This window comes from Muntiacus reevesi, chromosome 1 (assembly GCF_963930625.1).
Source record: "Muntiacus reevesi chromosome 1, mMunRee1.1, whole genome shotgun sequence".
NCBI lineage: Eukaryota > Metazoa > Chordata > Mammalia > Artiodactyla > Cervidae > Muntiacus > Muntiacus reevesi.
In genome coordinates, this window is record NC_089249.1 from 54459113 (window position 1) to 54526052 (window position 66940).

Consider the following 66940-nt stretch of genomic DNA (forward strand, 5'->3'; position numbering starts at 1 on the left):
TGAGGGCGCCTAGCCTGGAGGCAGCTCACTACCCTCCCGGTGCCTTGGCCGCGGGTCCACAGCGATGCTGCCGCATACCCGGACCCGCTTCCACACATAGGCGGAAGTGATTGCTAGAGGGGCTCACGTGAGCGGAAGCCGGAAGTCCACGGCCCTGGAATGGCGGGAAGCACGTGGCGGCCACCTCAAGCCCCGTACAAAAGCAAGAGGAGCCAAGGTGTGAAATGGTGGGCGCTTGGAGAACCGCTGCTGGTTGTGCAGCAGAAGAGGAGACGCAGGTGGGCAGGACCGTTGGGCTTTGAGCGCCCGCTGAGGGGGACGGGATGGGGGTGGGGAGCAAAGGTCTTCACCGGGGGTCAGTGGGCGAGGCCTGGAATAGAGGAAGCACACACTTGCATTGGTCATATGCCTGGATGGAGGGGGTCAGAAGGATACGGGCGGGCCAGGGCCCAAGGCCCACAGGCCATCGGCGATCTTCACAAACACACGGACATGTGTAGCAGCGGTCACAGGCCCTCAGCGATACACGCACCACAATACCAGGCCCTTTGCACACGGTCACAGCTGCGTGTACACATCATCGCCGCCACCCAGGACCAGGCACACACAGACCAGAAGACCCAGAGGCCTCTCTGCATGGTCACGGGTGTGTGCACACAAACACGATCCAGGTACACGCAGGCACAGCGGCTGGGATCCACACCCATGTACACACAGGAACAGACTCGGGTACACGCCGCAGGTCACCCAGAGCCATATATACGGCAAAACAGACACATGCACACACGCGCAACAGAATCGGACACGCAGACGTATGCACATGCTAGACACGCACACACTCTGACCCGCTTCGCCTCTCATCTCATACACACACACACACACACACACCCGCACAGGACGCACCGGGCCATGGGTCGGCGCACGCACGGTCACAGGCAGGGTCGCGCGCGCCCGGGCGCGCGCGCGCGCACACACACACACACACGCACACACACACACACACACACACGCATTTGATCGCACGCGCGGGAGGCGCAGAGCAGCGGCGGCCCGAGACTGCGGTCCTAGGCGTCCCCGGCCCCGCGCGGCGAGCGGAGCCCGGCTGGCGGCGGAGGGAAGGGGGCGCCGGTGGGGGCGGGGCGGGGGCCGGAGCCGCCTGAGCCCGGCGGGAGCGGCACCTCTGCGTGCAGCGCTCGGGCCTCGCCTCTGCATCCCCTGCCTGCCTCCGGTGGGGCCCTCCCCCGCCGGGGTCCGCTCGCCGGGTCCCCGCCGCGGCCCCCGGGTGCAGACAGGCGGCCGCGCCGAGCCCGTGGGACGGGTTGGAGGTGGGGGCGGGGGCGGCGGGGCGGGGATCGGGGCCGGGCCGGGGCCGCGCTGCCTGCGATGCCGGGCGCCCGCCGCAGCCGCCGCCGCCGGAGCCCGGGATGGGGCGAGAGGTTGCGGCGGACGCCAGCATCTCCCCGCCGGGGGCCCCGGGGGCCGCGGAGCCGCCGCCGCCGCTGCTGCTGCCGCCGCTGCTGAGACCCGGCGGGCGATGGGTGAGTTGACCCTGGCGTCCTGAGGGCCCGCGTTGCAGCCCCCCGCATCCCGGCTCTCCCGGCCCTGCGCCTCCTCTTCCGCGCTCGCTGCGCCCCCCGCCCCCATCACAGCTCCCATAGCCCCCCTCCCCGAGTGTGACCTTTGGGGGCGGAGGCGGGAGCACTAGGCTGGGGGGTCTGGGTGGGGGCCGAGATGGGGGGCGGATGCTGGGGCAGCTACTCAGCTCTGGCACCCCCTCCCCCAACCCGGCTGCTCAGCTGAGCTTTCTGTGGCGGGGGAGGGCAAAGCCTCATTCCCTCGACCCCCCCTACCCCCACCCCCGGCCTGGGCAGGGGGCGTCCCCGAGGCTCCGGGTTTGAGCTAGGCTTTGTGCACCGCGCCCCCGACAAACCTCCCGCGCGCCGCGAGGCTGGGGATGGGAGGCCTCGGCTCCCGCCTTCCCCTACCCCCCGACCCCGGGCTGCGGCGCGGCGGCGGCCGAGGCCCTGGCGCTGTCGGGGTGCTGGGCAGATGCGGAGGCCGAGATCAGACCGAGGGAGGTGGAGAAAGAACCCCAACCCTTTCTGCTGGGGGGGCTCCCGCTCTTTCCACCGCACTGCCCAGGGCGGGGGAGGGAACCTGGCTGGGGGAGGGTGCTATAAATATCTGCAAATAGTGAGTTCTGGAACCGGGGGTGGGGAGGGGACTGCACCTGGGTTGTGTTGGGGGGGGGTGCCTGAGCTAGGGTGCCAGAGAGCCAGAGATGGGTCTCAGCCAGCCCTGGTGACCTGAGGTTGGGTGACTCTCTTTAGGCTCCAGGAGACTTCCTAGAAGTGGGCAGGACCACTGCCCCAGTGAGCTCTCTCTGGTCCCCCAGCCCCGGCTCTCTCTGGGTCCACATAGCACTCTACTCCTGGGCCACCAGCCCAGATCTGCCTCGATGGGGAAGACTTGTGTCACCTCCAGGGCAGTTACTAAAAATCCAGGCAATGGGCCAAGCCTGGGGATGGAAGGAAGAGCAAGACAAGTTCCTCCCCCCACCCCACCCCACTTCCCCCAATGCCCCACCCGGAGGAGCTGGCCATTCTGCAGGGTTATCAATGTTTCTGCCAGCTGAAGAGATAGACACAGGGTCCTGGGAAAGTTTGAAAAGGGGCCCTCAGCCCCCTCTCCCCTTGGGGGAGAGGGAACTTGCTGGAAGACATAAAAGGAAGCTGGAAGGGTTTGCTTGGGAGAGATAGTGGAAAGGGTATTCTGGGCAGAGGGATGGATAAGGCAAGGCTCCAAGATGTGCTAAGTGTGCTGAGAGCTGGAGGTGGGGGACAGCCAAAGCCCTGCTGGGGGCCGACATGAGAAGCCACTGGAGAGAGGGGAGCCGACTGGAGGAAGGGAAGACCAGGTGGAGGCGAGGTGGTGGGCCACCCCAGGGAGCTGCCTGAGGACAGCAAGGAGACTGGCTGGGCTGGCACCGGCGGGCCCAGCTGACCCCCTTCTGTGGGTCTGCACAGCGCCCTTAATGTGCTCAGGGCTACTTGACCCACATTGCTGATCACTTTCACTGAGATAGCCGGACCACCTCGGCCGGGCAGCCTTCTGAACCTCAGTTTCCATGTCTGACAAATGGGGAGATTCCTTCACTCAGTTGTGGTGAGGACTGCATGAGATGCTGCGTCTAACACGTACAGGTACACCCAGCACCTGAGACACCTAGGAAATGGCTGGCAGCTCCATGGGTATTTTTACCTGTGAAACAGGGATACTGATTCCAGCTGGCAAGCCATGTCCACTTGATGGTGAGGATTCTGTGAGGGCTGGCTGTGACCAGGAGGAAGCTGAGGCTTGGGGGAGCTGAGTGTTGCTGTCTTCCTTCTCGGAGGAGACAAAAGTAGCAGTGAAGAGTGACCCGGGCAGGGTAGTCTGCACGGACAGCCTCCTCTTGCCTATGTTGACACCCACCACCTTCTGGCCCCCACCCATGTCAATCAGGGGACTCTGCTCTGCTCCCCAAGGCCAATTTTTGTTCCCCAGGCCGGCACACGGTGCACCCCTTCCCAGCCAGCTCTCTAGTCTACCACATGGGAACAGGCTCCCTTCCAGAAGTTTCTTCAGATATTCTGGCCAACAAGCATGATATCCTCCTGCGAGGGGCACTTTGCTGGGTAGCCTGGTGGAGAGGACACGGGCCTTGCCCGCCAGAGATTCAAATCAAATTGGGCAGCAGGTACCCCTGGACACGTGGGCACAGATATCCATGGTCTGCCTAGCTCTGTGCTGGCTGCTTGCAGGTAGGGAACAGTCTCAATAACTGTGCCATGAGGCAGTCAAGTGCAGAAAGAGCAAAGATTCTAGATCCAGTGGCCCAGGTTCCGATTCTGATCCTGTCACTTCTTACCGTGTGACAGTAGACTCTGCTTCTCTGTGCCTCAGTTTCCGTATCTCTAAAATGGGGAAGATGCACACTATTGCTATTTGAAGAGCTTCATTCAGGTTCCAGTGAGCTTTCCGGTACAGCACCCAGGCGTTCGGTAGGTGCTTAATAAATAACAGTAGAACAAGGAGGAGAGTCCCCAGGAGCTGTTGGTCAGATAGACTTGAAGAGCGGCCATGTGATACTGTAGCTGCGGGGGGCTTGTTGGAGGGCACTGGACAGGCTGAGAGTGGGGTGAGAGATTACCCTGAATAAGCATCCACAGGGAGGAGGGCAGAGGGAATGGTGGGTATTCTCCTTCCCTCCACACCTCTGACCCTGCCTCTCTCCTCTCTAACTCCTCCCAGGGGCCCCCCTTGACCTTGGCCTGGGCCTTAGCATAGACTGGCCCGGCTGGACCCCATGCTTTAGCCCAACAGAGCTCTGAGATATGGTCCACACAGGCCCCAAACCTCAGATTCTATTCCTTTGCTTATGCTGTTCTCACTACCTGAATGTCTGTTCCTCCTTCTTTCCCCCGGCGCTCTGTTACTCACCAGAAGCCTCCACGTGATGCCAACATGTTTGTTATTGTGTGATCCTGACAGACAGTGAGCTCCATGGACCTACAGGAGCACAAATGAATGAGTGAATGAGTGAGTGAATGAATGAATGAATGTGTGATTATCAGCCCAAGGGAGCATCCCTCCTCTTTCTTCCACCTATTCCTCCTCCTTCTCCATCCCTGATCAAGGACACTGAACCTCCAGTGGACAGCCTCACTTGCAGCAGAATGGTCACAGGGACCTTGCTTGTCCCCATCTCCCAGAAGGGGAAAGAGGCTTCAGGAAGGGGTGAGAACTTCCCAAGGGCTGGAAGCAGGCCTGGGGGGGTGGAAGGGTGGTGGATCACCCTCACATGGTCTAGAATGGGCTGACAAGGGGCCCAAGGCCTTGCTCATAATCCAGAAAGTTAACAGGGAATACTTTTCCTTGCATTGCTGAAATTCCCCTGTTGGTTCACTTATTTTCATCTTATCTATAAAAATAAAATCGGAACAATAGGAATCATTCACACACCTAATTACTCTGTTGTCTTATGAGTTTAGAGCTTATTTGGCTAAGACTTTGGTTCCCACTGAAGTGGGAATCCTGGGGGTGGGGTGGGGTGGGGTACGGGGTGAAGGCCAGGACAGAAGGTAGGAGTCTGTGCTGATGCTGGGGTCTCCTGAGGGCCCGGCCTCTGGCTACTCCTCTAGGCAGGCCAGGAATTTCCCAGAAGGAGCAGGCCAGGCGGTCTGAGGTCTGAACTAGGGAGGGTGGCCAGAGGCCGTCTCTGAGATTCTGGATGCCAGAGACCCGAGATGGAGGACTTTCCAGTCATAATAATTTGCAGCTCTTTATCGAGCACTTACTATGTGCTGGGCGCTGGGCCAAAGCACTTTGTCTGCATTATCTCAGAGACACCTCCTAACTTCCCACGAGGTAGGTACTATTATTATCCCATTTGGCAATTCGAAGGGGCTGGGGACCCAGGGCCGGGAAGTGGCAGGGTTGGGATCCATCATATCCAGCCTGTAGGTCCCCAGCCTGTAGGATGGGGCTGCCTGTCCAGGCCCTTCCATCACCCAGAGATGACTGCTCTCTGCGGCTCGGACGCCTTGGACTGCCGCCTCACCCCACCCCGCCCTCCAGGCCACCCTCTTGGGGGCCCTGGGGCTGCCTGCTTCCTGCTCATAGGCCTGGGACCCTGCCTCAGGAGGGCCTGCTCAGCCTTGTCTGGGCACCAGGGGGATAGTATGGATTTTCCAGGCTCCCTGCCCCGCCCCACCAAGTCAGAATCCCACCCCGGCAGGGAGGGTTGGAAATCTATAGTTTTGAATCCCCTGGGGATTCTGAGGCCTGTGGACTTCAGGAACCACAGCTTGGCCCCATGAATTCCATGCTGCCTCACGAGACCCCTTCGGCCTCTGTGACTCAGCTGCTTCCTCTGTTCTCTCTGCCCCCACCCCCAGCTCTGTAACAACCACACTGTCCCACCCCTCCCATCCCTCCCTTCCCAAGCCCATTGCTTTTATCCCAGCACCTGCTGCCTCCACCTCCTCCAGGGAACAGGTCCCAGGCTGGGACCTGTATGGACCCCCCCCAGAGTCCACACTTAGCACTTTAGACAAGCCCGTCGTGGCCGCCCTCCTCTTTTACTGGGGGCCTGGCACGCGGTCTGGCTGAATCGAGGTGATTGGGGAAGAAGGACCAGGTGGGGGGGGCACTGATTCCTGGACTGGGCACACAGGCACCCTCTGGGGGGCTGGCACCGTGCCTCACACGAGGAGGCACTTGAGAAGTACTTAAGTGTTTGCTAAATGGTAATTCTGAGAGTGGAGGGTGAGGGCCACTTCTGGAAACGAGGCCGATTAGCCAGTTTAGGTGAATGATGGAAAAGGTGCCTCCCCGACCATCACCTGGGACTGTGCGTGTGTCGTAACTCATGTTTATGGCACGAATGGGAAGGAGATGCTTGTGCTTTCTGGCGTGATTTCGTTTCAGCATCTCAGGGGCGCTGCATCAGCTGCCCCACCCCGACCCAGGCTAGCAGCCCCGGGGCTGACTCCCCCTCTGGCCTGTACGGTGCTGTCCCTCTGTCTCCAAGTGCCCTTCCTCTCCTGACGCATCCATCCTATAAGATTCTTCCAGGAAGCCATGCGGCCTTCCTACTACCCCAGATTCCTGTCTGTCTGTGTTCATGGGAGGAGACCCTTGTGCAGGGAGGTCTGTTGAGGGCCTGGTGGAGGGGGGATGCTAGTGGAGTGGAACAGAGAGGACTGGGTCGGGGGACTGGGGTGGAGGTCACCAGGGCCAGCCGTGGGGCTTGCTCTGCTGTTCCTTGTGTCCAGGTGGCAAAGGGAGGGGGTTACTGGAAATATCAAGGGGCCTCCTGGTATGGCTCCTGGAAGCAACTGTGAAGCTCAGTCCAGCCAGTGATGGTCACCTCAGCCTAGAGAGGGGGCAAGACTGAGGCTGCCCATTTCACAGAGGGGACGTTGGGTCCCGGGGCGCTTGGCACTGACCCAGAGCTTTGTGGTCTGTAGGAGGAGTGCCCAGGACTGTGGGTTTGCAGCCCGCCCCCATTCCTTTCCCACACTGGAGTGTTTCTCAGTGGGGTCCTGGTCGGGGGTGGAGGAACAGGAGGCGAGGAGAGCAGAGTCCCCAAGGCTCAGGCCTGCCCTCTGGTCCTCTGGCGTGCAGACAAAGCTCCTTAGGAAAAATGCCTGTTGCCCCCAAACTGGCGGGAAATCCATGCCAATAGTTCATTCCAGCAAAAAGGTGCTCAGGAAAAAAGTCTACAAGCACTTAGGCTACAGTGTTAGCCTAGGAGTGGCAGGTTGGTGAGTGGTATCATTCTGTCTCTTTCTCTGTGATGTCCAGATTCCCCAGAATGTATGAGAAATGAAGTTAGGTTCTAAGAGAGATAAGAAAAGGGGCTGTGAGAACAGCCAGCTCCCCATTTGTTGGATTCTGGGGTCCCTGCTCATGAGTAGCCTCCAGGAAGGCTGGCTGTGGGGTCTCAGGGTAGGAGTTGCCCGGCCCCAGGGACGTCCCCCAGAACAGGTGCACTGGAGGCACACAGCGTCTGTCTCTCTCGTTCCTGGAAACTGGGTCAATGAGAGTCCAGGCCAGGGGGTACTGGGATGCCGCGCCCCAAGAATTCCGTCCACACGTCCGACCTCCTTCCTGTGGCCCCAGTCCAGCCTCTGCACCTCTTCCCCTGCACACCCCACATTCCTGCCTCGGGGCCATTACTGTGCTGGACTCTTCACCCGGAAGGCCAGCCCACTCCACCCAGGTGTTGCCATTCACCTAGGAAGCCACCCCTGCCCCTTCCAACCAGAGGCGACCCCGGGGCTGCTGACATTACTGTCCCCCCAACCCCTGTGCCCAGTGGATTGACTGTCCCCTGACTGACCCCGTCTCTAAGTGCATTTCCGGCAGTCCTTCTGAGCCATGGTCAAGTTCTCCACCTGAGGTCATGGTCTTCCCAATGACAGCTGAGCCCCGATTCCCCGTGGGGACTCGATCTCTGTCTCCACCGCGGCCCCTGACTCTGTCCTTGGTACAAAGCAGTCGTTCGTTCGTTCTCTGTGCCGGGGGCTGGGCTACATTCCAGGGCAGGGTGTGCTCATGTCTGTGTTTTTGTGCCTTTTTTTTTTTTTTTGGTGAGTTACCTGGTGCACGCACACAGCAGGAGCACCTCCATCATCCGAAGGCATGTCCCTTAGGCTGCGCCCGTGTGTGATCCCGTCACCCCCAGCGTGCCTCGCTGATTCTTCCAGCAAGCGTTTATTCAGTGCCCACAAGGAGGTGCCAGGCTCTGACCCAGAAGCTGAGTGGCCCAAGGTCTCTGCCCTTGGGAAGTGCCTGTCTCGTGGGGCCATTACAGAGCGGGCTGGTGGGGAATGGAGCCCGGTAGGCATGGGGGGTGGTCAGGACGGCATCCTGGGGTGACAAGGAGAGGGGTGGGGAGGGGCATTCCTGCCAGGGCTGTGGGTGTGCTCCGCGATCCCGCCATGGCCCTGGGAGCCCAGCGGGCCCTCCTTGCTGGTTTCGCTGTTCTAGGACCACGGAGCCCTGGGCTGTGAGCGCTGCTGCTAGTGCTAGGAGGAGGGCACAGTGCCCTGAAGAGGGAGTGTGTTGGCTGGAGAACCGGGGCTGCAGAACTTTCTTTTTAAAAAATTATTTATTTATTTTTGGCTGTACCGGGTCTTCGTTGCTCAAGGGTTTTCTCTAGTTGGGGCGCATGGGCTTCCCGTCGTGGTGGTGTCTTGCCGTGGAGCATGGCCTCTGGGCGTGCTGGCTTCAGCAGTTGCAGCACTCGGACTCAGTAGTTGCGCTGCACGGGCTTGGTTGCTCCGCAGCCTGTGGAATCTTCCCGGACCGGGGATTGAACCCATGTCCCCTGCGTTGGCAGGTGGATTCTTATCCACTGTACCACCCGGGCAGTCTCTCCAGCTACAGAACTTTCTATGAGAGGCAAGCCTTGGAACTAGAACCCAGAACACAGCACCCAGAAAGTAGGAACCCCCTCCCCAAATTCAGACCAGGGAAACTAGGAGATGGAACTTGGAGAGGGAACATGGAACAGCAAACCTAGAATGCGGCCTGTTGGAATGTGGAATGCTGATATGGGTCAAGCTGGAAGGTCATGTCTGTGCCCCCAGGGGTCAGTGGGAAACTGAGGTCCAGAGAGAATGGGGAGGCCCTTATATAGGGGAGCAGCAATGGGCATGCACGTGGTCTCCGCTGAGCCAGTCCCTTCCTGTGGCCTCCTTGGATGAGGCACGTCCGCTCTCTAAGCCCCGGTTTCCCTGTCTGTGAAGTAGGCTTGTGAAGATGAGCTAGGATGAAGCGCACCGCCTGGGAAGGGGACGCTGCTCTTGGTGCTCAGGGTCTCCCGGGACGTTAGCGGAATTGCCGAGGCCGGGACCCCAGCCACCTGGTCCCTGGCATGACCTTCTTACCTGTGGTGACGGTTCTGTCCCTAGTATTTCATTCCCTGTCTCCTGCCCCATGGTAGGCGGGAAATCTGAGCACCAGCCTGTTCCAGAATGCTCCGTGGATCCAGTGGGCAGGAAGAACTAAGTCATTATTGGGCAAGAACAGATTGGTAGCACCCGTGAAATTAAGGAGCAGGGGCCCAGTGCCGGCAGCCCTGTATGATATGCCCTCCAGTGGTGACGGCTTACGGAGAGTGCCTGGTGGGGACAGTCAGGTCCTGACCCAGGGATGCTGTAGCCCCTTGCAGGCCGGGTAGGACAGAAGAATCAGGGAGGAAAAAGAGAAAAGGCTCATTGTTTAGCCTCCAGGAGGCTCACCAGGTGCCCAGAGCCACAGAGCCAAACAGCTGTGTACCTGCTCAGGACTGCACCCAGCAGGAGGTTAAATATGGTGCTCAGATTGCCGCCTCGGGGCCAGGTGCAGCCCCCAAACCCTCCGGGGAGCCTGCATGCAGCATTACCAGCTTCCCTTTCACGCCGCCTCAGACACGCCTGGAGAGAGTGGGAGTTTTGCTTGGGGTCGCAGAGCTGGGGGTGGCAGAGCCGGGGCTCAAGCCCATTTCCTCCCTCAGCAGCAGCCGCTTGCGCACCTACTACTGTGTGCCAGGCCTGGATTGGGCACTGGGCATAGAGTGGCGAGCCATGGTGGGAAGGATCGTAACCTGCTCGAAGCGGTTGCTTCACTTCCCACCTTCCCACCATCCCTCCTCACAGACATCAGGCGTCACGCTGCTCAGAGCATTCTGAGGATGGAGTCTCAGAACTGTGTCTCCCTTTACCACCAGCCCGTTGGAAGGGACCCTTAGGATGCACGTAGATGAGCCCCTTCACTGGGGCGTCCTGAGCGCGAGTTCACACGGAAGACAGAGCTAGGAGTTGCAGCCACCTTTCCAAGCCCCCGACCAGACCTGAGAGCCCGGCGGCACTAACTGAAAAGTACAGTGTGTGGATTTGCGGGGTGGGTGGGGGTCTTTCATTCATTCATTCTCCAAGCCTCTGTGTCAGGCGCTGGGCTGAAGCTGAGGACCCCAGGGCATTGGGGGGCCAGGCCAGGGTTGAGATGGCTTGGCTCTGTCCACAGGCTAGGGTCAGAGAGGCCTGGAGGAAGTCAAGTCCAGTTCAGCTGAACCCTCCCGAGTCCGGCGTGGGGCCGGGGACTGTAAAATTACACAGAAACCTGGAGCCTCCTGAGAGATCTGGACTTTATCCTGAGGGCCAGGCTGGGAGGGGCAGCGTCAGATGTGGCTCCTGCCTGGCTCCAGGGCACCTGGCCGAGAGCCCCCCTAGGAAGGCCGCAGCTGCTGTCCAGGTGAGTGCCGGCAGTGGCACAGCCAGCAGGAGACGGGGCACAGGGTGAGGGTGGGGCTTGAGAGGTTTCAGGGCACGGAATAGACCCGCCTTGGTGACCGGCGTGTGGGGTCAGCGAGAGGGAGGCTTTAGGGTGGCTCCTGGGGTCCTGGCATGGGCTCCCGGGTGGCAGCTCACATCACCAACGGGGCGCAGAAAGAGGCAAGTTGGTAACGGCCGCGGTTGTCCTCGTCCTCGGTGCCAGGCTCAGGTCACGGGTCATCGGCTCAGGTTGTTAGAACAACCGTTGGAGTGAGTTCTTTACGCCTGTCTTGCGGCCGAGGGTGGCAGGCAGGCATGATGGGAACTGACTGTAAAGCCCAGGTCCCTGCCCTCCCTGCAGCCCGTCCCGGATCCCGTGGGGTCTGCCCGTCTGTGTCCCTCAGCCCAGCCGGCGCTCGGGCCTCCCGCTTGCACAGGTGCACCCTGTCCCCCCGCCCTATGCACGTGGGGAGGTGCCCGTGGGAAACCTTCCACTCCCACTGCCTAGGAACACAGGGACCAACCTCTGCCTGGGTCCTGTGCCTGGGCACCCCCACCACCCTGGGCATGGGCACCCTCTTACCCCCCCGCCCCCCGGCACAGGCACTCTCCCACCCCGACCTCCCAGGGTGCAACGCCTGGGACAAAGTTCCTCCAGCTGCAGCTTGACTCTCTTACCCACCCAGCCTGTGCAAGAGAAAGCACGTGAGGACAGAGAAGGGGTGGGGCGGGTGGGGCGGGCCCTCCCCTCCCCTCCCCTCCCCTCCCCTCCCCTCCCCTCCCCTCCCCTCCCCTCCCCTCCCCCACTCAGGCCTTCTGGGCTGGAGATGGAGCTGAGAGGCTCGGAACTGAAGTGGCCCTTTGTACATTGTCCCTGGAGGATGGGCGAGCCTGAGCGGGAGGGGCTGGCACTGCTGGGGCTGCCTGCCTGGGAAGGATGGCGCTGATCTCAGCAGGGCTGGGGGCAGGGAAGGGGCAAGCGGAGAGCATCCTGCTAGGCGAGGCAGTGCACCGGTGGGCCGGGTGCCCCAGGCACCTCCAAGCCGGGTTGATACTTGCCACCGGGGACTCTAGCATCACTTCTCATCCGGGTTCCGGTCCTCACTCAGCAGCTGTTTGTGGAGCTCCTGCTGCAGGCCCGGGCTTTCCCTTAGGGAGTGGGGAGCAGCAGGGACTGGCGACTGTGGCCCGTGGTGACCCTGCTCTCCTGTTATTGACATTCCAAGCGAGCAGGGTGTGGGTGGGAGAGACAGACCACTAACACATAAACAAGGAGACAGATCACTTCCGCAGTGAGGAGTGTGTGGAGCCCATGACCGGGAGGGGACCACTGCTTTAGCTGGTTGGTCAGGAAGGCCCCCCTGAGCAGCAGCCGGCATGTGGAGATCCGAGGGAAGGGCATTCTGGGTGGAGGGAACAGTCCGGGCGAGGACCCTGAGACAGGTGAGCCTGGGGTGCGGAAGGGACGGGAGGCAGGGACTGTGGCCGGAGGCACGTGGACGAGGGACGTGAGGTCAGCAAAGATGCAGGGACCAGATGGCCAGAACCTGTGGGTACAGGAAGGAGTTGGGATTTTATTCTGAGTGCAGTGAGCGTTCAGAGCAGGGGGATGTGGCCTGATGGGGCCTCTGCAGTGACAGAACTGGTGGGGCTCAATGCCAAAGGAAAACGTAGGGCCTTTGTTCACAAATTGAGAATTTCAAGAGAGGGGACTTCCCTGCCAGTCCAGTGGTTAGGACTCTGCGCTTTCACTGCAGGGGGCATGGGTTCAATCCCTGGCTGGGAAACTAAGATCCCACTTGCCCGGAGGTGGCCAAAACAAAAAAATTTCAAGACGAAGAAAGATATAGGCAAGAGGGAGACCAGTGAGGAGGACAAGGAGGAGGGGCCTTTTGGAGGGAAGTGCCAACTGGCCTACCAGCATCCCTGCCAGGCCATCCAGGCACACAGAGGGCATGTCATGTGGAGAGCGGGCATTGACCCCAGCCTGGAAGCTCCGCGGACTGGTCTCTCTCTTTGGGTGTTATCCTGTTTAATCCTCCTGGGGTGAGGGGCTGGGGTGGTCCCACATTGCAGATGAGGGACTCTGAGGTTCAGGGATATTATGTGACCTGCCCAGGATCGCACAGGCGTTCGAAGGCATGGGGGCCAGATTTGAGAAGAGTGCCTCTGGAGTCTGGATTCCGGGCAGCTGCTGCCCGAATCGCAGTGCCCTGCCCCGCCTCCTGAGAGATGGGGCTGGGGGCGTCTCCTACCGCGCTGGGCCTGGAAATGAGTTCCCGCTCTCATAGAGGCAGAAGGTGCTCAGCCCCGGCCTGACCGGTTTTGTTTCTCCTCGCTGTGAGCCTGATCTCTGTTCCATAGATGTGGACACTGAGGCGGGGTAGGGCCGTCTGCTCTGGCCACCCTCTCGCCTGACGGGCCAGGGCGGGTCATTTGGGTCTGGAAGGACAAGCAGCTGGGAGGTGGGCCAAGAGCTGCAGGCCCGAGATGCAGGAGTCTCTGGGGGAGTCTCCTCCCCACTGGCTTTGGTGGGCTCCATAAAGATGTGGGTAAACTCTGGGAGTGATGGGACAGGGAGGCCTGGCGTGCTGCAGTCCATGGGGTTGCAAAGAGTCGGACACGAATGAGCGACTGACCTGAACTGATAAAGATATGAGCAATAGGCCTGCATGAGGCGGGCTTCTGTCCACATTCCGTGAAAGCTGAGCAGCGTGTTCCTGTCCTGTACTGGAAGGAGCTGGGTTCTTCTCCATCCTTCAATCAGCTCTATTAATGATTAATAGTCCGCCTGAGTCATTATTGCAGGCCTGCGCTCCCCTCCCTGCTGCCTCGGCCCCACCCTGGCTGGACCCTGGCCTCCTCCCCCCTTCCTCCCCGTTCCAGCACTGCATGGCACCCCGCCTCTCCCAGCCCCTCTCTCTCTGCAGAGAGAGCCCTTGGGCCGGCCCCCCACACGGGAATGTCCTCTCAACTCTCCTCACTCGGGTCTTCAGCCACCCGACTGGATTGGGCTGTGGGGTAAACAGACAGAACGACAGGACGGTTCCCTCAGGCAGATGGGGGCTCCTGAGCAGTCGGGGTTTGAAGCCCCCCCGACCCGTGCTGAGAGATGAAGGCTAAGCTGGGGGGTGCGTAGGGGGTGGGGAGAAGGGAGTCCCAGGGGTGTGGAAAGAGTGTTTAAAGACTTCTAACGCATCCCACCTCCAGCAGCACCAATGCTGGCAGTTCTGCCGGCCATGCTTCTCCGGCGCCAGGGCCAGCTTCATGTCTTGACCCTCTCTGGAGGACCCTGGAGAGGGCCGTTCCTAACACAGAGAACTAAGGCCCTGGCCCACGATGGACTTGGACGTGGAGCCAGGCAGTAGAGTAGCACGCTGATTTCTGATCCGTGGGCACCCTCAGAGAGTCAGGGCAGTATCAGTTCAGTCGCTCGGTTGTGTCCGACTCTCTGCGACCCCATGGACTGCAGCACGCCAGGCCTCCCTGTCCATCACCAACTCCCGGAGTTTACTCAGACTCACGTCCGTTGAGTCGGTCCTGGGAATCAGGGCAGGGTTCACAGTGACCTTCCACCCAGAGAGGGAGCAGGGGCAGGCCCCCAGAGGAGCTGGGCTTGCAGTTTCCCGAGCGCAGGGTACCAGTAGGCCCCTCACCTGCGAGATGGAAACCCCAGGTTCTCCACCTCCTTGGCCCCTGGCTCTGGGGAGCGGCTCCGTCAGGGTGGGGCTGCCTCGCCCTGCCCTGCCGCCCGGTTATCTGTTTGTACCTCAGTGGATGAGGAGACTGAGGCCCGGACAAGTGGGAGGAGGTGGAGCCAGGAAGTCACCCCCTGTGAAGGGCAGAGCTGGCGCCAGGCCAGGCCGAGGCGGCCCATCACGTAGCCACCTACCTTCCTGCGGCCTGCGCGCGGCCTGCGGGGTGGGGACCGCCCTCAGGGAGGAAGCAGCTGCTGTCCGGCCGTGGGCGCCGGGCACTGGGTCGGGCAGCGCCTTGCAGCCGCTGGAACAGGACGCTGCCTCACCTGTGGCTTCCCACCCTGGGGTCCGGGGCAGGTACCGGGTCAGGGGAGGGGAGGATGGGCCTGGGGGCTCCAGGGAGGGGCCAGGCAGAGAGCAAGGCAGGGGAGGGTGGTGGGGAGCGGAAAGCCCCAGGGTCCAGGTCGGACACTCTGCTGCCACTTAGAGGGGGAGTCAGGCTGGGCACTCCGACCCTGAACTTCTTTTTTCACCTGTGATGGCGCTGGCGGCTAATGACAGGATCCAATTGGAGCAAAAGTACTTAGTGTCCCTGCCAGAGGGTGGCTCCGGGATAGGCCTCAGGTGGGCTAGCTTCTTCCGCCCATATTGGCAACAGGCTGGTGGCGATGGCTGTGGGCACAGGAGCCCGGGGGTCCCCAGGCCATGTGGTCAGGCCCAACTGGCAAACAGCAAGCAAACAGAAACCCCCGAGTGGGGGTGCAATTGTGTGGTTCCCTCACTGAGTTCCGGGCCAGTAGGACCAGGGAGAAGATAATGGGGAAGGTGGGGATAAAAACTGAAGAGAGGGTGTGGGCAGGGGGCAGCAAGAGTCAGGTCCTCTGAGAGGTTTCAGGCCCCCAGAGCTCCTGAAGTCCAGGCCTGGCCTCAGAGGTTCCCCAACTTTTTGGAGCACCAGACCCCCTTCAAGCTACTGGAGACTGTAACATGGGACCCTGTTCAGGGTGATCTGTTCCATTGGAGTTGGATAAGGGGCTGGGAAAGGGCCCTGGGGCTCCCTCAGCCTTTCTCAGGAAACTCTTAAGTTTTGTGAAATGTGTGGGTTGTTTTTTTTTTTTTTAATTTTTATTTATTATTTGGCTGTGCTGGGTCTTAGTTGTGGCACGAGAGATCTTTAGTTGTGGCATGCAAACTCTTAGTTGCGACATGTGGGATCTAGTTCCCTGACCAGGGATCGAACCCGGGACCTGCATTGGGAAGTGCAGCGTCTTAGCCACTGGACCACCAGGGAAGTCCCTGAAATGCAGTTTGAAGTCAACGCAGGCCAACCTTGCAGAGCATCTCAGGGTGGGGTGGGAGGACTCACATCGTTACAGCGGAAGGGGAGGGAAGCTGCCAGTCAAGGGGGTTTGGGAGGGTGCAGCTGTCCTGGGTGTGGGGCTCTGGGGCTGGTCCAGGCACGTGCCAGAGCCAGGGACTGTGACCCACAGACTCAGGCCCACGGACTCCTGCTGGAGGCCCCTCCCCAGGTAAGGCTCAGTGCGGCAGCCTAGCCTTTGTCCTGGAAATCCTGAGTAAGGAGTCGCAGAGGTGGTGTACGGGCTCCACTTCCTCCCAGCTGGTGGCTTCTGGCAGAACTTTCCAAGGTTGATGGGAGGCTATCTCTGATCAACACTATCAGTTTTCTATAAATCCAGCATTTATAGGAAGTTAGGTCTCCTAATCCTTAAGTTTGGTCCCCCTGAGGGTACATGTGTGAGAAACTCCACTTTGTATACCCTCTGGTTCTATTTTATTTATATAGTTTTGGCCGCGTGGCATGCGGGATCTTAGTTCCCCGACCAGGGATCGAACCCATGACCCCTGCCTTGGGAGCATGGAGTCTTAACCACTTAAGCCCACGAAGTCCTCCTCTGGTTCTATTTTAGACTGAAAGTTTTGCACATGCCTTGGGATTGCTGATCCAAGAGGGTGCTGACCAAGATGGGTCCCCAGGCTTCTGCCCTAGCCGCCCCCGAAGTGTGGGGAAGGTCTGTGCCACCCCTCGAGGCCCCGAACCCCTCCCCAGGCTTGGGGCCCCTGCTTTGCTGCCCCTGCGCTGGAGTTCCCAACACACCGACTTCTGTGCCCTAGGCCCAGGGCCTGGGCTGCTGTCCCCAGTCTGCATGGTGGCTCCTTCTCGACCTTGGGTCTCCGCTGAAGGGTCCTCTCCTTGGGAGGCCCTCCCTGACACCTGGCATCCTCCGTTGGTTGGTTTTCTCATTTGTCCTCTGTCCCTCCCCTGGACTGAGCTCTATGAGGACCTCCTCCCCCAACCTGGCTCCCTGCTGCACCCCCGGCTCCATTGCCAGGAGCCAGTCTGCTCTCTCCACCCACCCCAGGGCAGGCAGAAGCACCAGGGGCCTGATGGTGGCCCTTACATCTCCCAAGGCCCTCTCACAGCCCCCGGGGGCCTTCCCTCCACCCTGCCCCTGTGCCCCTCCACCCCCACGGCTACATGGCCCTGCTGAAGTGAATGGACGCAGCCAGATCCTTGGGCCTGAAATTCCACCCTAGTGCACCTCCCTCTGTTGTTCAGTTGCTCAGTCGTGTCTGACTCTTTGTGACCCCACAGACTGCAGCACACCAGGCTTCTCTGTCCTTCACTATCTCCTGGAGCTTGCTCAAACTCATGTCCCTGGAGTCAGTGATGCCACCAAACCATCTCATCCTCTGCCGCCCCCTTCTCCTGCCCTCAATGTTTCCCAGCATCGGGGTCTTTCCCAATGAGTCGGCTCTTTGCATCAGGTGGCCAAAGTAGTGGCCAAAGTATTGGCCAAAGCTTTTCCCTCTGGCTTGCCCCAAACACTCGCTGAATGTCTCTCTGTCTGTCTGGGCCCCAGGCTGGGTGTGGGGAGCGCAGGCCCACCTGACTTAGGAGAACAGTGTGGGGACAGAGGTGGGCGAGGCAGGGGATGAGGCCTGTTGGTGCCAAGGGTGACAGACGCAAAGCAGGGGCTGGGGGAGATGGACACCCCTGGTTCTGTGGCCCCCTGGTCATAGCCGGGGGCAGTTAGGGTTAGGGCTGGGGCACCTTGGGGGTGCCTTGCTTTGGGAACACCTGTTCTCGGCGCCCACAGGGCCCTTTCTGTGGGATGTTTGTAGGTCTCTGCATCCAGTCCCTCTCCTCATCCCCAGAGCCACCCTGGAGTCCCCGCTTCCACCTCAGAGGCCTCAGTGGTCTCCCTCCTCCCGTGACAGATGTTCCCCATGTGCCCCTCACCAGCTGTTGTCTCACACACACACCTCCTGTTGCAGGCACTTCAGATACGCAGACCCCTCACCACTGCCCCATGATGCGGCCCTGTCATCGCTCCATTTCACTGGTGAGGAAGCTGAGGCCCAGGGAAGTGGCGAGGCCCTGCCATCTGGCTGCAGGGTCTGGATGCTGCCTCAGGTGGCCTCTGTGCAGATCCAGGCCTAGCCACCCCCTTCCCCCGCTCCCCCAGCTCGAGTCAGCCTGTGTCCCTGCCTGGCACGGGCCAGGGGCACCAGCTGGTCCCTCACGGCTCTGCTCCCGCTCTTCCACCTTCCCAGACCTTCCCCAGGCCCTGCTTTCAGCCCCTTCTTGGTCCCGGCATGTCTGGGCTCCCCCGAGGGCAGCGTGCCTCCTCCGGCTGCCTCCCTCAGTCGCCTGGTATTTAGCAGTTAGTGTTAGTCGCTCAGACGCTCAGACGTGTTTGACTCTTCGCAACCCCATGGAGTCCTCTGTCCATGGGATTCTCCAGGCAAGAATACTGGAGCGGGTAGCCATTCCCTTCTCCAGGGGATCTTCTCCACCCAGGGATGGAACCCAGGTCTCCCGCATTGCAGGCCGATTCTTCACCATCTGAGCCACCAGTCTTTCCGTAGTTCTTAATCCAGGCCCCCACACCCTGGAGCCAAGCCAGCAGAGAAAGTGGGGTCCAGAGCCTTGTGCCCCGGGAAGTGGCCTCAGTGCCCCGTCTGGCTGGTCCAAGAACTGGCTCCCGGTGTGGCTCTGCCTGGCCGTTGTTCTGGGGCTCGGTTCCCTTATCTGTGGATGGGGAGAGCGGCAGCTGTGCCCCACCCCCACCCCCACCCCACCCCGGTAAACAGGTTTTGCCAGGATATTCCAGTCACCTGGGCAGATGGAGTCCTTCCCTTGAGCCGATTCCCTCTCTCCAAGGGATGCCAGGGGAGCAGAATTCTTGGGGACTGAGGGTCCTGGTGCACCAGACCCACCCTCAGCCATTCTTGTCCAGCCCAGGGCAGGACTCCCAAATCTGCAACCCCACTGCACTCCAGGTCTTCCTGTTGGCATGTGCAGGATGCTCGGGGAGCCTCAGTCTTCCATCTCATCTTCATTCCCACAAGCCCTGGGTGGCAGAGTGAGTAGCTTAACCTCTCGAAGTCCCATGTTTCTTCATCTTTGAAATGGAGACCCACGTACCTTCCTTCAGGCTCAGCCCCGGGAATTTTTTTCTCCAGCAGTGCCCCTGATTTTTTCTCCAGCCCTTGGATCGGGCAGCCTGGCTCATAGCAGGTTCTTGGTAAATGTGCACCAGCAGCCTGGGTGATGTGCTGGCTGTCAAGTGACCCCGGGTGTAGGCTTGCTCCTTGTGGAGCCGGCCTGATGGATATGAACCAAAGGAATGAATAAAATAAGGAGATGACTCAGCATCAGCTGTTTCTCCCACCTTGCCAGAGCTCTGGGATCCGTCATGTTCTGTAGCCACCTCCTTGGCCCGTCTCTCCTCCATGTGGGATCGGGGAACCTCATGTCGGAAAGACCCTTATTTAGTTCCAGACTCAGAGGGAGGTGGTTGCCATCTTCTGGTCCCTGAGACACTGGTTTCCTCTGCTGAGCCCCAAGGAAGAACCCGGAAGTGGTGGCAGAAGCTCCAGGGAAGCTGATTGAGGCCAATAGAAAGAAGAATTTCTAGCAGCCCAAACGGCCTGGAATGGGCGGTACTCAGAATTGGATAAGCAGAGGCCAGATGGGCACGCGGGAGGGGCACTGACCTGGGCCAAGAGGTTTGGCTCTGAAAGCCAGATAAGTCACTGAGAATGCGCTGTAAGGTGATGGGTGCCAGTCAGCTGTAAGGAGCCCCCCCACCTCAAATTGGCCCAGTCATTTACAAAGCTGGCCAGGAGCAAAGCCTGGCACACGGAGCTAGGCAGAGCCCTTGGGTACTGTAGAGCAGAACTAGAATGGGGTGCAAGGCAGAACTTCGGCTCAGTCAAGATGCCCGCTGAAGCACATGGCAGCTGGTGAGAGTCCACCTGAAGGTACTTTTGGGTTGCGGGCTGTAGATTCCTACTAGGAGTGGAGAGAGAGGTGGGCTGTGCAACCTCCAAGATTTCCCCCATGGATATTCCAAGAGTGCCCTGAGCACCTCCTGGGTGTCAGACCTGTTCACTGCTGGCCCCCTCTGCCAGCCGGAGGAGTTGGGTGCCCCGTGGCTGCTCCCAAGATGAGGACACCAGGGATCACAGCTGTCAGCAAGGTGTTGTGAGGCAGATGGGGTAGGGGGCCAGAGGGTGGTGGACAGGGGGCATGGCCGTTAGGACAGAAGCTGCAAGACCACAGCGGAGGCTGGCAGGGGCCAGGGCGAGGCCGGCCAAGGGCCGAGCTAGGACCCTGGTCAGCGCATGTGAGCTCAGGACCATGGAGAGCGCCACAGGAGCCTGGTCACCAGGTGAAAGCTGTCGGTGCATCCACACCGGGAGGCTGCCGCCCGCCTGACTAGCACACGAGTCACAGCCCGTGGCCTCCAGGGAGCACCCGTCTTCTCTCTGGCTGGCAGCCCCCACTGGACGCAGCCTGAGCCCAGACCCCAAGGCCGTGACTGGGTCGTGGGCTTTGGGCTCATCATCCTTCTCTCACCTCACAAGCTTATCAAGCAGAGGCCGGGGGAAGAGGTCACAAGAAGGAGGGAGGAGCAGGAAGAGGCAGGGTAGAAAGCCAATCTGTTCAGCTGGAACCATCCGAGCACGGCCACGGCTGTGAGTCAGTGCAGAAAGAGGAGGCCCAGGGTGGGCTGGTCCTGCCAGCATCCTGGGTCTGGGTCAGCTTCCTGCGGCCATGATTATCTGACTGTCGGGAAGCATCCGGTCCATTCCCATCACCTTCCTGCAAGAGACCCAGGGCCCTGAGGCTGGTGCAACCCACGAAGTGAGTGAATGAGTGGGTGTGCTTGTGTGTGTGTGTGTGTGTGTGTGGCCAGGGGTCTTTTAGGGAGGCTTCCAGAGAGTTTTCTAGTTCTTCCCTCCTTTCTGTGGAGCCCCAGTGGGGCCCAGGGAAGCAGGGCACTGTCTTCCAGCCCATCTTCCATCAGACTCAGGTTCTGACCAGGCTCCAGCTGAGCGCCCCCACTCGACTCCTTGCTGCGGTTAAACAAGAAAGCACCCACCAAGCCCCAGGCCCTGCCCAGGGCTCAGCTCTGGTCGAGCCTGTGCGCCTGCTGCCCCCTCCTCCCAGCTGAAGGCCCTCCCTACTCTTCTTCCAGGTGGGGGAATAACAGTAGCGGTAAGAAGAGCTAATGCTTATTGGGTTCTTACGCTGTGCTAGGAGCTTCATGTGGGTTATTATTGAACCCTCATTTTCTAGATGAGCCAAAGAAGGAAAGTTACTTTCACCTGCCCAAAGGCCACGCAGATAGAAAATGGCAGAGCCAGAGGTTTGAGCTGGGCTATCTGGTTCTAGGCTCTGTGCGCACACAGGTAGCGGCTCTGGTTGAAGCTCGCTCCATGACAGCTCCCTGCCCCTGGGGGTTCGTGTCCAGAGACAAGGAGACAGATGGATGGGGAGATGGGCTCAGCGCTGGGAAGAAGGGACAGGGCGGGATGGGGCTCTGGATTGGTCTCTCTGATTCGATGTCTTCATTTGAAGTGGGCAAGGCACTTAGAGAGGACCCTGCAGAGACAAGAGCTGCCTCCAGCCCAGCTCTATCATTTTCCATCTCCATGGAAGTGGTTGAGGGATGACTTCCGCCCCAGTCAAAGGTGGGTCCATCCTGCAGGTCCTGGAGTCACCGAGGGTGACTCGTTGCTCACACTTCACGCCGGGTCTGACCGCTGCCTGCACCCCACCTCTCACCCAGACAGTGCCGCAGCCTCCTCGCCATCCTCCCTGCTCTGTTCCGGTGACCGTCGGTTCTCAGCAGAGCAGCCCAGCTGAGCCCGGACGCTTAGCATCCTCCTGTGAAAGCCGCACTCCAGCACTCCATTCCGCTGCCCCTCCTCCCTTGTCTTCTGGCCTCACTCTTTTTAAGGCCCGCTCTGGGCACCTGATTACCTCTGAACCTGCCTGCTCTTAGCCTTTACCATTTTATTTTTCTCCAGAGCACGTCTTTTTAACATACCGTATGATTTGGCTCATTTTAGTTGCCACAGCCCCGCACCCCGCTCGCCCTGCACCAGCTCCGTGAGGCGGGGGCTCTTGCGTTCCTGATTTGCTGTGCTCCCAGGGCCAGTGCAGCGCCTGGCACTCAGCCAGCTCTCAATAAGTAGTCACTGAGTAAATGGAGGAGATGGGTTGGGTGACACTCTGCAGGGGGTCACGTGGGTCAAATGCAGTGGTGGCTGTTCCATCCATGGACTGTCTTTACTGGTCACTGGTGGACTCTCCATGGGACCCTTATCACCCGACTTGGGCTGAACTTGGCAGATGGAAGGGACCCAGGACAGCTTTACCACTGGATGAGATCCCACCACTGACCCCACAGGATTGAGTCCGACCCTTACTAATTGTGTGTCACTGAGCAAGTTATACCATCGCTCTGGCCTCGGTCTCCTCATCTGTAAAATGGGAAAGAGTAGTACCTGCTGCATGGTGGGGGGATCCGGTGAGGACAACATGTGGTGTGCTCGGGACAGTAGCTGGCCTGTAAGTGTCGGTGACCATCAGCTTTATCGGTACACCTGATGGTTCTAGATGAAGCTTTATAATGGAGGGAGAGATGCTGAAGCGGGGGCCTAGCTTGGTTCCACAGCTTTAGTCCGCAGCCAGGCCAGAAGCACCAAGGAGGGCTGTGGTCTCAGATGTAAGGAAGCAGAGCCTGGTTCGGTAACAGAACTTACCTTCAGGTCCGATTCAGTCGCCTTCCTAATATCCTTTGGGGAAAGTCTTGCCATCTTTCTGAGTCTCAGTTTCCCCATCTGTGAAAACGGTGGTCAAAATCCTCAGTCTCCCTGGGTGGTCAAGACTTACATGAGACCCCAGTGCCGATGATTATTTATTTATTTGGTTTCTTGTTTATAGGCCACTCAGTCTATAAAATGTATTTGAAAATAGTTGAAGATAAGATAAAAAGAGATCAGGCCAAGAACAAGTTCAACAACAAAAAACCCCCCAACCCAGACAGCTGTGTGTAACAGTGTCCCAGAAAACTTGGCCTCTGAGGCTCTGCCTTGCTCTGGGCCAGCCTCTGTGTCTGTCAGCCTCCCAGCAGCTCGAGCCACGAGTGAGACACACTCTACTCCGTGATTCTTGGCAGCAAGCCGGGCTGGGGCCTTATCACACGGCTTCACCCTGAAGGCCCTTGCAATTCAGAGGGGGACCCCCAGGCACTGGAGAGTCTGTCCTCCAAAGGGCACAGCTGGCCAGGGGTAACTAGATCCTGAAAGCCAATCTGATGGGGGAGCTGAGGGGCAGCTGGGTCAGTGTGACCTCAGCAGGGCTGTGGGGGCCCCTTGCCTGAGTTTCTCTTACCTTCCTGGGGCCTGTGTTCACTGCTGCCAGGAGATTTTGTCTGAGTGGCAGCCCCCGCCTTGCCCTTCACCGCTCATGGCCAGTTCAGTCCAGGGAGGGCTGGGATTGGGGTGTCTCACAGAGACAGGCTGCAAGTGGGGAGCAATGATCCACCAGAAGGATGGGGCTGCCTTGCCAGGTCCTAACAGCCCTCAGGAGGATCACTCTGGAGACCTCTGCCATGCTGATCTCAGTCTGCAGTGTCGCCTCGTGCCTGGTCCCTGCCCCAGCAAGAGCTCCCATCCTCCTGCCTCTACAGGCCTCAGCCCTTTGCCACTCCGTTCACCCCGCCGGCCTGGTCTGCCTTTGCAAGAGCAGGGCTAGAATCTGTGGTGGGGACAGGAGCTCCTTCCCGCCTCCCCCAAAGCCAGTGGAGACCAGTCCCCGCCTCTGCCCTGGGGCAGCTGACATTTAGCAGAGGTCAGGCCCCCACCCCTGATTGTCCTGCCTCCTGCAGTCAGCTGTGCCAACCCCGCCTGAGGCCAGGCTCCAAGGGGTCAGCATTTAAACCAGAGGAGGGGGGACATCTGGGTCTTGAGGGCACAAGTACCACCCTGGCCAGCAGGATCGGCAAACTCGACTGCTCCTCACTAGCGTGCTCGGGACTCCTCACCAAGGTGAGGCCAGGGAGGGTGGTCCTTCCTCCCCAACATGAAAGGGTGGGAGGAGATGGTCCTTAAGGCTTGCATGATTGTGCGCCTTATGACCATGTAGTTTAGAGAAAATTTATGTTAGAGCCTTTCAGCCTTGAACTTTGAAAGAAGTAGAAATCTGTTGAATACCTGCTGTACACCAGGAACTCTGTACCCATTTCACAGATGTAGTAACCAAGGTTCAGAATGGTGAGGAGCTTGGCTTAAGTTAGGAAAGGAAGGGGAGAGTATAACAAGAAGATGCTGAAATGACCTAGAGGAAGAACCAGAAACATAAGGAGAAGCCACAGAAAGAAACCTTTTAAGGGAAAGGACAGTGCCCCCCATCCCTGCCTCAGGGAGGTCTATGGAAGGGAAAAGAAAACACGAGTTTCTGTCCTAGCCCCTCCTCTGACTGTAGGTCACTCCAGCCAAGGCACTGGTCATGAACTCAGCCATGCCTGACTCTTTGCAGCCCCATGGACTGTAGCCCTCCAGGCTCCTCTGCCCATGGAATTTTCCAGGCAAGAATCCTCGAGTGGAGTGCCATTCCCTTCTCCAGGCGATCTTTCCAACCCAGGGATCGAACCTGAGTCTCTTACATCTGTTGTGCGGGCAGGCAGATTCTTTACCACGCAGTGCCACCTGGGAAGGCACTGGTCTGACTTGGCCACGTGGGTGTAACCTCCTGGCCGCTGTGCCCTCTTCCCTGGGCTGTGTGGTGAGCTCAGAGGTGCTGCACAGGCTCGCTCATGGGATAAAGAGCATGACTGGGTTAAGTGTGGGGTCCAGTTTAGAGTAATGCGAGCCTTTCAGTTTCTTAGCTGTGACCCCCACACTGTGGCAATGTAAGTGTCCACACTCGGGGAGACAGGGTGAGGGGTGTAAAGGAACCCTCTGAACTATCTTTGCAACTTTTCTGATAAGCTACAAATATTCTAAAAAAAGGTGTTTTTTTTTTTAATTGTGAAAAACAATATATATGGCTCTCCATTCCACAACCATAAACTAATTGATAAACTGTGCAAACAAGTAGAGAATGGTCATAATCACGATCCTTAGAGAATGATTCATTCCAAATGAGTATGGAATAGGTGAAATTTAAAAGGAAATAGTAGATTTATTTCTACTGACATGAAAATCTCTTTAACCTGTCGTTGATTGAGGAAAACCACTTGATTGGATGAACATTCAATAGAATAATAATTATAAAAAATATTAAGCTGAGAACAGAAAAAATGCATATAAAACCAGTGATGCATCTCAAGCAGATAAATATTTATGGCTGGATATCAGTCAACTGTCCTGCATGGGGCAATGAAGGAGTTGTTATTCAGTCACTCAGTTGTGTCTGACTCTTTGCAACCTCATGGACTACGGCACCCCAGGCTTCCCTTGTCCTTCACTATCTCCTGGAGTTTGCTCAAACCCATGTCCATTAAGCTGGTGATGCCATCCAACCATCTCATCCTCTATCATCCCCTTCTCCTCCTGCCTGCAATTTTCCCCAGTATCAGAGTCTTTTCCAATGAGTCGACTCTTCGCAGCCAGTGGCTAAAATATTGGAGCTTCAGCTTCAGCATCAGTTCTTCCATTGAATATTCAGGGTTGATTTCCTTTAGGATTGACTAGTTTCACCTCCTTGCTGTCCACGGGACTCTTAAGAGTCTTCTCCAGCACCAGGATTCAAAAGCATAAATTCTTGTGTGCTTAGCCTGCTTTATGGTCCAACTCTCACTTCTGTACATGACTTTTGGCAAAACCATAGCTTTGACTATATGGACCTTTGCTGGCAAAGTGATGTCTCTGCTTTTTAAATATACTGTCTAGGTTTGTCATAGCTTTCCTTCCAAGATGCAAGCATCTTTTAATTTCGGGGTTGCAGTCACCATCCTCTGGATAACTTTTTCTTAATTTTGTTCATTAAATATGTTAGAAGTGTTCCCTTGAGACCTGGGAATTTTTTTCAGTGAAAAGGGTTTGTTAATATAGTCACACACACACACACACACACAACGATAAAGAGACAGACAGATAGACAGAAGGAGAAAGCATCCTGGACAGTGCAGGGAAGGGACCCCATGTCTGCAACCTACAACCCACTCTCCCCCTCCCTTAGGGCCTGTAAGCCCCCTGGGGCAGGTTCTGCATTGCAGGGTTGAGCTTCTCCCAGGACGCATTCTGTTCCTGGAGTAAAGCCCAGCGATGCAGCTGGTACAGTCATGGTGGGGTGGTCCAGGTGCTGGAACCCACTGCTGTTTTGCCAAAAGTTTTACTTTCCTTTTAGTAAACTTTTTCAAAGGATTCCTTTGAAACCACTCTTGCACACAAATAAACAATTTCAATTTTCTATAGAAGATGATTTAATTTCAACATACAATCATTAAAAGAAATAGAAACAATAGAGAGAAGTAGAAACATATATATCACCACATTGGGCCAACAACCTACCTCCAGACTTGACCATCTTTGGGAAGTCCCTGCAATCTGGAGTCCCAAATGGGAAGGGTCTTGGGCGGTTCACACACCCCATGGGTGATAATCCAAATGGAAGCTTTGAGGGCTCCTGCTTATAATCCCAGGCCACAACCTGATACCATCAGCTGTTTGTGTTAAAAAATGCAGCTCTGGGTTGTCTTTTTTTGTTTTTGTTTTTTAACTTTTACAATGCTGTTTGTTTCACCTTGTGAGTCACAGGATTTCATTAGACCCCAGGGGGTTGGCCAGACCTCCAGGGGCTCAAGAACCCCAAGACCCATTCCCTTTCTTATTTAAAGTGCTGCCTGACTTGCTGTGCTTGCGGGCAGGCAGGGAATCCAGGCAGTGTGCAAGCAGGCCAGAGGCCTGCTCTCTTGCTTCTGAAGCCTGAACACGACTTTTTCTACTTTAATTTCCCTAGTTTCATTCCCTCCCTCAGGAGAAGAGCCTCAGGCTCCCCTCGCCAGGTCTGCAGACTCCTGACCGCCCTGCTTTCTCCCGTTTCCTGCAGGATGAAGATGAAACGCTACAAGCTGTTTCTCATGTTCTGTATGGCCGGCCTGTGTCTCATCTCCTTCCTGCACTTCTTTAAGACCCTGTCCTATGTCACCTTCCCCCGCGAACTGGCCTCTCTCAGCCCTAACCTGGTGTCCAGCTTCTTCTGGAACAATGCCCCGGTCACACCCCAGGCCAGCCCAGAGCCGGGTAGCCCCGACCTGCTGCGGACCCCGCTCTATTCCCACTCACCCCTGCTCCAGCCGCTGTCGCCGAGCAAGGCCACGGAGGAGCTCCACCGGATGGACTTCGTGCTGCCCGAGGACACCACCGAGTACTTCGTCCGCACCAAGGCCGGGGGCGTCTGCTTCAAGCCAGGTACCAAGATGCTGGAGAAGCCCCCATCGGGGCGGCCAGAGGAGAAGATGGAGGCAGGCGACGGCGCGTCGTCGGCGGCCCGGGGCCCAGGCCGGCAGCTGCTGAGCGCCCGGGAGCGAGCAGGGGGCCGCGGCGGTGCGCGGCGCAAGTGGGTGGAGTGCGTGTGCCTCCCGGGCTGGCACGGGCCGAGTTGTGGCGTGCCCACCGTGGTGCAGTACTCCAACCTGCCCACCAAGGAGCGCCTGGTGCCCCGGGAGGTGCCGCGACGGGTCATCAACGCCATCAACATCAACCACGAGTTCGACTTGCTGGACGTGCGCTTCCACGAGCTGGGCGACGTGGTGGACGCCTTCGTGGTGTGCGAGTCCAACTTCACGGCCTACGGGGAGCCGCGGCCGCTCAAGTTCCGCGAGATGCTGACCAACGGCAGCTTCGAGTACATCCGGCACAAGGTGCTGTACGTCTTCCTGGACCACTTCCCGCTGGGCGGGCGGCAGGACGGCTGGATCGCCGACGACTACCTGCGCACCTTCTTGACGCAGGACGGCGTGTCGCGGCTGCGCAACCTGCGGCCCGACGACGTCTTCATCATCGACGACGCCGACGAGATCCCCGCGCGCGACGGCGTGCTGTTCCTCAAGCTCTACGACGGCTGGACGGAGCCCTTCGCCTTCCACATGCGCAAGTCGCTGTACGGCTTCTTCTGGAAGCAGCCGGGCACGCTGGAGGTGGTGTCGGGCTGCACGGTGGACATGCTGCAGACGGTGTACGGGCTGGACGGCATCCGCCTGCGCCGCCGCCAGTACTACACCATGCCCAACTTCCGCCAGTACGAGAACCGCACGGGCCACATCCTGGTGCAGTGGTCGCTAGGCAGCCCCCTGCACTTCGCCGGCTGGCACTGCTCCTGGTGCTTCACGCCCGAGGGCATCTACTTCAAGCTGGTGTCAGCCCAGAACGGCGACTTCCCCCGCTGGGGCGACTACGAGGACAAGCGGGACCTCAACTACATCCGGAGCCTGATCCGCACGGGGGGCTGGTTCGACGGCACGCAGCAGGAGTACCCACCGGCCGACCCCAGCGAGCACATGTACGCCCCCAAATACCTGCTGAAGAACTACGACCAGTTCCGCTACCTGCTGGACAACCCCTACCAGGAGCCCAAGAGCACAGCGGCCGGTGGGCGGCGGAACAAGGGTTCGGAGGGAAGGCCACCCGCCCGGGGCACATTGGATGTGGTTGAAGGCTAAAGCTGCATGATCTTACAGGGCCCGTGGCAGGGTGGGGGTGCGGTGGGGTGTTGGCACCTGCCCCTTCTATTGTTACCTTTTTGCCTCCTTTTACCCTCTGGGTGGTTCGTCAGAGGACCGGAAGTGGAAGGTGGGGGAGGCTTTCCTACTCAACGCCCTGTGAGCTCAGAAAACACCCTTCCTCACCAGGGGAGGAGAGCAGGTGCTACCGCCCCCAGGAGTGCTGCGGCTGGGAGGTGCCCGCAGAGAGCGCAGGAGGGTTACTGGGGAGGAGGGGTGGGTGGGCAGGGTGGGGGAGGGAGCCTGCAGGAACGCCCTAGGGCAGCCAAGTGGGGCGCCGCAGTCCCCTCCAGGGAGAAGAAGCCCACCATTTGGCCTCCTGGGGCTTTGGACCCACGGTAGGAAGGGAGAGATGCCAGGAGTTCCCAGGGCTCTGTAAATAGTCGCATTCGGGCCCTGGACGAAGCAGGGACACCAAGGTGGGAGGGAATGAAAACGGCAGCTGGGAAGAAGCTCCAGTGGGTGCTCTGTAGTGTCCTCAGGAGTGCTGGGCCAGAGGGAGCGGGGACCTCCACCCTCGTCTCGCAGGACACACAGCGCAGATGGCCCTGTGCCCCTCAGCCCCTCTGGAGATGACACGTGCGTGGGGAAGCCTGGGAAGTCTTTTAGGTTCCCAAGCTGGCCTTGACATTTCTTCTTACTTTTATATCGCTGTCTTGTGGGCTGCCCACCCAGTCCTTGCAAGTTCCAAGAGTCCAGTTCTCAGGCTGGGATGGGACCATCAGCTAGCCTAGTAGGTGAGATGTGGGGGGGTGGGGAGCCTCCTCCCCTGTCACTCCTTCCCACTAGAGCCTGCAGCCCCACTCTCCACTGCCTCAGGTAGAGTCACCCTTGTGCCCCTCTGGGGGCTGGCTTGGGGCCAGGAAGGGGCCACGAGGCTGCTCTGGGCCCATGAGGGACATTAAGGCCAGTTGTTTGTCATCTCATTCCTTAGTTGCCTCGGGGGAGGGGGCTGCATATGTTAGAGTAGATTCTAAGCTGCTGTAATTAAGAGATCCCAAAATACAGTGGTTTCGGCAGACAGAAGCTCGTTTCTAACTTACCTCTCTGGAGGGTGGTGGTCTGGAGGGCAGCTCTGCTCTCCTGCCTCACATCTTCCAACTCTGGATAGAGTGGTTGCTCCAGCTCCCACCATGACGTGTGCATCCATGTCCGAGGGAAACAGAGAAAGTGCAAACCCTTTCTGTTAAGAGCATGAGCCAGAGATGGCACAGTCACTTCTGATGGCATCTTGCAGGACTCAGTCACTTGGCCACCAGAGCTGCAAGGGAAGCGGGAAAAGTAGTTTTCGGCTGGGCTGCCCCTTTCACCTATTAAAGGAAGGAGGGAAAAAAATGAAGGTGGAGAGGATACTTACGGGGACAAGGGGCGTCTCTGACCCTGAGGGAGGAGGGGAGAGGGCAGAAGTGACTGTCACAGTGGTGGGACCCTCCTGGCATGCTCACAGCTCCTGGATCAGCCCATCCTTGCCCGCCTCACCGGCGGCCCAGGGCTGGGTCACTGAGAGCATGCAGTGGTGGGCAGGGAAGAGGCGCCCCCTCCCAACGGCCCCCTCGGGTGTTTAACCAGTGATGCTGGGACGCGGAGCCTGCCTGTGAACGGTACCTGTCTGCGTGCGTGTGTATTTATGGCATGGGTGCATGCTTGGTGTGTACTTGGTCGTGTCTGTGTCCGTGTGTCCCTGTACATACATGGCTGTGTGTGGGACGTGGGAGCAGGGCCCAGGCCTCCCCTTGCTGGGACCTGGAGCCTGTGGCCACACCTCCTGCAACTCCCCAAAATGACTGAGGCAGAAGGGCAACCCGGGGAGCCAGAAAGCCAGGCTAAAAGGGATGTGGGGGTCCGTCTGTCTGTCTGTCTTTCAGTCCAAGGAATGAGAATGCTCTCAACCTGAGGACTGTACCGCTGTGAGCCCACGACCTCCCGGCCTCGTCCCTCCACACCTCCGGCCGAGACGTTCTCAGCGTGTCTTATTGGGGGGTTTCCTGGGGAACCGGTGTGGTGTGGGGAGCTGGCCACAGAACAGCCTCAGGCAGGTGGGCATGAAGCAGGCTGGGGGGCCCCCACTGTCCCTCCAGTTGAGGGGGTGTCCCAAGGGAACCAACCCCTCCCTCGGAGTTAGAGCAGCGCCCCTCCACCCCCTGACCCCTCTTGGGGCTGAGAAGTAGCTCAAGAGGTCAGGGTGTCCCTGTGGCTCCAGGTCACCCCAGGCCAGGTCCTGCCCCCAGCCACCTCTGCCCACCTCCTGGGGGAGGCATCTCTGGGGATGCGTGCCTGAGCCCCAGCCCAGGGCCTCCCACCTTGACAGCCTCCTCACCCCACACCCCCCACACCTGTGGGGAGGTCCCCCCTCCAGGCTGGCAGGGGTCCCTGGCTTCCAGTTCATCAGCTCAGGGGCAAAGGTAGAAAGAGGGAAGGAGCTCGGACGTGCCAGACCCCACCTTCCCTCTCGGACAAAGAGGGCCAGGCGTGCTCATGGTCACCCCCCAGTGGAGGCCTGGCCATGGAGAGCTAGCACAGCCGTCCGCAGGGTCAGGGGACCGAGGCATGGGGTCGCAGTTTCACTCAGAGTCACATCATACACTGGGAACTTCGGGGACAGGGGAGCCCTGGGCCACTCCCCTCTATGAAGGCAAACCAAACTGTGAAATGGGACGCCAGCACGCGCTGGCCCTGTCGAGTAGCCACCTTCCTTCCGTGGGAAGCCCCGGCCCTGTGGTCTCCAGATTCATGGAGGCCCAGCCCACCCTAGAGGGTTTCCTTAGGGTGTGGTGGTTCCCACAGGCAGGCGTGGGAGAGCTTTGGGGACAAAGGTGACAGGGTGGGGAACTAGGACTTGCCCCAGCAGCAGGTGGGGCCCTGGGAAATGTGTAATTTAAGGACACCGATAATAATAATAGTATTATTTTTTTTGTAAGGGAAAATCAATATGTACATTCTGAAATCATTTTCTCTGTAAATGGTTGGATTTCATTTCACCCTTAAAGGGATGCTTAAAGGAGAAGATAATATTAATAATAAAAACAGCTACAAAGTCTAAAGGTTGTACTTGAGTGGCCGCTCTGGGGATGTGCTGGCGCAGGAAGGGGTGTGAGTGGGTGACTCTGGGCTTGCTGGGTCGGTGGGGGGCGGTGAGCCTGCCTGAGGACTCGACAGGCAGTGGGGGGGCATCCCCAGCATCTTCATTTAGGGATGCAGTTACCCCCACCCCTCACCCCGACCAAAGGAGCCTCTGACCTCCCGCCAGTGGAAACGGGCCTGGAAAGGGGGCTATGACGGGTGGTCCTTCACAGAAGGAGGAAGTGGGTCCGGGCCTGGCCACACCCTCCTGAGGTAGGCAGGGACCCCTTTGAGGCTCTAGATGAAGACCCTGGTGCCTCCAGTGAGAGGGGAGTGATTATTCCACTACTGTGCACCTGTCGGGGTCCTAAGGTCACACACTTAGTGTGTGTGGGGTCAGACCTGAATTAGGGATACCAACCCTCCAGGGCAGGTGGGGATGGCAGCCTCCAGGGTTGGTCATCTCTCCTATGGCGCTAACCTGGATTTGTACTGTGATGGTGCCCAGGCCGTGGAACGTGGGGGCTTCCTGGAGGCTTATTCCAGGTCTTTTGGATCGTGGCATTGTCCTGGAAGGGGAGCCTCTGGATATTTTCTAACGAGAGTCTCAAAGATGAACTCTGCCTCGGTCCCTCATGGGGTGACTGTGCAGCCTTTGTCTTAGATGGATAAACTGAGGCTGGGGACAGGAAAGAGGATTGACAGTGGTATTGGTTGACCAGAGCAGAGGCTCATGTCTCCTGAGCACCTGGGAAGTGCCAAGCCCATAACTGACTCCTGGACTCTGAGCCACACCCCAAAGCCCAGGAAGGTGCCCGCAGGTGCAGAGTTGAGCAGGAGTGGGAGAGATGTAGATGCTTCATCTATCTGGAAGACAGCAATGGTGACCCACCCACCACTTAAGGTCAAATTTACAGCCTTTAAATTGTGTCTGATAGTGAATTATCACCATTGTAATCATTCACAAACATTTTTAATGAAATGCCTATTTTGTGCCAAACTCTGGGCTAAGAGAGTTCCCTCCCTGTCACTCCCATTTTATTGATGTGGAAAGTGAGGCTTGGATACATTCAACAAGGCAGGGAAGGGCAGTTTGCCTAACTCCAGAAACTGAGATCTTAACTGCCAAACTTCACTCCATCTCTGAGTCCACTCGGGGAGGAGGAGGAGGATGGGGGAAGAGGTGGAGAGGATGGGGGTGATGCCAGTGCCATTGTTCAGACATCATCCAGGCTTCTGACAGCCAGGCCCAGTGCTGGGTCATGGGTCACCGAGAGAGAGGACAGTCCCTGTTCTCAGAGGGACCACAGTCAGTGAAGAACGCAGGGAAGCATGACCTCAGGACGGTGAGGTGAGGCTGGCACAGAGTCCCCAGAAAAGAGTCCCCAGAATCCAGAAATTGGCATCGTGCGGGAACTGGTGTCACTGTCTGTGAGCATCAAGTAAAACACTCCCCCCTCCACTGGCCATCCAGGTAGGTTTGGGGGCATTGATGGGCTCCATGACCTTGGAGGGGGGACATATATTTTCTTCCACACTCAGTCTCCTCTCTATCAAAATAGCCCATAGAAAGCTTTACTGCATGCAGTGGATAAAATGAGATAAAGAAAAAAGCTTGGCAACCTGGTAAGCTCCATTAGGTTGGAAGAGACCAGAGCAAACGTGATGACCGCAGTCAAGACCCATTGTTAAAATCCTCCCAGTTTGCTTTGCAAGTGGGGGATTTGGCTGTGTGCAGATAAAACCCCCAAATCCCAAAGGCCCATCATCCTAGAGCCCGTTGGGAGTCTCCACCCATGTGCCCCAAATCATGCAACACCCACAGATGTTTTGGGTTGAAACAGATCTCTGGTTAAAGCTCAAAGGAGTGAAAGGCCTTGCCCAGGACCAGCATCCTTGACTCTTCACCTGCTGTTCCAGTGAATTCCCAGTGACTCAGTTGTAATAGGAAACTAACTCTTTCAAATTAATACAGTATTTTAAAAAACTATTTATTTGGTTTTGCTGGATCTTCGTTGCTGCACAGGCTTTTTTCTAGTTGTGGCGAGTGGGGGCTACTCTCTAGATGCAGTGCAAGGGCTTCTCGTTTCAGTGGCTTCTCTTGTTGCAGTGCTCAGGCTCTAGGGCATTCAGGCTTCAGTAGTTGCGGTAGTGGGCTCAGTATAGCACTGAGGATCTCAGTTTCTGGAGTTAGGCAAACTGCCCTTCCATGCCTTGTTGAATGTATCCTGGCCTGTATAGCACAGGCTCAGCAGTGGGACCAGGGATTGGACCTGTGTCTCCTGCATTGGCAGGGAGATTCTTTACCATTGAGCCACAAGGGAAGCCCCTCAAATTAATATAGTCTTCTAATAGTCTTTTTTTAAAAATGCGGTTGCTATTTATTGCTGCAACACAAATCACCCTGAAATATAGTAGACAAAACAACAATCTAGTTGCTCCCAGTTCTACAATTCAGGCTGGGTTCAGCTGAACAGTTTTTCTGATCTGCAGTGGGTGGACAGCTGCTATAGAGACATGTCCACCTGCTCAGACCTGACCTGCATTGTTTTGACAAAGGAAGGGATAACACACAAAAGAATGAGCCTGCCAGCCCGTCAGCAGTCACATAGACAGGACTCCCTCAACCTCACAGACCCACTGAAAAGAGGCTCTGAGAAGGACCCATTCCACCCATGAGGTCTGCTGCTGAAAAAAAACCATTGCCTGACTATGATCCCAAGGAAGTATCACACAAACCCAAATTAAGGGAAAAAACAATCTGGCCTCTCATATACCCTCTTATAGCCTGCAACCTGTTCCTGCAGTATTTGCAAGAAAAGCCCAACCCTCCATCAGTAACACAGACCATCACTGAAGCACCTATCCTAGACTCCTGAAAGGTTCCAGAGACAAAACATCAACAGGGACATAATCGTTACCGCTGGGGCCTCAACATATGGCCTGGCTGTCTCCATCATCCCACTGGTCAAGGCCAGAGGACTTCCTAGTCAAGTCCAAACCATCAATCCAGTCTCATGAGCTGAATTGCTTTAGCCACTAAGCTACGGGGGTGATTTGTTATGCAGCCTAATTGTGGCCCTACATAACTGATACAGTTTGCTTTCAATGAATGATAGAAAATCCAACCCAAATTAGAAAAGCAGAGAAGGAGTTTACTGGTTTGCTGGCAATAAAGGTCAGTGATGGTAAAGGCTTCAGATGCAGCTTCAGGCAGAGTTCAGTGTCACATTGTCATCCAGCTCTCTCTGTGGCTCAGCCCAGCTCCACATCCCAACTGGTGTCCTCATTCTCAGACGGTTTTACCCCTCATTCCTGTAAGATGGCTGTAGCAGCTCCAGGGCTCACACCATCTCATCTTGTGTACTCAGCACAGAAGAAATAGCGCTCCTAAAAGTCCTGGGTCTGGATCTCACTGACTTGGATGAGGTCATGTGATCATGCCTTGATCAATGAGAGTGGACAGGGTTTGACATATACTGATTGGCTTAGATCAACCAAAGTCCATTCTACATTGACTGAAAAGGAGGGGAGATGCTCTCCCAAACTGGGGGCAAAGATGTCACCACTGGTACAATCTCAGCTGCCTCCATCAAGCCTTTCATCAGCCCTTGGTCAACCTGCTCTCCTGGATCATCTGTGAGATGAGGATCTTCATAGAACGCACTCCTGCAGTGAGTGTGAGGGTGCTCAGAGCTTGGGACTGAGCCTGGAGCATTATGAGAGCTTAGTAAGTGCAAGTCATTGCTATTATGACCATGTCTTCTCCTGCATTTCCTCATGTGGTACACTTGACACATGGACCATGCATCCCTTCTCAACACTCCTTCCCTTAGCCTCTGTGCATTTCTCTTCCTCCTCCTTGTCATTCCTTCTTGGTTGCCTTTCTGGGCCCCTTTTACCCCATAGGGCTTCCCTGGTGGCTCAGATGGTAAAGAATCTGCCTGCAATGCAGGAGACCAAGGTTCAATGCCTGGGTCAGGAAGACCCCCTGGAGAAGGGAATGGCAGTCCACTCAAGTATTCTTGCCTGGAGAATCCCATGGACAGAGGAGCCCGGTGGGCTACAGTGCATGGGGTCACAAAGAGTTGGACGCGACTGAGTGACTAACAATTTACCCCATACAGCCCTTCAATAAGGGGTCTCTCTGGGGCTTAGTCCTGGGCCCACAGCTCTGCTTACAGTTCATGATTCTTATCAAGGTGGGATCGAGGGATTTTCCTGGTGGAAACAGTGAATAAGAATCCACCTGCCAATGCAGGGGATACAGGTTTGATCTCTGGCCCGAGAAGATTTCACTTGCAGCGGGGCAACCAAGTACATGTGCCACAACTACTGAGCTCAAGTGTTGCAACTGCTGAAGCCCGTGCATCTGGAGCCCAGGCCATCAAGAGAAGCCACCAACCTGAGGGGCCTGGGCACTGCAACGGAGAGCAGCCCCTACTCTCTGCAGCTAGAGGGCCCGTGCACAAGACCCAGCGCAGCCACAAATAATCAATTAACCTAAAAATAAAGGTGGGATCAGATAAATCTCTCCAGGGAGTCCTCTCTCCTGAGCACCCTGTTCATGGGTCCCACTGGGGTTGAGTGTCACAGTTGCCTCAAATACGGAGGAGCCAAATGGAACCCAGTTTCCCCGAAGGCTCTTCTCCCAGTACGTTCCATCCTGTTGATGATGCGTCATCTTCCCAATCACAACAGTTGGAAATCTGACAGTCATCCTTGAAAATTCCCTAACAGTAGCTACCATTACTGATCACCTACTGTATACCAGGGTTATGATTCAACCACCCAGGGTCCAAATTCCAGATTCCAACTTGCATATCACATGGCCCTAGATGGTTCATCTCAGCATTTGTAAAGTGGGGATGACAACCCCAACCTCAAAGCATTGACTGGGTATGGGTAATAAACAAGGCCTGTGAAGCAGTGGGCACAGAGCTGGGCACCCAGTAGTCAGTGCTACCCGCAGTGGACATCTGCATCTGCTCTTCTCAGCATCTCCTAGTGGGTACACCCAGCTTCCGAGGTGGCCCTGCATGGCTAAGCCAATGCATACATCCATGGCCTGGTCAGGGCAATAGCTTCAGGGATGGACAAGTAGCCCAATTCAGGCTTAGTGATACAGAATAAATTGCTGGAAGCTCCGAGAAAAGAAGTTCTTGGGAGTACTTCCCTAATGGTCCAGTGGCTGAGACTCCATACTCCCAACACAGGAGGTCCAGGTTCAATCCCTGGCCAAAGAACCACATGCCACAACTAAATCCCATGTGCCCCAACCGAGAATCCACATGCCACAACTAAAGATTACACACGCCGAAATGAAGATCGAAGATTCTGCATGCCACGACTAGGACCTGGTGAGATCAAATAAATAAATATTAACAAAAAGAGTTCTTGGGAATTCCCTGGCAGTCCAGTGGTTAGGACTCCCTGCTTTCACTGCAGAGGGCCTGGGCTCAATTCCTGGTCAGAGAACTAAGATCCTGCAAACGGCACGGAGCAGCCAAAAAAAAAAAAAAAAAAAAAAATTCTTTTCTTTAAGAAGAATAAAAAAGAACCTCTTTTTCACCCACTACCAGAAATAATACAGGGGTGTGTGTGGAGCGTATAGCTTATAGCACTGGCTGCTATATGGAGCCTCTGCTAAAACCCATAGCCAGGGACTTCCCTGGTGGTCCATTGGCTGAGACTGCACACCCAATCCAGGCGTCCCCGGGTTGATCCCTGGTAAGGGAAGTAGATCCCACACGCTGCAACTAAGACCTGGTACAGCCAAATTAAGAAGAAAAACAAAAAAACCCAAACAACCCACAGCCAGGATTTCTCAATTATGTGTGCCAGTAAATTCCCTTTTGTTAAAGATACGTTGGGGCTTCCCTGGTGGTCCTGTGGTTAAGAAACTGCCTTGCAAGGGACACCGGTTCAGTCCCAGGTCCATGAAGATCCCACATGCCTGGAGGAACGAAGCCCGGGCGCCGCAAGTACCGAACCCTCGAGTTGCAACTCCTGAAGCCCTCAGCCTAGACTCTGATCCACGACAGCAGCCACCTGGCCCCCAGGCTTCTGCTGTGTCCACACCAGGCCCTTTGGGTATATGATCGCTCCCGTAATCCGAACAGTATTTGGGGAGGGTTTCGTCCCACATTCCAGTCTATGAGATCGGAGGTGGGGAGCCTAGGATTTCGGGACGTTAAGGGTAGAATTGCTGAAAGGCTGGGAACCGCTTCCAGCCGGATTAAGGACCAGGGCTCTACCAGCCTTCTCGTGGCGCAGTGCTGCCCCCTACTGGGAGAGCCAGCACCCGCCTCGCTTGCTCCCCTCTTTCCTTCCTCTTCCTTCTCGCTGGACACCACCCAGGATGTGAGCCAGATGATACAAATACAGGCCACAGAATGGAAAAGCAAATGTGTAAAAATTAGAGTTGTGGGAAATGATAAAGGAAAACCAATCTCAGGAAGTAACACAACATGATGAAGGCGATGCTGGGGGCATGTCAGCGTGCTGAAAGCACAGCGGGGTAGGAGGTGGGGGGTGGGAGGAAGAGAACCTTCTCTCCGCTTTTACAGAAGAAGTGAAGTTTCCAGAGCTGGTGCCGGAGGTGCTGGAGCTCCGAGAGAAACATGAACAGAGGATATACTTCTGGAGCATCTCTCCTGTTTACGCAGAGGGGCTGGGCCTCACTTTTGGGTCTCCAGTGGTCTGCCCCGGGGCCTGGCCAGACTCACTCAATCCTCGAAGAATTGTACTGACCCGGGCACATAGTAAGTCACCCTTCTTTGAGTGACTGGTCTCCCTGGCCTCTAACGTGTGGTAGTAATAATAGTGGTAGACATTGGGAGGCAGTACCCTGACCCAGAAGTCGGCAAATGTGAAGTTGTCACTACGTCCTGAAGATTTGGAGATGGGGTCCACAAATATGCACAGGAATTTGATAAATGATAAAAGTGGCATTGAGAGAAAGAAGGATTGTTTCATAAATATCAGACAGTTGTTTAAAAAAAAAAGATTAATTACAATCCCTCCCTCACTCCTTATAACAAAATGAATTCACCACAGACATAAAATTTTTAACAAGTACAATTTGGCCAGTCTTTTCTGTCTCTGAGTGGCTGTACAGTTGGGGGGGTGTCAGTGGAGGGGGAAAGTTAAGCTGAATAAACTCTCAGGTCTAACATCTGTGACAGCTGCCATTGATTCATTTCACCCTGACTCTCAGCCCAATGACCCTCAGCCCTCCACACCCACCTGCTTCCTGTAATACTTTGCCCTTGACTGGAATAATCTTAGCTCCCATCTCTTCAACTCTAGCTGCCCCACCATGCCTGGATTTTCTCCTGGGACTCCCAGTGGGCGGGTGTTGGAGCCCTGCAGGTCCCAGCACCCCCAAGGCTCCCAGGCTGTACCAAGAACTTCGGCTTCAGTTCCTTTCCTGAGCTGTGGAGGTTATTTACCTTGGACTTGAGCACAGCTGTGCTGTTTTGGTTTTCTTGTTCTATATTTTAAGATTTGGTGCTTTGTGATTACAGCTGGGAAGATATGACAGAGAGGGTACCCATCCTGACTCCGGGGGGCAATCATGCTTTCTTTCCGAGCCCCTTTCCTTCCATCTCGGATGAGAAAGCCTTGCGAGGCTTTGGCAGACTCGGCAGGATACCAGAGTCCAATGGGTCATGTCGATGAATGAACACCCATGGAGAAGATGACAGAGAGCAGCGGGGATCAGGGTGAGGGGAGAGCTCAAACCCTTAGTCCAGTGCTTCCAGGTCTTCTAAACATTTAAGCTGAACTGGAAAGCTGTCTTTTATATTTGTCTGTATCTTACAAAGCTTGATGTGAAACAAGAACACGTCTTGGTCCAGCCCAGTACGGGGACTCCCAGTTTGCCCCTTGAGGCGGTGGAAGCTACATTTTTGTTTAATCGCTAAGTCGTGAAGTTGTAGTTGTGGAAGTTATAGTCAGCCTGAATGGTGCCTCATCTGTAAAATGGGTACACTGAGAGAATTCCCTTGTGATCCAGCGGTTAAGAATCTGCCTTCCAACACAAGAGGCACAGGTTCCATCCTTGGTTGAGGAACTAAGATCTTACCTGCTGCAGGGCAACTCGAGTCACATCACCCCGAGTGATGAAAGACCCCATACGACGCAACTAAGACCCAAGGCAGTCAAACAAAGAAATATTTTTTAAATTGTGGTATATTCATAGAATGGAATATTATCCAGCAGTAAAATGGAATAAACTGATATGACAACATGGATTAAACTTAAAATAATTTTTTTTTAAATGGGTACACCAGTGCACAGCCCTGGCAGGCTATAGTAGTCAATCCATGGGGATGAAGGATGTAGAGGGAAACCACCTACCATTCCCCAAGCAATTGCTCTGGCCTGGTCACTATACTCAGTCTCCCTGTCTTTCTCCTAAGTCCGGAAACTCCCCGAGGTGCACAAGTGGAAAGTGGGGAGCTGGGATCTGGGCTCTGAGCCCACACATCTGCCCTCAGCCCCTTCCTGTTGCCTGCCAAAGAGAGGTAGTCAGTGAACAAGTTTACAGTCCCTTTGCCCATTTCAACACCACCTGGCACAATGTGGGCAGCAAAGACTTCACAGGAGAGTGGGGGAAACACCTGTCCAGGGATATCAGGTTCTAGTCTGGTAAATATAGAATCGATGACATCTGAAGATAGCAAACCCCATGAGGATAGAGATGGCTCTCAGAGAATGATTTCCAGGTCCCTGGCCGCTTGTATCATGGAGTCCTCATTGATCCGGTTATAGCCAACGTCTCTAGCATCCCGGGTAATAAGAGCATCTACATTTTCACTACACCCTGAGTCTCCCTGGGTAGGCTGGGGAGGGTTGGTGGGCTAGGTTGAGCTTTCTGTCTTGTTGTTCAGTCGCTAAGATACATCCAGCTCTCTGTGACCCCAAAGACTGTAGCATGCCAGGATTCCCTATCCTTCACTATCTCTTTGATCTGAAGAGCAAGAAGAGTCTGGGGGAGCTGATCTGAAGGGCAGATGCCTAAGGGGGCTTCCTCTTTCCCTCCTCAAAATAATGTTCTCTAGCACAGGAGGGTCAGGGGAGACATAAAAGTTCCCTTGGTCTTCCAGCTGGGATTGTCACCAATTAGACTTATGTGGGTCACAAAATTATTTCCTTAAAGAGCAAAGTAGGGCAGCCTTGAAGAGTTGGAAGAATACACATTTTGGAGTCAAACAGACCTGGACTCCACAGTGAGCCTCCAGCCATTTGGCTCAGTGTCTTAGGGAAATGCCTGAACATTTCTCTGCTTTGCTTATCATCACCAGGACAGTCATGCTGAGTCAGCATGGACGTTGGGATTAGACACAACATTTGTAAGGTATCGAGCCAGGTGTCCTGGCACACAACAGGTGCTTCATAAAGGCACATGTAGGATCTGCTGCCATTTCAGTGTTTTTCCCACACCAATCCAGCCCTCGAGGAATGATGCCTAAGATCCTAGATGCCACACACATTATTACGCCTAAATCTTAGCCTCCTTAAGGCCCCTATCTGGGTCCCTCCCTTTCCTAGATGTTCCAGGGGTCCACGGTCTCCCCAGTATTGATGGGGCTCCCTCTGTCATGGGAGATCTTCTTTTACCTGAGTGGAGACTCTAGACCCCAGAAAACTGCCTTCTTTTAGAAACACAGAAAGCCTGGACGATGCTCTTGAATAGGCTGGAGCAGGGGAAGGACCAGGGCATTACTCAGTCAGGACCCCAAAGCCGTGGTTGACCCTCTGTCTCACTCCCCCATCAGCGAACTGTGGCCCTACCTCCGAATACCTCCTGGATCCGGCCACTCCCCCCGCCACTGCTGCCCCCTGGTCTGAGCCCCTGTTCTCTCTCCCCTGGGGCTTTGCAGCAGCCTCTTGACCAGTCACCCTGCTTTAGCCCTTTAGCCTTCCATTAGTCTCTAGTCAGGCTGATCCTGTGAAAATGGAAGTCAGGGACCCCTTTTGCAAAGATGACGCCAAAAGTGAAGAAGAAAGCCCCTGCCCTCCCAGAGCTGACGTCAAAATAGAATTTGAAGGTCAGGAAGGCAGTGCTGAAATGCATCCAAAGACACACACACACACGAGAAGACCCACATGTCACCCACCTTCCAGAGGACCAAGACACCATGGCTCCAACGGCAGCCTAAATATTCTCAGAAGTGCACCCCCAGGAGAACCAAGCTTGACCACTATGCCAGCACCACGTTCCCCAGGCCACTGGATCTGCCGTGAAAGAGATAGAAGACAGCAACACACTCATGTTCTTTGTGGAGGTCAAGGTCATCAACACAGGTATCAGACAGGCTGGGAAGATGCTTTTATGACATCACCTAGCCAGGCCAACACCCTGATGGGGTCTGATGGAGAGAAGAAGTCATATAGGTTTGACTGGCCCTGTAATGCTTTGGGTGGTGCCAACAAATTGTATCATCTAAACTAAGTCCAGTTGGCTAATTCTAAGTACAATTTTTTTTTTTTTAACCACAGACAAACTAATGGATGTCAGATCCCATCACCACTTTACTCCAAATCCTCTGTTGGCTTCTGTCTCAGATGGTCTCCTCTCCCCCGCTCCTGATAAGGACCTCCTGTCTTGCCTCTTCTCCACCTCTTGCTCACTCTATTCCCCCAGGCCCTGGCCTCCTCCCTGCCTGCTCCTAGGATAGACTAAGGGCCCACCTGAGGGCCAATACCTGGAATGCCCTTCCTGCAGGTCCTACTCAGGTCCTCTTATCAGACAGGCTTTCCAGCAACATTCCAGGTATAAAAGCAGCTCCTTTCTCTCCATCCTCCTGCATTATTTTTCCTCCCAATTCTTATCACTTCCTTTTACATCTGCCCCCATGGAAAGATGAGGACTTGATCTCATCTCATCTGCCATTCCTGTGGCAGTGCATGGCACATTGTTGTTGTTTATTCACTCAGTCTGTCTGACTCTTTGCGACTCCATGGGCTGCAGTACACCAGGCTTCCCTGTCCTTCACTATCTCCTGGAGTTTACTCACACTCCTGTCCATTGAGTCAGTGATGCCATCCAACCATCTCATCCTCTGTTGCCTCTTCTCCTCCTGACCTCAATCTTTCCCAGCATCAGGGTCTTTTCCAGTGAGTCAGCTCTTCGAATGAGGTGGGCAAAGTACTGGAGCTTCAGCTTCAGCATCCGTCCTTCCAATGAATATTCAGGGTTGATTTTCTTTAGGATTGACGTTAGAGACCCCAAACAAAGATTTGTGCAAGAATAATTGGATGGGTGGGCAACCGCTCTGTGGGTGCCCACCCCTTCCTGCTAGATGGCTGACAGACAGATTCCATAGGGATATGGCTCCTGCCCTCAAATCTGATGACAGACAAAAAGTAATGACGAAATTAAAAAACAGTGCCTAGTAAATAACAGGCTCCAATAAACATGTTTCTGGACTTGCCTGGTGGTCCAGTGGCTAAGATTCTGCACTCCTAATGCAGGGGGCCCAGATTCCATTCTTGGTTAGGGAATTAGATCTCACAAGTCACAACTAACAGTTCGCATGCCACAACAAAGATCCTGAGAGCCCCAACTAAGACCCAGATTAGTCAAAAAAAAAAAAAAAAACCCAAACAACACATTTCCTTGAAGGAGTGAAGCCCTAACTGGGATGTGCAAACAGTTCTATGGGACCCAAAAGAGACACCTAGGTGTGTTGGATGAGGGGCACGGAATGAGCTGGATAAGACTTCTAGAGGGGAGGTTTGAGGAGGACCTTGAACAGTAGGTCTTTGACAGTCGAGCGGTAACAGCATGGAAGGATAAAATGAGAGCAATCTGGAAGAGCTTTAAAAGCCACGATAGGGAACATTGTTAGTGCTAAACCTCCCCAGGGACCCTCCACGGCTCCAGCCGGAGATCAGCAGTGTTGAGGCCTGACAGGTTACAGAGCTGAAAGCAGGTTGGGGGACCACCCCGCACAACGGCTGATCCCCGCTTTCCCCCTCTCTCCCACCGGATCACTTGTCCGCGGCCCTCTGGGGCCCTCTGGGCGGGGTCCAAATGGCCTGGCCAGGCCCATCCTTAGGTGACGTCACGTACAGAGGCGGGACTCAGGACTGTGGGGCGGGGCCCCGAGAGGGGGCGGGGCCCAACGTGGCTCCTGGCCCCACCCCGAGAGGCCTAGGCTGGGGAGACCGGAAGTCCTCCTGCCACCGTCGGCCTCCCGGATCCCTTCGGTTCCTCCTCTCAGCTCCGGGCGCAAGGTCGTGGCCCGGAAGTAAAGGGGCCATGTTGGTGGGTGACCCCAGGAGAGGTACCGGGCGAGAGGCGAATCTCGAGTAGAGGAAGTGCGCGAGGTCCTCAGGTGAGTGGGGGGAGGAGTGAAGGCCGGGGTTGGGGGTTCGCCACGCCTTCTCTCAGGGTTGCTGTCTAAGTCCCCAGCCCGGCCGGGGCCCACACTATCGCCTGACCACCGGGGGTCTCGCCCCAGCCTGCCCTGGGTTTTCCCTGGAGGCCGCTCCGGGGCCCCGCCCCAACCTCCGGAGCTCTCCCGGGGCCCCAGAGCCGACCTGCCCCAGCCTCAGGGTCTCTCCACCCCGGTTCGGTGCGATCCCCCCAGGTAGGGGGAGGACCTGGGGACCCTCCAGGCCCCAGCCGCCCATTCGCCGGTCGACCTTGTAACAACTCTTGCATGGCAGTCGCCTCCTACTTCGTAAAACACTTTTCTGTTAATTTCTGGATTCATCTGTCCCGCTCAGGGAGACCCTTGGCGCCGAGGGGCGCTCTTCTGCAGTTGAGGGTAAAGGGACGGGGACGGTGGCTTGCTCACGCTCGCGCAGCAAGGCCGGAAGCTGACGGTAGCTGACTTTGGGCCCAAAGTCCAGACCTTTTTACCAGTCAGCTACCTCTCCCGTTCAGTCTCATTTTTTTATTTCAGAAAGAGGAGTGATCATTTTTTCCACACAGGGACGTTGTGAGCGTCCTTCGTTTATTTTTTGAGCCCTCGGTATGTGCCAGGCGCTGAACTGGGAAAGTTTGTACAGCACGTAGAAGTGCTGTATGCGTGGTACGATCCCAGCAAACGGTAGTTTTCATTCCACAGGCAGGCAGAGTGGGGTCGGAAGTGCATCCCCCTTTACAGCCCTACCTGTGGGTGAGTTCCTTCTCTCTGGGAGCATCAGTTTCCTCCACTTAAAATGGGGATACTGGTGACACTAGAATTGTTGATGGAATGAGATGTAACGTGGGACCTGCTTGGCCAGTACTTGGCGAGTAAACACTCAATAAACATTAACCATTGTTGTTATGAACCCTGTCCACTTCATAAATTCCTCAGTTTAAATGTGATAATGGATGACAAAGCACTTTACAAATGGTAACACTCCGTGGTTCTGTAAGGGTTTATTGTTACTGAAGGTAGATGATGGTGGTTTATGTGTAACTAAATCTGATACTTATTGAGCACTTACAAACACACAAGGGGAGGTAGCATTAATCATAGCTGCCCCAATAGATGGCTTGGCATATGCTGAGTGCTATTCTTTTTTTTTTTTTTTGAGTGCTATTCTAACCACGTTTAATCCTCATACTAACCATATGGAAAATACAGTTTTAATCCTCATTTTACAAATGAGGAACTAAGGTAAGCCCACCGAGGTCAAGAAACTTGCCCAGGGTAATCAGCTTTCTAAGTGTTGGTGCTAGGATTCAAGTATGACTGAGGCCCCTTGTGGTGAAGTTATATTACGCTTCTTCCCTGGTGATTCAGATGGTAAAGAATCTGCCTGCACTGCAGGAGACCGGGGTTCAACCCCTGGGTCGGGAAGATCCCCTGGAGGAAGAAATGGCAACCCACTCCAGTTGCCTAGAGAATGCCATGGACAGAGGAGCCTGGCAGGCTACAGTCCATGGGGTCACAAAGAGATGGACATGACTGAGCAACTAATACTTTTAACTTTCTTTCACTTTACGTGGGATGTCTCAGGCAAGTTTCAAAATAACCCTGTGGGGTAAATACTATTAGCCTAAAACTACATAGCAGTATATAAATGTAGATAGCGTTATCTCTATTTTACAAGAGAGGAAACTGATGCCCAGAGCGGTTATGTACTTTGCCCAAAATGATATGGCAGGTAAGTGGCAGAGCCCAGATTCAAGCCCAGGTAGTCCAGCTTCCAGTCCCTGACCTTTCAGCGTAACTGGTAGTTTTCCAGGAGGAGTCTGTAGGCTGGGATCTAGTCCTGGCCCTGCCACTAAGTCACAGTGTGACCTTGAGGGGGTCTCTGAGACCTGGATTAAGAACTACAGAATTACTGGTGACTCAGATGGTGAAGAATCTGCCTGCAACACGGGAGACCTGGGTTCAATCCCTGGGTCAAGAAGATCCCCTGGAGAAGGGAATGGCTACCCATGCCAGTATTCTTACTGCAGAAACAGACACGACTGAGCAACTAACACTTTCACATTTCACTTTCATAGGCCCTTCTGGGCTTACCTGGTGGCTCAGTGGTAAAGAATCCACCTGCCAATGCAGGAAATGTGGGTTCGATCCCTGGGTGGGGAAGATCCCCTTGGAGAAGGAAATGGCAACCCACTGCAGTTTTCTTGCTTGGAGAATCCCATGATGGACTGAGGAGCCTGGCAGGCTACAGCCCAAAGGGTCACAAAGAGTCGGACACAACTGAGCGACTGAACAGCAATGTAGTCCCCTTCTATCATTAATTCTGATTCTAGGCTTCTCTTTTTTCCCTCCTGTGTATAGCTTGACGCCCAGCCCCTGTCAGTCCCCCATGGCCTCATGGAGCCGAGAGGCGGTGCTGAGTCTCTACCGGGCTCTGCTTCGCCAAGGCCGGCAGCTTCGCTACACTGATCGAGACTTCTACCTTGCCTCCATCCGCCGTGAGTTCCGGAAAAATCAGAAACTGGAGGATCCTGAGGCCCGGGAGAAGCAGCTGGAAAAGGGCCTGGTCTTCCTCCACAGCAAGCTAGGAGGGATCATTTAGGATCCTCTCCTTTCCCCTCCCATCCTAATTTCACGAGAAAGTGGACACAGGTTCCTTCCAAAGACACGCTTGCCTCTCTCCCACCTCCACCTCACAGATGCATTAAGAAGCCTCAGGTAGGTAGGCCTGTGTTCCTGTAGGTTTCATTTTTTCTGATACAAGGGATAAGGAAAGGAAGAATCTTTCCTTTTAGTGGCCAAAGTTCTTTAGGCATACTGAAGGAAATACCAATATAAATAACAGAATGTTTCCTTATAAAATGTTCCCAGTTAAAAAGGCCATAGTTTCAGGTCCTACTAGGAGACCATTTTTCTTCATAGAACATTTACTGTATGAAAATGCTAGAAAAATTACTGGTTAAAACTTAGATCTTGTTCCATCTGGCTCATTCTTCAGTGGATTCAGTTCTCTTGAGGGTTAGATCATGTTCCCCCAAACATGACTATGTGGTTTAGTCACTAAATCCAGTCCTACTCTTTGCGACCCCATGGACTATAGCCCACCAGACTCCTCTTGTTCATGGAATTCTCCAGGCAAGAATACTGGAGTGGGTTGCCATTTCTTTCTTCAGGGGATCTTCCCAATCTGGGGATTGAACCCAGGTCTCCCACACTGCAGGCAGATTCTTTACCAACTGAGCCACCAGGGAAGCTGTAAACATAACTATACTCTGTTTCAAAAGTCTCTAAAGCAAGCATAGTGTCCAGACCTCAGAGGACTGCCTTCCTGGCATTGCTGCTAACAACTGTGGAATTTAGGGCAAATCACTCAATCTGTCTAGGCCTCCATTTCCTCATTTGTAGATGAAATGGCATCCCACTCCAGTATTCTTGCCTGGAAAATTCCATGGACAGAGGAGCTTGGCGGGCTACAGTGGGGTTGCAGAAAGGACACAACTGAGCACCACCACCAAAATAGTACGTATTTCTTCAGCTTATTGTAAGAATTAATGAGAAAATGCACACAGAGTACTTTAATAGTTCTTGGCCAGTGGTATGTGAGCTGTTTCCTCTCATGCCAGTGTTATCAGCAAGTTCCACTGTAACCTGATGATTGTATTTAATTCAGCAACTTTCCCAAAGGGCCTGCCCTGGCATCATGGTAGGCTCTGAGGTGGAGATGAACAATGTGGCCCATCTAGGGACAGGTCTGATGTGGCGATTCGCAGGAGGTAGCTCTGGACTAGAGGTGGGTCAAGAGCTTATAGACGGGAAAGGGCCAAAACAACTTGGAGAGCGGGGTGGGGGGGGGCGGGAAATCACAGATAGGTATAGAAAAGAGGATATTGGAGGTCTGCCTCAAACAAAAAGTAGAAGCTCATCGGGCAGATAGGCAAGAATGAGCAAGTGAGGAGGTGAAAACCACATTTTGTAGTCTGAAAACTTGAGTCTGGAGTAGCTCGAATTGTGTACCTGTAAGGCAGGTGACTGGCGTTGAGACTGAGCCAGATCTGGAAGGACATCGAATCTCCTGTTGAGGAAGTCGTGATATCTGATGGGCAGTGGTGGGCACCACAGCTTTGTCAGCCGGGGAGTGGTGTGGATTAGGGGTCAGGGCAGTGGCAGCATGCAGAATAAATCGGTGAGAGGCCCCAAAGCGGGTGAATCTGAGCAGATGAGTGGAGGGACTGAGGCGGTGGGGTGGCTGCATGTAGGTGCAATGTGGGCAGCAGGGGACTTTACCCAGTCGGGGCTGGTGCAGCAGGAGGAGAGAGTGAAGGATGACTTTGAGGTGGAAGGCATGCCAGCTGGGTGGAGGGTACTGTTTTCAACAGAGCGAAGGCAGGAGGAGCCTTGTGTAATGGTTTTGGGTTCTCCGCAGCCAGTGGGTTGATTGGCAGACCTGCCTTTGGGAGTAAAGGGCAGGTGGGACGTGATGCCCACGAGGGCCTGCCTGCATAGGGAAAGCGGAAGTGAGTACTGAAGATTTTGTGTTTAGAGTCTATTTTGAGTGTGAATCGGGTTATAGGTTGCTGCCACTCAGTTCAATTCAGTTCAGTCGCTCAGTCGTGTCTGACTCTTTGCGACCCCATGAACCGCAGCACGCCAGGCCTCCCTGTCCATCACAAACTCCGGGAGTCTACTCAAACCCGTGCCCATCGAGTCAGTGCCACTACCTCCTCCAAAAACAAACAAACAAAAAGCCATAGAATTAGTAGCTCATTGGTGGAACAGATGCGTCAAGTCCCGTCTGTCAAGTACTGCTGGCCCTGGGGGCAGTGAATGAGCCAGAATGCCCCTGGGGCATATGGTCTAGTGGTGCGTGGAGAGCAGATGGGTACAAGGTGGGGCTGCAGGCTGTTTGGGATTCCTCTAACCTGCACCCCAGCACCATGAGCTCTAGGTTCAACTCGTGACTGCACAGCTTACTCACATGGTGACCTTGGGTCAGTTACCTAACCTCTGCCTCAGTTTCTTCATCTGACAGTGGGAGATAACAATGTGACTGACCTCATGGGATTGTCATGAAGAGTAAGAGCAAAGAGGGGGAAAAATGCCCAGCACATGGTGCATGCTCAATTGTGTGTTAGTTTTTATCATGCATACTTAAGCCAGGTAATGTTTAGTTTGAATCATAAGACTTTTTCAAGTAAAAGAAGTTGGAATGTTCAGAGTTCTGTGCTGTCATCCTAGGAAGTCCCAGGGCCACTGTTACTCATCACCCCCACTGCCAGTACACGGGGTGGTAGTATGTCCATTCCCATTCTTGTATCTGAGGAGACAGGTTAAACACCTTGTCTGAAATGTTAACAGAGTTCACATTCTTCATCCTCAGCCCTGCCCGCCGGGACAGTGGTTCCTCCTCTTTTTTTAAATACTTTAACTATTTGTACATATACAGTTGCGTGGTGTTAAGAATATTCATGTTGTGATATAACAGATCTCCAGAGCTTTTTCATCTTGTAAAACTGAAACTTAAACCCCAGGGCTCCTTCCTAATTTCGCAAGGACCCAGGCTCCTTCCCCCTTGTTAGGCAGAGCTCCTACCCCTCACCGGCTCCCAGCTAGTAGAGCACGGCCTGAGTGGAGGGTATACTGTGGATAAGCAGTTTCAACTGGAACAGGTTGAGTTCAGTTTTAGAATAGAAACTCTGATCTCCCTGGGGGAGCTTGTGGGTGTTCGCCCTTCTTACTGGTCGCTAGGTCGTCAGCAGTCCTTGGATGGGGCAGGGAATATACTGCACTGGTGTAGAAAAGCCTTTTCCCAAGTCTGCTCAACGTAATATTTTTGGTCTCAATCCCAGGATGGCATCAGTGTGGGTTTCAGAGACCGTTCCTGGCTCCATCTCAGAAGGTGAAATGGACCTCACAGGACAGTCTGGATTGCTGAGTGCCTTCTGAAACGTGACCTTTGTCCTGTGGATGGAAATTGTAAAAGACTTAATGATAGCCCACATTTGTAGAGTCCTTTTACAGTTTATAAAATGTTCACGTACAGTATTTTAGTAGCTATGTTGTCCTTACTACAACCCTGTGATTTAGGCCGTGCAGGCGTCATTATCCCCTTTACATAGCTGAGGGGTTGAGTAACTCATTTGTGGTCACCCAGCTAATTAGTCAGGGCTCAATGGCAGGTTCTCAAGATTTCTGACTCTAAAGTCCAGCCTCTTCTGTCGTGCCACCTCACTGCCTCGTTCTCACCAGCCATCAGAGGGTCAAGGACTAAATGGCCCAGAGAGGCTCCTTCCAGCTGCTGTGCAGAGGGGAGCTGGGCCTTTCTTGCTCTGCTGTATCACATGCAAGGATCATTTAGGAGATGGTTCTCCCTATTGTAAATACATCCCTAAAGAGCCTTTTGTTTTAAAAGAAATAAAACAGTGGTTGGAATAGAAAATGGTAACCTGCTCCATTTTTCTTGCCAAGAGAATTCCATGGACAGAGGAACCTGGCAGGCTACAGCCCATGGGGTCGCAGAGTCAGACATGACTGAGCACACACACAAAACAGTGGTCATCATTATGTATGGGGAACTGTACCTGTCAACTTTGTCCTGATTGTATTGGTTTGCCTCGGGGACATTTATGTCCCATCTCTCTCGGTGGCTGCTGGAGGGACGATGACGCTAGAGTTCTTGCTTGACCCCACCTGCAAATACAGAGCTTCCCTCTTCTCAGCCTTGCTTGCTCTGAGCATTTGAAGTGGGAGTGTATTTAATTTGGCCAAGTAGTTTCTCATTCTGTCCCTGAACCTGAAGCGTCTACTAACTGCAAAAGGTAGAAAAGAGAACAGAAAAGTGGCAACTAAATTCTAGTTAGAAAAAAGTAATACTTGACTGCAACTCTTGCTGAAATAAGTAGAGTCAGAAATACTCCTTTCTTGTTGATGAGGGAGGCACGAAGCATGAGATGTGAGATGAGTAGCACTTGGCTGTAAGGGTATTAGAAAGAAATTCCTTCACACTGGACAGTGCACCAGGGATCTTGTCTCTCTCTCCTCCCATTGTGGGTATGCGGGTGAATGGTACACAACTGTTTATAGGTCGTTCCTGGGACACGGGAGGTAGAAGAGAGAAGCAGTATGAAGTGCCGTGTTCAGATCCGAACCGCTTTGCCATCCTTCATCTGGGTTGGGCCCAGGGTTTTAAGTCCATGGGAAATGGGTTTTTTGGGGGATGAGGGGAACGTCAGTCATGATGACCCCATTGTTGCCAGGGAACAAAGGTGAGCTCACCCCACGTGAACACTGTACGGAGGCCAGCCTCTTCTGCATTGCGCCTTTCAGGTGCATGTGAGCAGGTGGATTTTTTTGTTTTCCAGTTAACAGCTCAGTCTCCAGTGACTGTTGTGTTTATTCTGTCTCTGTCCCAGTGCTAGGCTCACCTGAGCTTCTCGTGGTCCCCCTGCACACTCTCCCCAAGAAACAGCATTTGTCAAGTGGGACTGTCCACAGAGAGTTCTTTTCTTCTTTGGCCCTTCCTCACACGTGGACTTGTAGTTACCTCTCTGTGCGCCAGGGTATTCAGTCCATGTCGCGTTGTTACCGTTATTGGCAGGATGTTCGAAGAACAGGAACAGTTTGATCTGGGCAAGGGCAGACATGACAGAGGAGGAAAAGCATCATGCTAGGAGTTGCGAGTTGTGCACATGGCTCCGTCATTCCTTTTCTCTGAGACCTCTGACAGGTCACCTCCCTGTGTGTGAGGTGATGTGATGGGACTAGATGGGCCGCATCTAATTAAATTAGACCTTCTCTGATCTGACTTTCCACAAGCAGTGGCCAGAGGATCAAAGCACTGTCTGCACTACAGTGTTGGGACAGGGTCCGGAGGATTGTGTTGCGTGGTGGGGTCTTCACTCTAATACAAGGAAGGGTTGACCGTGAGCTTAGTGCTCTCTGTAATCTCAGTTGATAGATGGGGTGGTTTTCCCATAAATAGCATGATCATTTCCTCCGACTGCATCTAGCTACCTCAAGGACATGCTACCTCCCTCCTGGCCCTCGAGCGTGGAGTGCTGGAGTCAGGATTTGGTTTGCCGGAACTCAAGAGTACCCTGGACTAGCCTGAAGCGGGAGGGAGGCGGCGGCCTGGTTCTCAGGGTCGCATGTGGTGACAGCTGTGTTCTGCCTTCGTCCTCAGGTGCGCGATGGCAGGCTCTGGTGAGCGCAAAAGCAAGAAAGATGACAATGGCATCGGGACGGCCATCGATTTTGTGCTGTCCAACGCCCGGCTGGTGCTGGGGGTGGGAGGAGCAGCCATGCTTGGCATCGCTACGCTAGCAGTTAAGCGGGTAAGTGCACTCAGCCCAGGCCAGGCATTAGAGAGCTGGTGAGGCTGCCAAGTGGAGCTGACCTAGAATAATACCGTGATACTGCTAATGGGAATGTAACGTGGCAATTTGACATTATTAGACGAGACCTTAAGAGAATTGAGTAAATGTGCTTCTAGGATTTGTAAATACAAAGAAAGAAGTTTATCCCAGGGTTAAATTGCAAATAACCAAAACACCCTTCTGTGACCACCTTACTTAAAATAGCACCCTCACCACACATCTATTCCTATTTCCCTTTCCTGCTTTACTCTTAACACCTGTATCTGCATGCTTTAGCTTGTTGATTATGTATTGCTTAAATCCCTGTACTGAATGGCAGACTCCATGAGGGCAGGAATTGGGTCAGGAAACTGCTTTATTTTGTGTACCTAGAACAGTGCCTGGCACAGAGTAGCCATTCAGTGATGTGTAAATAAATGGATCTGTGTTTGACATTACGGTGCATTGATAAGTTACAGTGTTGTATCATCAGAAATTGTACCATATTGTTCAACCCTGCTTCATTCTCAGTGATATGGGGAGTGATAAAAATGACAAGTAAAAAATCAGTTTTTCAAGGTATATATAGAGGAAGATGCTAATTATATAAATACATATTTCCAGGAAGAAATGTACCAAAATATTAATAGTTATCTTCTGGTGTGACTTCCCTGGTGGCTCAGGCGGTAAAGAGTCCACCTGCAATGCAGGAGACCTGGGTTCGATCTCTGGGTTAGGAAGACCTGGAGGAGGAAATGGCAACCCCCTCCAGTATTCTTGCCTGGAGAATCCCTTGGACAGAAAAGCCTGGCGGGATACAGTCCATGGGGTCACAAAGAGTCGGACACGACTGAGCGACTAAGCACACAGCACAGCACTTAAGTCTGCCAGACCCTGTCGTGTCCCGAAATGGGTACTGCTGGGCTTGGAAAGGCTGAGCCCCCGAAGCACCGATGGGGCCTGACTCAGGTGTCGGCCGCTCCTCATGGGGTCAGGCTGGTGCCTGTACCCCCAGGACAGAGAGGTGGCCCTGTGGATAAGCCCAGCAGGGGCACAGGTCTGACCCACGTTGGGGAAGCCCTGTGGCCTGGGTGGAGGAGGGGGTGTCCCCGAGTCACCCAGCAGGCTTTTATGAGTAGAACTAGCAGAAATTCTGAGGTTTTTTTCCTGGGTTGTGACATTATGAATAAATGTGTTTCTTACTTATTTATATAATTTCGTATTTCCTGAGCGTTTCTGTGTGGAGCAAAGCATTCCATAATATAGAATAAAACGACGTTATTGAAAAGTAGTAGTGGAACTCATTATGGCAGAACTGGTGGGAACCAGGAAAGAAGGTCCACATGCTGGGTCCTCTCTGCTCTTTCAGATGTATGACAGGGCGATCAGCGCCCCCACCAGCCCCACCCGCCTGAGCCATTCAGGGAAAAGGAGCTGGGAGGAACCAAACTGGATGGGCTCTCCCCGACTGCTCAACAAGGACATGAAGGCAGGCCTGAGCAGGTCCCTGCAGGCTCTTCCCACAGGCTCCTCTGCCTTTGACACAGGTGAGGAAGGCTGTTACCCTCTGGGACTCACCTCGGGCTCTCAGTGTTACTTTTGCCCTCGACACGTTTCTTAAGGACACACGCGCTAGGTGCCATGCTGGCCTTTTGTGCTAAGCCCTTCTTCTCTCTGGGGCTGAGGTGGCTGTGGATGAGCAAGCACGGGATGAGCTCACGGGCCTCTCTCTCTTGCCTTGGCAGATACATTCTGCCCGCCCCGGCCCAAGCCATTGGCCAGGAAGGGCCAGGTAGACTTGAAGAAGTCACGACTCCGCATGTCCCTGCAGGAGAAACTTCTCACTTACTATCGGAACCGGGTGGCCATCCCTGCCGGCGAGCAGGCTCGGGCCAAGCAAGCTGCTGTGGACATATGTGCCGAACTCCGGAGCTTCCTGCGGGCCAAGTTGCCTGACATGCCACTTCGGGACATGTACCTGAGTGGCAGCCTCTATGATGACCTGCAGGTAACCAGGGGGTGCTTACAAAGGGTAGGGTGGTTCTGACCACGATGCTTCTCAATAGTGCCATTGGGGCAGAAGATCAGTGTCCCCGGCTTGCCAAAAAAGATTAGTCTTACTGCTTCTGAATTCTGCACATTGTGGAAGCATTTGATCCCTGCCTTTAATTCGTTTTCAGTCATAAAACTTGCAGGAAGCTGTTAAGAGGCTTCCTCCTTCCTTAGTCTTGTCCCAGTTTCTCCTTCCTGGCTTTCTGTCTTCTGGAATCTTGAAGGCATGGAGGATGTCATATGTACTTCTGGGTCCAGAGACAGTGGGGTGTGTGGAACAAGCACAGGCTCTAATGTCTAACAGACCTGTATTTAAGTCCTCACTCTGAATTGATGTGGCCATGTGCAAGAATTTTTAGTTTCCTTTTTTGCTGGGTGGGGGTAGTGGTGGTGGGGATACAAGATGGTGGGACCTGTGTTTGGGGAAACTTGTCTCTTGAGGAGATGAGGGTCCCTCAAACCTGTTTTAATTTTGCTACAACAGGTGGTGACAGCTGACCACATCCAACTCATCGTGCCCCTCGTGTTGGAGCCAAACCTGTGGTCATGTATTCCCGGGGAGGACACCATCATGAACATCCCTGGCTTCTTTCTAGTTCGCCGGGAGAACCCAGAGTATTTTCCTCGTGGTAGCAGTTACTGGGACCGCTGTGTAGTAGGGGGCTACCTTTCTCCGAAGACGGTGGCAGACACGTTCGAGAAAGTAGTGGCTGGCTCCATCAACTGGCCAGCCATCGGGTCCCTCTTGGACTATGTGATTCGACCAGCCCCGCCCCCAGAGGCCCTGACTCTGGAAGTGCAGTATGAGCGCGACAAGCACCTCGTCATTGACTTCCTGCCATCAGTGACCCTTGGTGACACTGTCTTGGTGGCCAAACCACACCGGCTAGCCCAGTACGACAACCTGTGGCGGCTGAGCCTACGTCCCGCCGAGACGGCGCGCCTGCGAGCCCTGGACCAGGCTGACTCGGGCTGCCGCTCCCTGTGCCTCAAGATCCTCAAGGCCATATGCAAGTCCACTCCAGCCCTGGGCCGCCTCACTGCCAGCCAGCTCACCAATGTCATCCTCCACTTGGCCCAGGAGGAGGCTGACTGGTCCCCGGACGTGCTGGCTGACCGCTTCCTGCAGGCCTTGAGGGGGCTCATCAGCCACTTAGAGGCCGGCGTTCTGCCCAGTGTCCTGAACCCTAAGGTGAACTTATTTGCAGAGCTCACCCCTGAAGAAATAGACGAATTGGGATACACACTCTATTGCTCGTTATCCGAGCCAGAGGTGCTGCTGCAGACGTCGGGCAGGTGAAGGCCGAAGCAGGTGTCGGATGCTCAGGCCCCTGATTCTCCGTTAGAAACACTTGGCTGCATAGTTGGTGCCTCACAGGGTCCCTGGGTGCCGCCTGTCTTGCCGGTCATCACCCTGGTCACTTCATGCTGATGAGAATGACATATCTGTCTCCTCTTTTCTCACCAACCCTTTCGATTTTTGTCATCGGACACTGTGCTCCCTACTCTTCCCCTCCCCCCTGCTCCAGGCTAATTTTCCTTGAATGAATTGAGAAGGTGGAGCCCCGGCCTGAGCTGTGGCGACCACTTGGTATTTTGCATCTTGGCCTAGGTCTGTCGTGTCGGCTGTGCCGCCTGCCCCTTTTCGGTGTCTGCTCTGTCTTTCCCACCTGTTCACATCTTTGTTGCTCTTTTTTTCCTGGAGCACATCTGCCTAATTAAGATGTTGCCTTGCAGTCGACTGTCACTGAAGTTAGGATTGCATGTTTCAAACTCAACTCTGCAGAGAGTGCTCAGACAGTATTTAGGATTTCCAGGGATAACGCTGGTGGAAAAGCTGGTCTTTGACCCAAGTTCCTGGAAAAAAGAAGCCCGCCCCCCACCTCTTGACCAATTCATATCCAGAAGGACCGAGAAGGTCTGCTGGGTACACTGTTGGCTGCCGCACATGGAAATGAGGGCTCATGATAAACTGGATACGGAGTTATTTGGAAATTGTGTTTCTTAGTGGCCACCAGTGGGAGTGCAGAGTGGGGGAACCTGGAGGTGGTAGTGGGGTCTGTGTGCATGATGTCTGTGCCTCACCTGGGGCTGGTCACACCTGGCATCGCTGCGTGAAGATGTCAGATGCTGCTGTTGGCCCCTCCCTGCTGTATTGCTAATGAGGACAAGGCCCTTAAGAACACAGTCTTAGTGCTTGAGGTTGACAGGCAGCTGAACATTAATGACCACATTCCCGTCAGGCCTGCCTTTCTTGGATATTGCCTTAGAGCAAGAACAGGTCCAACAGCCAGCCCTTCGATCCCCAGTGTGTGCCACGGGAACGTGAGGGAGTGTCTGCCTAACTCTGCAGGCATCGCCAGAGGCCAGAGGGCAGGCAGACATGCACAGACCTCTTCCCTCCATCCTGTCTCTCACCCAGCACCTGGGGAGATCAGTGCTACCCAGGAAGAAAGCACATGGCTAGAACACATGAGAGGGAGGTGGGTACTTCCCACATTCCTTCTTGTTTGCTGCTGCTAAAATTGCACTATTTATTGCAATGTAAAAAGTATCTTGAGAGTGGGGAGGAATATTTAATATACAGTGTCAGTGCATCTTGTTTAGTGTTTTTTTTTTCCTGTTTGTGGCAGGAGGCTGATGATAATTCTATTTCTGATCTGCCCATCCAGTATTTTGTTCTCCCATCAAATCTTTTTATTACTACCTGTCCATCAATGAGATTCTGGTGAAGCTCTCTGCAGCTGTCTCATTCCTTTCCAATGACAGCAACATGAAATGACCCGTTAAATAGCATTGAAACTTTAGCTTCCCTTTGAATTTAAGGTAGAGACGCCTGTCCCCTTTTTTGTCATGGTTTAGTAGGTTGAGCAGTAGGATTAATGTTGGCTATATTTAGAGACTCTTCCTGTCTCTTCTCTCACATACATACAAAGGCTCCCTAAAATGGTTCAGTTGTTTCCTCTGTATCAAGATGTTGAGAGAGAATGAAAAACTGACAGCCCAGAACCCTGAGAGGTTCTCCATCTTGGCTGTTCATCAGAGTCAAACTGGGAGTTTAAAATGCTCTGTATGCCTGAGTACCATCCTGGGTGACTGGTGTAGAGCGTGTGGGGTGGAGCCAAGCACTGATGCACTCATCTGCTGTCATCAGAAGAAAAGAAAAGGTAGGGCTACAAGTGTTTGAAAAGCACTCCTTCTTGTTTTTCTTCATTCAGAGAAGGGATCTGGTTTTCCCATGTGGATGTTAGAAAACCTGGAATTTTCCCAAGCAGGTGTCTGACCAAATTCTATGTAAGACATTGGATGGAGACTCAAAAAACAAAAGACTTTAAAAGACCAAATCCCAAATCATCTAAGCCAAGTGTAATTGTGATTTGAGTTTATCTCTGAGCATCTTTCTGCAGGCAGCTCTGTCTCTTACCTATTTTCACAAAACCAAAATGCCTAACTCTGCCATTTCACAAGCAAGAATCTCTTAGCAGTCCTCAGAACTAGAAGCAGTGGGAATTCTTGACTCTAGTCCTGGTGAGTTTGCTGACTGAGATGGGGCAAGTCCCATCATCACATGTGGATGACAGTTCAGTGCTTTGAGATTCTTGGATGGAGGCGGGGACCCCCCTACACACACTTTTTTTTTTTTTCATCTTTGGGGAAAGACATAGGGCCTTCTCCCACCTTTCTACCCTGTAACTCTCACCTTTGCCTGAAGTAACAGCATCTGCTTTTACCCCATTTGGAAATTTTTTTGCACCATCTAGGTTAGCAAACCACAGTTAGCTTAATGCTTGAAAAAAGACTCATCATCTCAAAAACCCAATCAATTCCAAAGTGTATTTTGGTTTTCCCTGTTGCCCCTTCCTAAAACATGAGTTCAGTACAAAGTACTTTATACTCTTGGTTGTGACTTTTTGTTTTCCCAAATAAAAAAATAACTGAAGCTCATGTTTGGAAAAATTGTGTTGTGAGACCTATAATCTTTCCTCCTGGGCTCAGCCCCTGTGGTCCTCCTGTTCATATTCTTGATTGGCTGGTTTTGCTCCCTGGTACTTCACTCAAGTTGAAAATGCAAGTGGTTTTGATGGGCAATCAGCTTTGGGATCAAGAGGCCCTGGAGAGGGTCAGGGGTGGGGTTGTGTGAGCAGGGATCCCTGCCATGTGTCCAGAGGCTCTGTTGTGGCAATCTTTGAGACGATGACCCTGGCCGAGAACTGCTCTCACAGGACGTGTTAGAATCCTGACCTTTGAGCCGAAGCTTAAAGCCAAAGAGACTGGTAAGAGGATGTAGGACTAGAGCTGTGAGGCTGTAGCCCTTGTAGATACACTTAGCTGATTCGAAGAGGCCAAAATATCAGAGGTGTGTGTTCTGGGGTTAACTGTATACAGTGTGGTGTTTACCTTTTCGTTACAGTCACCTCATGCTCTCTATTCTTCACCCCTGAGGCCAAGTTCACAACCTGCCTTCCAGTCATCTGCCTGCCCTTCAATAAGAGGTCATTATGTCTGGCAGATAGGTTTGGAACCCATCACCAGTCTTTTCTGTCCTGTCTCGGCTAGGTCCCGAGAGAAGCAGTTTTGCCCTGAGACCCAGACAACTATTATCCTTTTTCTCCTTGAGGGAGGAAATAAAGCCGGGGAACGTGCTGTCTACAGCATGGGAAAACGAAAATAAAGTTTCCAACAGCTTTGGCTTGTGTGTGTGGTATGAAACATTTTCCTAAAGGAGTGGGACTGGTTTTCCATTTGCAGGGAGGAGAAACTGAACTGGGTTACCATAAAGGAGAGGATGGGACGACCTGCCACTGGAGTCATTCTCCCACCCCTCCAGTGTCACCCTGCAGCGGAATTACTTTAATTCTCAGCCGTGGATATGGTCATCTGTCAAGAAGCACTGACCGTTCCCTCCATACAGAAAATGGAGGACATTTCCCCCAGGGTCCTTGGTTACACCTTTGGAAGACTTCAGTGGCTCAGGGGTTCTGTCTTTGCTCAGAAAGACTAGATGCCTTATGTATGTCCAGATGCTTGTGATTCCCCAAGGGGGAAGAAAAACCGCATCTAGTATGCTTTGCCTATACCAGTTGTTCATAGTTGTTGATTTCATCTCTGTGAATAATAGTCTTCTGAGGAAGCAGAAGATGGAGATGGCTAGATGGCATCACCAACTCTATGAACATGAGTTTGAGTAAACCCCGGGAGTTAGTGATGGACAGGGAGGCCTGGTGTGCTGCGATTCATGGGGTCGCAAAGAGTCGTACACGACTGAGCGACTGAACTGAACTGAGGAAGCAGGATGATGAAATGGAGATGGGGACGGGGGACCTGGGAGGTTCAGAAGACCTCAGTTCTAATCATAGTAATAGGAACTATTTATCCAGCACTTATCAGATACCAGGAGCTTTGGCTCAGTGCTTCCATGTATTCTCTGACTTCATTCTAAGCATACTCATCATGAGCCTCATCTTACAGACCAGGAAGCTGAGATTCAGCAAGGGTAACTCACTCAACCAAAACGTCTCCACTAATAAACAGACTAGCCATATTTGGGGATATTTGCCCCTAAAAATCTCTCAACTCCTACCTCATACTGCCTCCACGGGGCAAGAACATTTCATCCCTTTAGTCCTCAGTTTATCACTGAAAAGAAATTGTTAGGCTAGACTGAATGAAGTCAATGAATGGTCAGTAGTCACGGAGGACAGTGCTCCCCCAATTTTTCATATCTCAGTCCTCAAAAGAATAATATTTGTAGAGCCCACTTAAGTGCATGGAAGCAAAAACTCAAGGTTTCCACCTCTACAGGGCCAGGCAAGAGGGTTGAGAGGTGGTGGAGGGCTTTCTCACCACTTAACAGTTCCCTAGTAGAGACTGCAAGTTGCAGATCCCGACATGGACAGCGGCTTCCAAACACAAACTACCGCAACTGGGCCTTAGGAGGACTTGCTGGGAAGCGATTGTGCTTAGTAGTTACAGCGGAGGGAGATAAATGAAACTACCCGAGACAGCAGCTTAGTAAAATCTCTCCTTGTTCTTAGCGGAACTGAACCTACATAAACCGAAAGAAATCCCCCCTGTAACAGAATAGTAGATTTATATTTTAGCAAAATGGATTATGTAAAAATACATTGGGCTGTAGGATTATGCATCCCCTCGACTTTTATAGTCAAGAGTAGGGACGCGGAGCTGGCCTTTGATGGTAGGTGGGTACAGATGAGGCGATTCGACTGACGTCATCAGCCAACCTTTTCAATTATTGAAGGGCTTGCAGTTCTCAGTATTGTGCAAATGTCTGCATGAAAACGACACTCTGTGAAAACGCACACACGAAGTGACACTTCCTTTCGCCTAGTTTTGTCTTCGGGCCTGAAACTGGTCGCTAGTTAGGGGCTTCACTGAGAGCGGCAGGAAAGGCCTGCAAGGCCGGGACCTAGCGCCATTATTTGGGACGCACCAGGCGAGGGCTGCCCCAGGCAATCATGACCGGCTCCGGGCAGACCGGCATGAGAAAAACAATTCAAAGCGTTACATTACTACGGAAAAAACCGAGTGGGCGACAAAGCCAGACGGCGTGAACCTCACCGGCCGCTCCGCCCCTTCCCGCGCAGATCAGGAGCTTGAGCCAATAGAAATTGGAGATATATATGACTCACCGTGCCTGACCAATCATCTCGACGCGCTCTCTCCTCCACTATCTCGCGCGAGAACCAGGAGACCGTCTACTTCACAATAAAAACCTTTCTTGGGGTGAAAGACTTCTTTCTCCGCCCCTCGGGCCAAAACCGGAAGTGAGTGTACAGATCCCTCCGCGCTCTCCGGAGGCGGCCTGGAGTTTCTCTTTGATCTTAAAAGCCTTGTAAAGAAGTGCACTTTTTTTCCTGAAGCCGTAAATAAAAAAAACAACTCATTCCTCCTTCACTTGTATTCCCTAGACATAAAAGTTGTAGATTTGGAAACGGTTGGGGCGTCGGATAGATGATAATACGTGGGCGGGAGGCGCGAGTCACGTGACGGCGGCGGAAGGATGTGGTCTGTGACGCGTCCTCACAGAGGCAGAGTCTATAAAGGATCCGCGCTCGGCTACTGCCGCCATTTTTTCTTTCTCCCCCCTATAGATGTAGTTCCTTCGCGGAAGTGCGCACCGTCTCTCCTCCCGCTCCCCCCAGGGTCCGCGGCCACCATGGCGCATTAGAGGCAGAAGTGCCTGCGGCAGCATCGGCCTTTGCAGCGGCGGCAGCAGCACCAGGCTCTGCAGCGGCAACCCCCCAGCGGCTTAAGCCATGGCGTAAGTACCAGGGAGGAGCCGCTCGGCTGGGCGCCCCCGGGTCGGTGAGGGGGTTTTCGCCTGCTTAGGCGCGGCCGACGGACTGGCGGCGTCGCGGAGGGGGAAGCGGTTTTACGAGCGCCTAGGACGCGTGACTCTTGCTTGGGTGTCCCCGGAACGCCGGCGCCCTTGTGTCGGGAGACAGCGGCGCTTTGCCTCGGAGCGAAGCCCTGGTCGGCCCCTGGCTCCCCGGAACCCACCGGAGTCCCACCTAGCGTCTCGCGAAACGTGGCAGCAAAGATGGCGGCGGGGCAGGGCGGCGGCGGCCGCGGCTTGAGTCGGAGGGGCGTGGGCGGGGCCGGGCGGCTCGGGCCGGATTTGGACGCGAGGGTGGGGCGACTTCCTCTTGTGGCCGGTAGGGACGGGCCGGGCGTCCATCTTGTGCGGCCTAATACAAGGGTGACACCATGGCCTTGGGGCCACGTGGTCCCTAGTTTCAACACGGAGTGGAGTTCTGATTTGGCCATCCTGCCTAATGGGTGAGAAGATGAAGTTCTCCGACCAGCTGATTTCTAATGGGACTTCGTTTCTATTTGCTATCCAGGCTTTTCACGGCATTCAGCAGCAGCCTTGCTGTAATCGACAAAGACACCTTCGAATTAAGCACATTCCTCGAATTAAGCATCAAAAGCTCGCAACATGGCCGAGATGAGCTTCCTGAGCAGCGAGGTGTTCGTGAGGGACTTCGTGTCCCCCTTCGACCCGTCGGGTTTGGGGGCTGAAGAGAGCTTAGGTCTCCTAGATGACTACCTGGAGGTGGCCAAGCACTTCAAACCTCATGGGTTCTCCTGCGACAAGGCTAAGGCAGGCTCCTCCGAATGGCTGGCTGTGGATGGGTTGGTCAGTTTCTCAGACAACAGCAAGGGTAAGAGGGATTTTTTTTATTTCCTTGTGGGATCTGGTGATAGGGGCTCCTACATTTGATTCACGTTTCTTCCAACTTTTTATGTTTTCCAGAGGATGCTTTCTCCGGGACAGATTGGATGGTGGAGAAAATGGATTTGAAGGAGTTTGATTTTAATGATACCCTGTTGAGTATGGATGACCTGGAAACCATGCCAGATGAGCTCTTGGCCACGTTGGATGACACGTGTGATCTCTTTGATCCCCTACTCCAGGAGACTAACAAGGAGCCCCCCCAGATAGTGAACCCAATTGGCCATCTTCCAGAAAGTTTACCAACAATTGACCAGGGTGCCCCCTTCACTTTCTTGCAACCTCTTCCCCCTTCCCCAGGGGCCCTTTCTTCCACTCCAGATCATTCCTTTAGTTTAGAGCTGTGTAGTGAAGTGGTTATCTCTGAAGGAGATAGCAAGCCAGACTCCACCACTTGTATTACTGTGATCCCTCAGTGCATAAAGGAGGAGGATGCCCCCTCAGATAATGATAGTGGCATCTGTATGAGCCCTGACTCCTCGCTGGGCTCTCCCCAGCATAGCCCCTCCACCTCCAGGGGCTCTCCAAATAAGAGCCTGCCATCTCCAGGTGCCCTCAGTGGCTCTTCCCGCCCCAAACCCTACGACCCTCCTGGAGAGAAGATGGTAGCAGCAAAAGTAAAGGGTGAGAAGCTAGACAAGAAGCTGAAGAAAATGGAGCAGAACAAGACAGCAGCCACTAGGTACCGCCAGAAGAAGAGGGCAGAACAGGAGGCTCTCACTGGTGAATGTAAAGAGCTAGAAAAGAAGAACGAGGCTCTGAAAGAGAAGGCAGATTCCTTGGCCAAGGAGATCCAGTATCTTAAAGATCTGATAGAAGAGGTTCGCAAGGCAAGGGAGAAGAAAAGGGTCCCCTAATTAGGGTAGTCAGGAGTATGTGCGCTTGTATATAGGAGGCTGAAGCTGTGTTTTAATAAATTATTTTGTAGTGAAAGTACTACACAGTCTGGTGTGTTGCCTCTGGTTTGAGTCCTAATGAGTCCCCCCAAAGTCTCAATTGCTGTGGGATTGGTTGTTAGTACTTAAACGCACAGTGAGATTATTTTTGTTCCTGACACTGTTGGGCCATAGGTGAAGATTTTTTAATAACTGCTGTGCTGGGTCTTATCCCTGAGTAGGGATGGAGCCTGGACCCTCTGCATTGGGAGCAGGAGTTGGAACTTCTGGAACACCAGGGAAGCCCCAGGATGACTGATGTGGTTGGACCTGAGACACTTGAGTTGGTTTACATCCCTTCAGTTGTAGGTCGTTGGGTTTTCTGCTGAAAACCAAGAACTCTTAGACTTAATGCTACTACCACCCTTGGGTGTGACGCTGGGGAATTTAGTCCAAGAAATGGGTGGGAGGAAAAGCCTGGACTCCACTCCTGTTTTTGTGCCAATATTAAATAGGCTTCTAATGTTTTGCAGGCCTCTTCCCATAAGGGTCTGTTGAGAGAGAGCTGGCTCTAAAGTGCTGAAACAGATGAGTGAGGTCAGAAGGCTGGCTGGTTCTCAGGCTCCCTTCTGGCACCTAGGCCAGCTAGCTGGAAGGCCTGCTATCCGCGGGTGGGGGGTTGGGGAAGAGTCAGGATGGAAGGGCACTGGTGCCACACTGCTCTTACAACCCTGGCCGGTAACGTTGGGTTTTTTAAATTTTTTCCATTTTTATTAGTTGGAGACTAATTACAGTATTGTGGTTTCTGCCATACATTGACAAGAATCAGCCATGGATTTACATGCGTTCCCCATCCTGAACCTCCCTCCCACCGGTCTTAAGTAGGATATGGCAGACATTTTCTTAATCCCAGCCTGGGTAGGCTTCTTAAGTCCTTTGGGGCCTGTGGAGGGAAGATGAGTGTTCCATGGTGAACAAGGTAGAGGAGTGGGTCACGAGGGTTATGTGAATGTGGCACCAGGCACTGTTCTAGACGCAGTGCCCATGGTGACCCATGTCCTACAGCAGGGGGTACTTGGGAGCTGTAGGGCCAGCCATTTGAACCCAGGGCTGGGCTGCTTGGTGCTGACCTAGGTGGAATTTTTCTCCAGGGCACCAAGGATGTATGTGGCCTTGGTGATTTTTGAGGTCTTAACTACCTGAGGACAGGAAAAGTTGTGGACACAAAACGGGCAGAGCACTTGAGAAGGCAGCTCAGGCCAAGCCTTGGGGGTGGGGATGAAACCCCAAGAAATAACAAACTTGCAAGAGGACTGCCCCACCCCAGCTCTGCTAGAGGAAGTCACTGAAGATGGCCCACCGAACTCTTGCATAAACTTGTTAAGACTCCCACCCACATGCCCATGTGGTCGTCTTGCTAGGGCCTCAGTCAGCTCTTCCACTCATGGAGGCCCACGGCAGTGGATGGCTGGAGCAGCCTACACCATGTGGAAGCCACAGGAAGCCTTGGCTGGGGCTCTGCTGGTTACTATAGGGTCTCCTCCAGGCAAATGTGCCAGCTGCTCCAAACCATCAGAGACATGTTTCCAGGTGCTTCACAGTCACTCAGAACTGGTCTTTTTTAGCCTTGGCCTCAATATGGCAACCTAGTGTCCTCTTGGCTCCTGAGCCTTCCTTTCCCATCAGATCTGTCAGTTGCATCCTTGTTAGGAAAGGGGGCCTGATCAGCCTGTTCTTCAGGGAACAAGAAGCAGTGAGCAGCTGAGGCTGCTTCTTGCCAAGCTATTTAAAAGAGAAAGAACACCCAACGGCCTCTCCCTGCAGGGGCGGAGGGTGGAGAGCTCAGGGCACACCCGCCTCACCCTTTTTGGATAGGCCCATCTGGGGACACTGGCACAATACCGCTTTGAAGTCTCAATTCCCATCCTCCCACCTTGACTTCCTGGAAGGCCGGCCAGCTTTCTACTCTGATGGCGGCCCCCTGCAGACAGGAAGGATTCCAACTTGGACTCAGGCAGGTCTGTGGTCCCTCTGTGTCCCCACTGAGGATGGAAAGCTGGCTAATAACCAGGGGAAGTGCTCCCCATCCCAGGATGGGTGTGTAAGGGGCAGAACCCATGGTGGGATGGGCCAACTCGCTTCCCAGTCACGGGGCCCCTTGGAAGTTCTTGCTAGACAGTGCATGTCCCACGGAGCTTTTTAGGCATGGGTGAGTGGGGACCCTGCAAGAGCCAGACTAGCAGCCTGAAGGCCCCCAACCTGTCCCCAAAAGAACTGGGGCTTCCAGGACTTGTCAATACCACACTGAAGACCAAGCGGGGCAGCACTGCTCACCCACTCAGGCATTCTGCTCAGCAGTGCCGGCGCCCCCCAGACACAGCCCAGCCTCCACCTTCCCCCTCACCTTGCTAGTTCCCACCGCATGTGACGGGGGTAAGAGGGGAAAAAAGTGGCCTTTGATGTGTCCCCCCACCACGTGTGCCCACGCCCTGGGCACTGGCCTGAGGCAGCAGTGATCTCTCCCTCAGACCCTGGTGTTGGCTTCCCTGGAATGAGCCCACAGCAGCTGTGGGTGCTATTTTTGCCTCAAGAGCTGCCTTCTCAGCTGTGGCTGCCCTCCAAGGGGAGGAGGCCAGTGGAGGCTGGCGCCTGCACTGGGGCTGGGCCCAAGGACTTCTCACCTGGAGCCTAAGAAGCAGCTGGAGGGGGAGTGGCGTGGACGCTCCTTGGTACCAGGGGAGACGATGGGAGACACCCTGTCTGAGCAGCACACAGCCCGGGGGCCACATTTATTAGAACCCGGAAGCCCACCCAGTGGCCCTCCTCCTGTCGGGAGGTGTGGTCCCCAAGCGCCCAGTGACCGGCCTCTCCACAGCAAACAGCCCAGAGGCCCTCCCTGGGGCAAAGCAAACAAAACAGCCGGAAGTGTTCCTTTCTGGCAGGCAGGTGGCACCTCCTGAGCCTGGAAATGTCAGCTCAAGTCTGAGCTGAAGGTCCTCCTGTGGGCTTCCAGCTCGCCAGCTCCCCCAGGAGTTCCCCACCCCAGGCTGAGAGGTCAGAGGAGGCTGTGCCCTCCTGGGAGCCTAGCTGCCGAAATACTCCTGCTGGAACTTCTGGAAGTCTTCCTCAGTGAACACGGTGCCCTCGGCCTTCTTCTTCTTCTTGGTCTTGGTCACAGGCCGGTCACAGGCCTTGCGGCCTCGGTTCTGGCGCACAATCTGGGGGCATGTGGGGGTCAGGAGCCCTGGGTGGTGACTCAGCCACCTGGAGCCCCACAGCCTGGCGCAGCCACCCAAGGGCCGCCCTCTCCCCCGGCCCTCCCCGTCTCGGGAAGGGGAGGGCACATCGTTTCTGTTGACAGAAGAGCCAGCTGAGGCCCAGAGGGGCCGCAGAGAGTGAGGCCAGGCTCCC

At 54.5% G+C, this 66940-nt stretch overlaps 5 protein-coding genes and 2 long non-coding RNA genes across 12 annotated transcripts in view; 4 read left to right on the plus strand and 3 right to left on the minus strand.

Annotated features, from left to right (window-relative positions):
- Positions 1-1411: 1411 nt before the first annotated feature.
- On the plus strand, positions 1412-28664 carry MGAT3 (beta-1,4-mannosyl-glycoprotein 4-beta-N-acetylglucosaminyltransferase). 4 transcript variants are annotated; one of them, XM_065944257.1, is made up of 2 exons: positions 1412-1538; positions 26877-28664. In XM_065944257.1, the coding sequence occupies exon 2, from the start codon at positions 26878-26880 to the stop codon at positions 28486-28488; it is 1611 nt and encodes a 536-aa protein (XP_065800329.1). In that variant the 5' UTR covers positions 1412-1538; position 26877; the 3' UTR covers positions 28489-28664. The 4 variants fall into 4 exon arrangements, with proteins under 4 accessions (XP_065800329.1, XP_065800320.1, XP_065800337.1 ...); XM_065944248.1 differs by lacking the exon at positions 1412-1538 and adding an exon at positions 10701-10785; XM_065944265.1 differs by lacking the exon at positions 1412-1538 and adding an exon at positions 14778-14860.
- On the minus strand, positions 8676-9963 carry LOC136174263 (uncharacterized). 2 transcript variants are annotated; one of them, XR_010664390.1, is made up of 3 exons: positions 9832-9963; positions 9666-9717; positions 8676-9557 (listed from the first exon to the last, which is right to left on the minus strand). It is a non-coding gene; the product is annotated as an uncharacterized lncRNA (long non-coding RNA). The 2 variants fall into 2 exon arrangements; XR_010664391.1 differs by having other exon boundaries at positions 8676-8838; positions 9070-9717.
- On the minus strand, positions 11588-14599 carry LOC136160343 (uncharacterized). The gene is made up of 4 exons (XR_010661605.1): positions 14462-14599; positions 14010-14345; positions 13445-13574; positions 11588-12352 (listed from the first exon to the last, which is right to left on the minus strand). It is a non-coding gene; the product is annotated as an uncharacterized lncRNA (long non-coding RNA).
- Positions 28665-43813: 15149 nt separating the features above from the next.
- On the plus strand, positions 43814-50458 carry LOC136174278 (mitochondrial ribosome and complex I assembly factor AltMIEF1). Its single transcript, XM_065944318.1, has 3 exons — positions 43814-43958; positions 46356-46712; positions 49841-50458. The coding sequence occupies exon 2, from the start codon at positions 46384-46386 to the stop codon at positions 46594-46596; it is 213 nt and encodes a 70-aa protein (XP_065800390.1). The 5' UTR covers positions 43814-43958; positions 46356-46383; the 3' UTR covers positions 46597-46712; positions 49841-50458.
- Positions 50459-52180: 1722 nt separating this feature from the next.
- On the plus strand, positions 52181-59076 carry MIEF1 (mitochondrial elongation factor 1). Of its 2 annotated transcripts, XM_065944306.1 has the most exons (5): positions 52181-52324; positions 53715-53892; positions 54091-54353; positions 54882-55589; positions 56564-59076. In XM_065944306.1, exons 1-5 carry the CDS (start codon positions 52181-52183, stop codon positions 56918-56920), a joined length of 1650 nt encoding a protein of 549 aa, XP_065800378.1. In that variant the 3' UTR covers positions 56921-59076. The 2 variants fall into 2 exon arrangements, with proteins under 2 accessions (XP_065800378.1, XP_065800368.1); XM_065944296.1 differs by lacking the exon at positions 56564-59076 and having other exon boundaries at positions 54882-56525.
- Positions 59077-61475: 2399 nt separating this feature from the next.
- Positions 61476-63590, plus strand: ATF4 (activating transcription factor 4). Its single transcript, XM_065944333.1, has 3 exons — positions 61476-61679; positions 62263-62583; positions 62676-63590. Exons 2-3 carry the CDS (start codon positions 62358-62360, stop codon positions 63509-63511), a joined length of 1062 nt encoding a protein of 353 aa, XP_065800405.1. The 5' UTR covers positions 61476-61679; positions 62263-62357; the 3' UTR covers positions 63512-63590.
- Positions 63591-66288: 2698 nt separating this feature from the next.
- Positions 66289-66940, minus strand: part of RPS19BP1 (ribosomal protein S19 binding protein 1) — a 3877-nt gene continuing 3225 nt past the window's right edge. Inside the window, exon 4 of the mRNA XM_065944345.1 lies at positions 66289-66747. Within this exon, the coding sequence (XP_065800417.1) occupies positions 66613-66747 (135 nt within the window). The 3' untranslated portion in view covers positions 66289-66612. The remainder of the gene's footprint in view (positions 66748-66940) is intronic.

Excerpts from the sequence above, each read along its gene's own strand:
- MIEF1 (XM_065944306.1), top strand. The coding sequence starts at position 52,181 with ATGGCAGGCTCTGGTGAGCGCAAAAGCAAGAAAGATGACAATGGCATC. Across the intron at positions 52,325-53,714 it reads CTACGCTAGCAGTTAAGCGG|ATGTATGACAGGGCGATCAG; the intron begins GTAAGTGCACTC and ends CTGCTCTTTCAG. Across the intron at positions 55,590-56,563 it reads CCAGTGTCCTGAACCCTAAG|GACAAGGCCCTTAAGAACAC; the intron begins GTGAACTTATTT and ends ATTGCTAATGAG.
- MGAT3 (XM_065944257.1), top strand. The coding sequence starts at position 26,878 with ATGAAGATGAAACGCTACAAGCTGTTTCTCATGTTCTGTATGGCCGGC.
- ATF4 (XM_065944333.1), top strand. The coding sequence starts at position 62,358 with ATGGCCGAGATGAGCTTCCTGAGCAGCGAGGTGTTCGTGAGGGACTTC. Across the intron at positions 62,584-62,675 it reads TTTCTCAGACAACAGCAAGG|AGGATGCTTTCTCCGGGACA; the intron begins GTAAGAGGGATT and ends TATGTTTTCCAG.
- LOC136174278 (XM_065944318.1), top strand. The coding sequence starts at position 46,384 with ATGGCCTCATGGAGCCGAGAGGCGGTGCTGAGTCTCTACCGGGCTCTG.